Here is a 72,089-nt window from a genome sequence, read left to right as displayed (position 1 = left end):
AAAAGTGGGATCACAAGATTGAGGGCTTTGACTGCAAGTCTATGGGTTTTGAAGAAGTCTGCCAAGGCAATGGACACCAGAAACTCTCAATAGGATTTTTCTTAAAGATTTATATATTTATTTATTTGACAGAGAGAGAGAGAGCACAAGTAGGCAGAGTGGTAGACAGAAGGCGAGGGAGAAGCAGGCTCCCAGCTGAGCAGGAAGCCTGACACAGGGCTTTATCCCAGGACCCTGGGATCATGACCTGAGCCAAAGGCAGACACTTAACCCACTGAGCCACACACGTGTCCCTCAATAGGATTTTTACAGGAGATATTCATCTGAAAAAATCAATTAAAAAATTAAATAAGGGGTGCCTAGGTGGCTCAGTCGGTGGTTGAGCATCCGACTCTTGATTTTGGCTCAGGTCATGACCTCAGGGTCCTAAGATCAAGCCCTGAGGCAGGCTTCGCACTCAGCAGCGAGTCTGCTTGAGATTCTCTCCCTCTCCTTTTGCTCCCCGCAACGTGCACACGCTCTTTCTCTCTCTAAAATAAATACATAAATCTTTTTTAAAAATTTCATGTGGACTTAAGAGATTTTTTCTTAAAATTAAATATAGAAAAACTGGAAGAAATTCAAAGTCCAAAGGTAATTCTGATAGAATATCCTTAGAAAACAATGAAACATGAAAAAAGGAAATGCAGAAAGCAGTTCACACATCTGATGTTCAAATGAGGGTATGGTTAAGGAATGCCAGTACTTCAGCTCCACAGAATAATATATGACCATTCAAAGAATTATAAAAACTATAGCAACACAAAAAATTTTTAGGCATGATGTAACTATGAGAAATATGGTGTATTACTTTTCTATCACTGCTGTAACATATTACCACAAACTTAGCTGCTTAAAATAATGCATATTTATTATCTTACAGTTTTGGAGATCAGAAGCTCAACACAAGTCTTACTGAGCTAAAATCAAGGTGTCAGCTGGGTGGCATTCTTTTCTGGAGGCTGTACAAGAGAATCCATTTCCTTTTCACAACCTCTAGAGGGCACCCACACTCCTTGGCCCGTGGCCCTATCCTCTGTCTTCAAGTCCACCAAGGCCCGTTGAGTCCTTCTCATATCACATCACTCTGACTTACCTCCAGTCACATTTCCCTCAAGTCTTCTGCCTCTCTTCCACTTTTAAGGACTCTTGTGATTACATTGGGCCCACCCATATAATCCAGGATAACCTCCATATTGAGGGTCAGTAATAAGCAAACTTCATTCCTTCTGCAATGTTAATTTCCAAATTCTTATATAACCTAACAAATTATCAGTCTCAAGGAATTAGGACACGAACATCTCTGAGAGTCCATTCTTCTGCCTATCACATATGGTTTTCAACAGATAGAAAAATATATATAAAAATGTAACTATATAATAGGGCAGTGGGACAGTAGGTAAATATTCGCTATTCTATTTTCCAAACCCTTTGCACTGTTATATTACTTCTATAATCTTTTGCAGACAAAAGAGTGGTGGCTGACGAGGGCAAAATATGAGCAAGTTTTGCTCAATTTCAGCCTATTCGATGCTGGGCTAGCACATTAAGATCAATTGCATTGCTGCTGTCCTTGTTTTCTTTCTGAACAATTTTAGATTCCTCTCAGGCCGGGACCATAGGTGCATCCCTGACCCATTGGGCTGGTCAGCAATTCTTGCTGAATAACCTCCAACCATACCCAGCACAGGCACCTGATCACCACTCATTTTTCTGCACCTTTAAATATGTATCTGCAGCCTTCCTATAACAGTGTTCCACAGAGGCAGTGCTTTGGCCTTGTACATTTTTGCTAGAGGATGCTGAAGGAAAAGAGCTCACCAATGTGGGAGTTGAGAGAAGTGAGCAGGAAGCAGGAAGATAAGCAGATTTTTAGACATTTACCTTCTTTTCATTTTTCAGAACTAATATTCCAGAGTAGGGCCAAGTAGTATTTCCATTCAAGGAGTGTTCAAAGCCAGGCAAGTCACAGAGGCAGGGAACAGCATAGAGTATGTCACTGACTGGCAGATACCAACCACAAAGTCAAGGCTCAGGGGGAAACAGCTCTAAAGCCTGCCATCGCCTCTGGCAAGACTGGAACAAGGAAAACAACTTCTCGGGGCTATCCAACCCCTTCCTATTCAGTTTGTGGCCTGCAGGCCACGGTGCACTCATCACCTGGCACCACGTTAAAACGCAGATTCTGATATAGAAGGTCTGCTGTGGGCCTGAGAATCTGTGAGAGTCTGCACTGTTAACAAACTACCAGGTGTTGCTGATGCTGCGGGCCCACGGACCACAACCTGAGCAGCAAGGCTCACCTGGGAACTTGCAAGAACTACAGCTATTCATGTCCCATCTCCGACTTACAGAATCAGGAACACCCTGAGGTTTTTTGTTTGTTTGTTTGTTTGTTTGTTTTGGTGACCAGGAACTTTAATTCCCCAAAATGGGAATTCCTAATTATTTACATACAGGGTTTATAAGCCCTTTTGTAAGGAAAAAAAAAAACCAAAGTTGACATGTCTCTAAATATAATTTTGTGCACTAAATATACATTATGTATATACCCAAGTACAAAACGTAAAAGGCCTTCCGCAGCTGTGGCTGATCCTCATCAATGACCACGGCAGGTCTTTTATGTATATATGTGCTTTCCATGAAGGGATCCTAGTAAAAGATACCTTGCTTAAAAAGAAGTCCGAGCTTTAGCTACCCAGAGGATGTTTTTACTCTGAAAGGGCAGCAGCGGTCCTCCAAGCTTTCTGGCATGCTCGCTTAGAACAGCGGTGGGCTGCAGGGGCTGTCATCCAGCAGAGCAGGGAACATTGCTGCACCCCCCCGGAGATGCAGAGAGACAGGAGACATAGGATGCCAGGCTTAGGAGGGAAACAGGAGAAATAGGGAAAATTACCCTAGTGCACACAACCTCCTCTCCTGAGAGGAGTGTGGTCAACGCAAAGATCATATCTGAAGCTACAGCAATTTCTTGCGTGTTTATGCTCCTTTAATATTTGCTTACATCTCAATATTTACCACAAACATGGTCACAAAGTTGGTATGTAGGTATCTGTCTCGTCCATTGGACTCTGAGTATCCACATCCTCAGAATCTTGTACATGGGTGGAATTAAATAAGGGGTACTCTCAGAACATATGCCAACCCGTAAGATAGGTATTAACATTAATTTACACAGGCAAACATGTTTTGGGTTAACTTTTCAAAAGATCTGAACAACTGGTTATGTAAATGCCCTCTCACTGAAATGGTATTAATTTTTTTGTCTTTGCATATACTATTTTCTCTGCTGAAACAAACAGGGGGGGAAAGAAACAGAAGCATTAAAAATTTACTAAGAGAAAAATACGCCTCTCTGGATGAGCTTAGCCAAGGTGGTAAATCCTACATAACATTGCATGTTAATGTGCATTAATGTAAATCATAAATTATAAGTTGCATTTGAGCTAATTTGCATTATTCTGACCAAGTCAGAAAGCTAGGATTCAGTTATCTGAAGCAAAATCATGGTTTTGGTGTTGAGGAGCTTGTGAAGTCTACTTTTACATCCAATAGAGTCAACTGTTAAATATTAAATCTGTCCTAAACAATACCTCTGTAGAGAATTATTGATTTAAAGTACAATAAAATCGGGGCACCTGGGTGGCTCAACTGGTTAAGCATCTGCTTTCAGCTCAGGTCATGATCCCAGGGTCCGAGGATGGAGCCCCCACATCGGGCTCCCTGCTCAGTGAGGAGCCTGCTTCTCCCTCTCCCTTTGCTGCTCCCCCTGCTTGTGCTTTCTCTCGCTCTCTCTCCTGTTGTCAAATAAATAAATAAATAAAATCTTAAAATAAACTACAATAAAATGTGTTTATATTCCATGGGATGCCTGGCTGGCTCAGTTGGTGGAGCATGTGTCTTTTGATCTCGGGGCTGTGAGTTCGAGCCCCACGTTGTGTATAGAGTTACTTAAAAAAAAGAAATCTTTTAAAAAATCTATTAAAACCTTAACAACTTTAAACTACAAAACTTGTCCTTAAGGTATATCTAATATATATAAATCAGATAATTAACATTCCTTAATAACAGAGCTAATAACATCATCAAGCATTTAAATTTGAGGCACAGGAGTTAAAAAGAAGGGGAAAGACTACATCATTTTGTGGGAAAATCATTGTGTAAGACTTTTAATCTGATTAAAAGTGATCATATTCTTTGTATTTTGATACATAGCCACAGGTTTCAACAGCCCAATTAAGCTGGGACACACCAGTGTGGCCCTGAGAAAATGCACGGGGGCCTGCACCTGTACCCGCCTCGTTCTTCCCTACTCCTCCCCCAGCTCAGGAAATGGTAACTGTTCTGTGGTTTAGGACAAAAACTATGCAGGGATAGCTGATGCCTCCCTTTTGCTCACATCCAAACCTTGAGAAAATTCGGTGAGGTCTGTCTTCAGAATATAACCAGAATGTTCTCCCCAACTTCCTTGCTATCACTCGTGATTTCTAGCTTGGATTATTACAATATTTAATCCTAAAGTGTTCATTCGTTCAAGTGTTCCTCCGTCCACCCTTCCAACAACTACTAATAAACAATCACTTAAACCAGACATCCGGGTACTTAAGTACAGAGATCGCCCTTTTGGCCTCTATGAAAGGAATACCTCTTACCCATCCTGAATCTTCATACGGTGTCTTGTTCTAGGACACAACTGCCACGGCACTAAACAGTCAATACTGAGAAAATGAATGACTAGGTAAGGAGTCATTTTTCAAGCTGGGATTGCAGTACTTCGCTTCTAAAGCAGACTAAACTGGAGCACGTAACAGGTCATTAACGGTATTCTGCTCGATCACTCTCACTAAATGATTTTTGGCATAGAACTCAGAAGGAATAAAAAGAATTGAACGACATTACTATATTAACATTCTTTTTATTCCTCTCAACTTAAATGAACAAGATGTTTTGGCCTTACATCTCTAAAAATAAGAGAGAGAAAGAACTGATGTTGACTTCTGTCACGTTCTAGCAATGAATAATACCCATCCGTGGAAACTTAAGCCAAATAATAAAGAGTCCAATCTCATTAAGAAATACATTTAATAAAATACTACTTTTATAATTATTCAAAATCGTGATATTTATAATCAGCTATATACTAATAATAGTTGTACAGTTTTCCCTCACTATCTGAAAGTAGAGCATGCCTATGAAAACTTTTGTAAGCCAAAATGGCATAAAGTGAAGCAATTACCATTAATTTACATTGAAAATTTTTTGAGTGTTTCCAGACCCAAAAAACCCACCTCTCTTAGGCTTTTCTGATACCTTAGAACATATCTCGCCAACAGATACACAAAATAGATCAAGATATAGCACAGATGCTGACACAGTTCAAAAGCTATGGCTACTAAATGCTGAGATGCTGGGTGTAATTACCGGGAAAGGAGCTTGGTGGCGCCACTCTCGCTCAGGGTGCACCCTGCTCGCTGCAGAAAGCTGAACGCTAATTTTTGCTTTTCACCCATTTGTAAGAACGAAAATCCTCTATGGATTTTTTCCAGTTAGAAAAAACATGTACTAATGTAAGTCTTTCGAAAAGCAAAGTGACATAATGTAAACTTTCAAAAAGCAGAGGATACCTGTAAGATTTTTAAAAAGTGTTTCTCTGGATTGATTTAACGTTTAGAACCTTATCGCAAGATATTCAATAAATTTAAATATACACACATTTTTGCTGCAGGAAAGAATGATAACCAATAAGACTTTCACTCCTGGGGTGCCTGGGTGGCTCAGTCGTTTGGGCATCTGCCTTCGGCTCAGGTCATGATCTTACGGTCCTGGAATGGAGTCCTCATCCAGCTCCTTGCTCAGCAGGGAGCCTGCTTCTCCCTCTCCCTCTGTCTGTCGCTCTGCCTACTGTGATCTCTCTCTGTCAAATAAATAAATAAAATCTTAAAAAAATACTTTTTTCATTCCTAAAACCACACTAAGTGAGAGTAGAATTCTGTAGGTCAGGGTTTCTCAACAGCACAGCACTATTGACATTTTGGGCTGGTTAATTCCTTGTTGTTGGGGGTTGCCTTGAGCATTCCACTAGATGCCAGTGCCCGCCACTCCCTAGGTAGGACACCAAAAATGTCTCCAGATATTGCCAAATCCCCTCTGGGAACCCCTTGTCCCTAAATCAGAACCACATAGAACACAGTGTAAAGTTCTGACTATCAGAGAGCTAGTTCACTTTTTAAAAATGGATGATAGGTATCAAAATAATTTAATTCCATTGCATACATTTACACAACAGTGTAAAATGACATTTTATAATGCACTGGAAATTACATTATTTGCCATTATTTAAACTTATGGGAAGAACTTTAAATGTTAAAGTCCATTAGTCAAAAACATCTGTATTTTATAAGATAGGTGGGTAATGTACATTCACATTCAGTTACTGATCTTTCCTGAACCCTAATACAGTACTTTAAAATACTCTCGAGTTTATCTCTTACAGCTCTAAGCCTTTTTCTTCCCTTGAGGAATGTATTGAGTTCTTGAAGACTATCTTTCTTGATAAAAATGTAGAAAACTGAACTGAAAAAAATAGGAGCTTTTAAACAAATGTAAAATACTTAGATACAAAGCAAATATTTTTCAAGATTCAATTTGTATAGACTAGGAACCTTTTTTTACTTCCACTCTCCAAATGATGCCTATACAATTGCAAGGATTTGGAGACTGAGGATAGTCTAAGAATTCTAAAGATCTTTTCCATACACCTCTTCCTTAATCCTGTTACTACTCCCTTAAATAGTGTCTCACTAAGCCCTAATTCTCTCAACTCAGTTTACTGACAAGAATGCCAATGGAATCATTCAAACAAACAAAAAAAAAAATGTATGTAGTGCTTGTATTGTTTCAAAGCACTATGTGTTTAATTCCACGTAAGTTATCTAGTATTAACTGAACACATCTACAGGACAAGTAGAAAAGATGTTAGGGTAAGAAATTCCCAATTTAGTAATAACTTGCCTAGTTTGCAATTCAGCAGCATTTAGCAGAGCTGACATCTCCAGACCGATTACACCAAACTCTTTTCTTACGAAATCCTCATCTGAGATTCTGCTCATAACTTCACAGTGTCTGGTTTTGAGGTGCTTGAAGGCAAGTTAAATCAAATTATTGCCAAAGGTGGCAGAATGTCCTCAGTTGTAGCAGCCAAGTTTAAGTAGTCACTCTCTACAAGGCTTTGAAGACTAAATCTTCCAATCTGTATTCAATATAATATCATTTAAAAATCACTTTAATAGTAAATATATTATCCAGATGTCCTAAGGTTTTTTTTCCCCAACGTTTGAATTGTTACATCACGAAGGACAAAACAGTAAACTCAACAGGGCTTCTCAAAAGGATGACTGTCTTTTACAATCAAATAGCTGTTGAGAATCATACAGATAAATTGATTTTGATAATGCAGTATAGATCCTTCTCATTCAGCCCCAGCAGAGCTGATCTGTACCTGCTAGTTACTAGGCTCTTCTAAAAACCATTGTTCAATCCCTAAAATAAACTCAGTTAAGACCCAGATAATGAATACCGTTATCAGGAACCATTTGTTCCTCGAAACAACTACTACTCATTTTAACTATTGTAGCGCTAAAACTGACAAAATGCATTGTAATTATATATTCGCAGCTATTGCTAAAGAGTCCAGGTCCCCTAAAACTTATACCAAAACAGGGAGCTGTAGTTCAACATTTCCGAAGTTTGTTTTTTGCTTTTTGTTTTTCTCAGTGTTGAGTAAATCTTAAGTAACGTGCCCACGTGGAGCGCCAGAGGGCTACGGGTCCTCAAGGCTACGGCCGCAGAAACGCTTCCTGGCCGGCGGGGCCGGCTGGAGCCCGGGAGGGGGAGTAGCGGGGGCACCTGCTGCTCCTCAGGGACCGGCAGGGACCGCGCCGGGAAATTCACTTCGCCTAGTACAAGAAGACCGCTGCCGAGCCTGGGCGGAAAAACCGGCGGGGAGCCAAGCAAACCTGCACTTCTTTCTTCCCCGCCCACTGAGGGAAAGTTAGGATGTCTCCACAGATACGTCAGACGCCACACTGCACGCCTTTCCCACGCTCTGCGCAGGCTCGCCCTAGATCTAGAGACTCCGCCCCGCCCCGCCCCGCTCCGCCCCGGGCGCAGGCCGCGATGACGTAACCGGCGCAAGAAGGACGTTCCCCGCCCATGCTGCGCGCGCCGGCAGGAGGGGAGGGCTTGCAAAAGACTCCCGCCATTCGCTTTCCTTTTTTCCCCTTCAGAGGACCTTTGCCACAATGGCGAGAGATAGGCCCTAGTAAAACTTGGCAGTCGTAAAAGATTAACTATTACTAAATGTCATTTCGCCACCAGAGCTCACGAGTATCTCCCTCCTCCAGAGCTCGCGCTCCGCTCCCACGGAGCCGCCCCCGAGACCGCCCCGCCAACCCGCGCTGACGCTTTCCGGGCAGCGCGCCCTGCGCGCTCCGCCCCACCTTGTCAGCCCCGCCAGCCACGCCCCCTGGCCGCCCTCCCTCTTCCTGGAAAACCGGCGCGTGGGAACTGGGGCGAGCGGCTTCAGGCAGCGCCGGCTTTTTCTCTTTCTCTGCTTCCTACGCTGTTGCTGCTTTTCGGAGAGAGGTCTTCAGTCTTCTCCTCTCCTTCCGTGCGTCCCTCCTTTCCTCTCCGTAGAGCGGTTGCTCGCTCAGCAGGCGGTCCCCGCAGCTCTCGCGCCTACCTAATTTGCTCTTTTATAAACCCTCCCTGTGATTGTGATGCATGCTCAAGTTTGAGAACCACTGGACTAAGGACTTCAGGGCTTCTCTACGAATCCAACCCCTATCTCCCCTACACATCGTTTAGCAGGGGGTCTTAGGACGGACGCCACTGGCCACATGACCAGAGGGTGAACAGGGAGCAAGAGAGGACAAATGAACCTCCCCTTCTCTCACTCGGGGTCAATTGCTGTTGAAGCAAGAGTTTCAAGCAGCAGTTACCCTCTGCAGCACCCCCACATACTGCTGTGTCACTAAAATATTAGAGCAGTTTCAAGGTAGCTCTGCAAAGCCTCACTCTCCTTCCTCTCATTTTCATATAAATCTGGAGTGGGAGAGAAGTGTGCCATTGCCCACTTCTGCAGAGCATAGGCTGTGTGTGTGACATTATGTCATGTCACATGGGTGATGTGATCATTTGGGGGTGTTCCAAGTGAAAGGAGATTGGGACCCATTGATCCATAAACAGTGATCTTCCAGCAGGACTTAAGCCATAGAGGAGCTGCTCACACTTCAATGTGCATGAACCCCCAGGAGACCTTGTAAAAGAACAGACTCTGCTTCAGTAAGTCTGGGGTGGGGCAGGAGCATCCGCCCTGTAAATAAATTCCCGGAGGATACTGGTACAGCTGGTCCATGGATCACATTTGAGAAGCAAGGTATTACAGTACACCCAGCTCCCAGTTTTTCTGGCTTCCAGAAAGATACCTGGATGGGTATATAGGGTGGCCAACTGTTCCAGTTTACTTGGGATTGAGGGGGTTGCCAGGATGCAGCACTTTTCCTTGCTAAAACCAGGAAGAGTTGGTCATCTGACCCAGGTGCCTGTGTCAGGACTGACATTAGAACAACGCAATTCTTGGCAAGTATACTATACTCCCAACTAATCTCTAACTGATCACGACCCTTTTCGCCAACAGAGCCTAGACTTGGGCTCCTTATAATCCTTAACACTGAGTTCCAGCAAAAACTACCAATCAACTGACGTTGGCAAAGGAAACATAACCTATTTCCAACTATTAAAAAGAAAACCACAGGCCCAAAACGGAGCCACTTAGGCCCAGACACCAAATCAGGGCTTAATATCTAACCTCACTGCAGTTTCAACCTCCCCCAGAAATGTAGTCAGAAACTGGTCAGTCAGGAATTTTCCCCTAAGCACCAAAAAGGTAATCTATCACTTGGCCCTCTTCATTCCCCAAAGGAAGAGAAGGTAATCTGCACGATAAGATCTCCTGGTCTTCCTCCTAAGGAAAAGTGACCTTGCCTGTAGCAATCCTTCCCATAGAAACCTTCCATTTTGCACATCTCCTCAGAGCTTCCCTCTACTTGCTAGATGGGGTGTTGCCTGATTCACAAATCGCCTAATAAAGCCAACCAGATCTTCAAATTGACTCCATTGAATTTTCGTTCTTTAACACAACTGAAGTTGCGACTAGATGTAAAAGAACAGGCTGCATTGCTTACTGCTGTCTCCACAGAAATGATAGACATGATGATGATGGTGATAACTCAGCAAAAATTGGTGTGTATTAATGGGGGATCATTTTTTACATTTGTGTAGCAGTAATTGTTGGTGGAAATAACCATTCAGATCACAATGATTAGTTACAAAGGCAGCTTGGAATAGTGGAAAATTCGTATTTAGGAAAACATAGGTTAGGGGCTGAACACGTGACATAATTGCCATGAACCTGTTCCATCTGAGGGCTTGGTGGGGAAGGATCCACTTCCAAGCTCACTAAAGTTGTTGACAAGATTCACTTCCTTGTTGGCAAAATGCACTTCTTCAAGGGCTGTTGGACTGAGAGCCTCAGATCGTCTCTGGCAGTTGATCAGAGGCCACCTTCAATTCCTTGCCATGTTGGCTTCATCCAATTTGCTTCATCAGAGACAGCCCATGAGGTGAGTCAGAGAGAGTGTAAATATTTTGTAAATAACAGTCTTGTAACGTAATACCAGGAGTGACATCCAGTCACTTTTGCTGTATTCTGTTGGTTAGAAGCCTATCACTAGGTCCAGCCCACACTCAAAAGGCAGAGCTTACACAAAGGCATGACTACCAGGAGCTGGAGATCATTGAAGACATCTTAGAGACCACCTATTATAGGTATCTCTTACGGAAATTACCATTTCCCTTCCTGCTTCTACAAATGAAAGCACAACTATTCCTCTGTCACACCATTCAAGGAATAAAAAGAAAAGATGATGTGTACTTTGTCATGGTGCAGTATCAAGACAATAGGATGTTAGGGGATAAAGGAGGTTGTTAGGGGGACAACCATGGAAAAATCATGGTATGTAGTTTTGGAAAGATTTTGTACATTGCCCTTTTGTCCATGTTCATGCACAATCCATGAAACCTGGTGTCGGAAGAGCTCCTCCTCTTAGTTTTTCCCTAGTCCTCCTGACTTCCCAACTTTACTAAAAACTCAACTCCTCTGAATGTGTTCCAAGATTAACCCTCTCCAGTTCCAACCATTCTATTTATTGAATAACTTCACATAACTCAGGAATGATGCTACATGTAGGTCAAGAGTCAGCTATGTAGCTTGAGAATTCCTTCTCCCAATGAGTGTAAAATATTTTAACATTAGGAATTGTGTCAACCAAAATCATTGGCATTGGAAATAGAAGCAGAGCTGGAAAGGGTCTTAGCAATTATCTCTTTTCTAGTCCTCAAACTTGACTGCATATTTGGAATCACCAGAGGGGACTTTTTAAAATCCTGATGTCCTGGGGCACCTGGGTGGCTCAGTCAGTTGAGCATCCAACTCTTGATTTCTGCTCATGTCATATCTCAGTGTCATCAGATAAAGCTCCACCTCAGGCCCCCTGCTGGGTGTGGAGCCCGCGTAAGATTCTCTCTCACCCTCTCCCTCTGGCCCTCCTTCTCTTTTTCTTTTCTCCCTCACTCCCTCTCTCTCAAAAAGAAAAGAAAAATCCTGATGTCCAGAGTACACCCCAAAACAGTTGCATTAGAATCTCTGGGGGTAGGACTCAAAAAATTAGTGTGTTCATTTTTTTTTAAGATTTTATTTATTTATTTGACAGAGATAGACAGCCGGCGAGAGAGGGAACACAAGCAGGGGGAGTGGGAGAGGAAGAAGCAGGCTCATAGGAGGAGCCTGATGTGGGGCTCGATCCCATAACGCCGGGATCACGCCCTGAGCCGAAGGCAGACGCTTAACGACTGCGCCATCCAGGAGCCCCAAAAAATTAGTGTTTTCAAATCTCCGCTGCAGTATAACCAAGATTTAGAACCATTGCTCTATTTTAGAAAATAGATATTCTGGAGGTAGAGTGACTTCCTTAAGATGACACAGCTAAATAGTAGCAGAACCACCAGCACTGTGCTTTCTTTAGAGCTGGTACCAAAGGACTGAATTCTATGCTGGGTATGATCCAAAGCAGTGGTCCCAATCTTGGCTGCCTAATAGAGGCACATGGAAGTCTGTTAAAATATAAATTCCTGCCCCCACCCCAACAGAGATTCTGATTTAAATTTTTATGAAGCTTGCCAGGGGATTCTAATGTGTAGCTAGGGTTGAGAACTACTACTGTAAAATTTTAGCATATAACATATGCCATCTTTCTTAACCACAGACCGCAAAGTAGGAGGATGTGTCTCCTTCATGTCCAAGGGGCTTTATCAGAATGAAGTCATATCAGTAAGATCTTAATATCCAGAAGGAAATGTAGAATAGAAGTAATGCATTAAAACTATCCCAAAATTACAGGAATTCCTCTCTGAAGAATGATGATTACCAACAATATCCTTCATTGTTTAAAGCTTTAATACCAGAAGAAAATACAATGTTGATCATGTGAAAAGTAATCCAAGGCATAGCACAAGGGAATTTGTGACACAAATATTATTTTAAGTATGAGATGTTCGAAGGTAATGGGAAAAGACAGATATGTTCCTAGGAACCTTGAGTGAGTCAGTGTGAGGAGGACTTATTAAAGAGTGAGGATGTGGAGATGCCCAGATTGGGGTTCAACCAAGGAAAGTGTATCTATTAGATACCTATTGCCACATAGCAAATTACCCTATAAATTAGCAGTTTAAAACAACAAACATTTATTATCTTCTAGTTTCTGTGGGTAAGAAACTTGGGAGCAACTTAGAGGACTGGTTCTGGTTCAGGGTTTCTCGTGAGATTGAGGTCATGATATTAGCTGGGCTACTGTCATCTGAAGGCTTGAGTGAGGCTGAAGGATGTTTCCAAAAAGGCTCACACAGAGGACAAGTTGATTCTGGTGACTGGTAGGGTGCCTCAGTTCCTTGCTAGATGAACTTCTTCAAAGGGGTTCTTGTATGCCCTTATGACATGATAGCGGCCTTCCTCAAGAGTAAGTGATCCGAGAGTGGGCAAGGAGGAAGCCTCATGCTATTTATTTATCTGTTTGTTTATTATTTTAATTCCAGTGTAGTTAACATACAGTGTTGTATCAGTTTCAAGTGTGCAACATAGCAATTCAACAATTCCATATATTTCTCAGCGTCCATCATAAGTGTACTTTTTTTTTTTTTTATAGCCACTGTGGGGTTTGAACTCACGACCCCAAGATCAAGAACCATATGCTCAGGTCACCTGGCTGTCTCAGTCAGCAGAGCATGTGACTCTTGATCTCAGGGTTGCGAGTTCAAGCCCCACGTTAGGGGTAGAGTTTACTTTGAAAAAAAAAAAATACGTGCTCTACCAACTGAGCCAGCTAGGTGTCCTGATAAGTGTATTCTTAATCCCCATCACCTATTTCACCCATCACCCCAAACACCTCCCTTCTGGTAACCATCAGTTTGTTCTCTATAGGTAAGTGTCTCTTTTTTGGCTTCTCTCTCTCTTTTTTTCCCTTTATTCATTTGTTTTCTTTCTTAAATTTCACATATAAGTGAAATCATATGGTATTTGTCCTTCTCTGACTGGTTTATTTAACTTAGCATTATACTCTCTAGATCCATCCACGTCATTGCAAATGACAAGATTTCATTCTCTTTTATGGCTGAATAATATTCCATTGTATATATATACACCACCTGTTCTTTATCCATTTGTCTATCAATGGATACTTGGGCTGCTTCCATAATTTGGCTATTGTAAATAATGTTGTTATACACATAGGGCTGCATATATTCCTTCAGTTAGGTTTTGTATTCTTTGGGTAAATACCCAGTAGTGTGATTAGTAGCTCATAGGGTAGTTCTATTTTTAACTTTTTGAGGAACCTCCATACTGTCTTCCACGGTGGCTGCACCAGATTGCATTCCCACCAGTAGTGAACAAAGGTTCCTTCTCCACATCCTCGCCAATACTTGTTGTTTCTTGAGCTTTTAATTTTAGCCATTCTGACAGGTGTGAGGTGATATCTCATTGTGGTTTTGATCTGCATTTCCCTGATGATGAGTGATGTCGAGCATCTTTTAGCTACATGCCTTTAATGATGTAGTCTCAGAAGTCATGTATTATCACTTCACCTCTATTTATTAGAAGCAAGACACTTAGTCAAGGCCACACTCAAGGGGAGAGGATTAGACTCCACTTATTGAAGAATGTGTCAAAGAGTTTGTGGACATATTTTAAATCATCACATAAGGCAAGAGAGAATAGACAAAGACTTGAGTAGGCTTGCTGGTAGACCTGAGGCAAACTTCATTTCCTGTAAGAAGGTGATGACAAGCTACACAAACCCTTCATCCTTTGACAATTGCCAAGAGGTCCAGGAATAGGCCTTTAGAACTGGCTAGAACAGCCTCTGGCAGGAAACGACAACTTCTAGAATTCTACTTCCTCAACTGCTACAGTTATTTGTCCTTGCAACTGACTCTGTTGTGTGAGGGGTCTCTTTGTGAGGCTTCTTGTTCACATACATATGATAAGAGCCAAATCCTAATCCTTGGGTCGCTCCTGAAAATAGTAAGGTTAATTATTGAAAGTCAATAAATGTTTTTCGCTTTTTCTGATATCAGCTTTTACATGCTCAAAAATAATATGTCAACATAACTTTGATTTTAAAAAATAATCAGTTTATTAAAGTTTCCAACTAAAAAACTAGTTCTCAGCTTTTTTTACATTCAACTTACTAATCATATTACTGTATTTATTAATTTACCAAATTTTAAATAATCACTCCTAGGGGATCTTTAATTAATGTTTCTTCCCATTGCCAATGTACTTGATTAGACTCTCTTTAGTATGTGAAACAGCACTTAAAATTTTAATATATTCTATTTCTTTTTTACATGTTTCAATTGCATAACAAACCTTCCCGAGTACTTAATATTTACAAATCTAATAGATTAAATTTGTAAATATGTTGATAAACTTAAGTTTTCCTGAATTTTTATTATTACTTATAAATTTCATTAGATTTCAAGCTACAATCATAAATTTAATAACTAAAAAACACACTTTGAATTTGTATCATAGAAGTGATAGGTGATTTTAATAAGCCAAATTCTCTTAAATGTAATAAACACTTAAAATACTAAATATGTATAGGTTATTCTTTTTTTTTAAGATTTTTATTTATTTATTTGAGGGAGAGAGAGAGAAAGAGAAAGAAAACACAGAGGGAGAGTGAGAAGGAGAAGCTGAACCCACCTGAGCAGAGAGCCCTATGCAGGGCTGGATCCCAGGACCCTGAGATCATGACCTGAGCCAAAGGCAGACGCTTCACTGACTGAGCCACCTAGGCATCTCTGTATAGGCTATTTCTAAACACAAAAATATTAATGCTACAGTTTTGATTCTCTTAAATTTGTTTCTAAACTCTAACTTTTCCTTGGATTAAAAGATGTTTACCCACTAAGGAACTATAACTGTTTCCTTAAGCACTCAGCACCTTGATGTTTTCTTTCAAGCATTTATGGCATGCGCCAAGAATGTTGGGTTACCTCCCCAGGTGATGTCTGGGCTTGTCTTCTAGTTCCCAGTGAAAAGGCCCATGCCTCAGCCCCTGAGATGCTTTTACACAACCCTCAAGGGACAAAACGAGCTCTCTTTATAGCTGATACATTAATGCTCTCCATACTGGATGGTCTCACGGTTCAACTCCTTGTAATCTGACACTTGAGTCTGCCAGTGAAAGCCTGGAACCCCTTCCCCAAATCTAAATGATTAGGTTTTGAATATATTTGGCTCATGAAGATGCTGGATACTTTCTCCTCTAGCTCTAAAGACTTCAGTGAACCTTGTAGTCTTTTCATATCCTTACTGTCATTAAAAAACAACCTTCAACTGACTAAATTTGAAAGTCCAATTGGCTTTAAGTGATTCATGAATCAGGCAGAATCCCATCTAGCAAGTAGAAGGGAGCTCTGCAGAGGTGAACAAAATGGAAGGTTTTCATGGGAAGGAAGATGGGCAAGGAAGTTATTAACCAAAAATGTTCCAGGCAAGGTCATCTTCCCTAAAGGGGAAGAAGGGGGGGGTGTCTTATCATGCAGATGACCTCTTCTTCCTTTGGGAGATGAAAAGGGCCATGTGACAGATGACCTCATTGGCGCTTATGGGAAAATTCCTGACTGACCAGTTCCTGACTACATTTCTGGAAGAGGTTGAAACTGCAATGAGATTAGATATTAAGCCCTGGTTTGGTGTCTGGGCCTCAGTGGCTCCATTTGGGGGCTGTGGTTTTCTTTTTAACACTATCTAGTAAAGTCATAGTACTGTAGTTACTAAAATAACATACAGCTGGAGAAGGGATTGTGGGGGCAAAAATGGAAGCAGGAGGGAGAGTTAGGAAAGTTTTCAGTGGCCCAGGCAAGACAGGATGGTGGCTGGGACCAGAGTGATACTGGTGGAAATGGACATATGTGCACAGATCAGGATTAGTTCTAGAGGTAACCCTGGCAGGACTTAGTGATGAATTGTAACTGTGGGAAGAAAGAAAGGAATCAGGGAGAACATCTAGATATTTGCCTGAGCAACCAGGTGGTTGGTGCTACAGCAAGCTAAAGACGACTTGAGTGGGAAGTTTCAAGAGAAACGGCAATAATTTTCTTTTAGACATGTTAAGGTTGAGATGCTACTGATGTGGGAAACAAGGCAAAAGAAAAATTTCCTTACTACTTACAGTCCATTGACAAGTCCTTGGAACAGGCAGAGCGACATTCCTCTAGGGACTCAACTACCTCGATGTTAATACCTTGCTAAGGGCAAAAAGCAATCTGAGCCCGACCCCCAGGGTCCTGTAGGTCTTCTTTAACCTATAAAAATTCCTTTGGAAACTTCCTTTATCTCTACCCCAAAGATATATGTTAGCAATCATCCCCCAGCATATGACCCACTGATATAACATCTAAAGGGTCTCCTGTGTTTTTACTAAACAATAATAAATGACATTTTCTTAACAATAGCTAGTCCCCCAACCACCTTGTTTCCAAAATACGTTGGAGGCTTGTGCTATCCTTAACCCCCTCCCAATTTGAAAGTATATAGTCAGTCACCTGTCACAACCCCAGTATAGCTCTTTCTGCCCACGGGTCCTGTCCCTGTGCTTTAATAAAACCACCTTTTTGCACCAAAGACGTCTCAAGAATTCTTTCTTGGTCCTCTCTCCCAGACCCCACTACTTCATACCACATCACTATGATACTGTGATTTATAATAAGATACTTATCTTTGGTCTTGTCCCTGTTTCAGGAAGAGCTCCTAAAACCCTAGGAATTTCATAAGTGAGGAGCACGGTTAAGATGTCTTTTGTTATGTTAATGAAGTGACTTTCAGACTGTACCTAAGGATGGGGGCTGGTTGCTAACAGAGCTGACCATGTAAAGGATTGGAACTTTGGGTCCCACCCACTGACCTCTGGGGAGGGGAGAGGGGTTGGAGGTTGAATAGTTTGTCAATGGCCAGTGATTTAATCAATCGTGCCTATATAGTGAAGCCTCTCTAAAACCCCCCTCAAAAACGGTTGGGGTTTGGAGAACTTCCAGGTTGGTGAACTGGGGAGATGTGGGGAGAAGGCATGGAGGCTGTACGTCCTTTCCTCTACCTGGCCCTGTGCATCTCTTCCATCTGGTTCTTCCTGAGTTCTATCTTTTCAGAATAAACTGGTAATCTAGTAAGTACAATGTTTTCTTGAGTTCTGCAAGCTGCTCTAGCAAATGAATGGAACCTGAAGAGAGGGGCATTGGGACGTCCAGTCTATAGCAGTTATGTCAGAAGTGCAGATGAATGGCAACGTAGACTCATGACTGCCTGGTGTTGGAAGCGGAGTGGGCAGCAGTTTTGTAGGATTGAGCCCTTAACCTGTGGGGTCTGACACTATCTCCAAGCAGATAGTGTCAGAAATCAGTTGAATTGAATGACCCCGAGCTGGTGTTGGTGTTGGGGAATTGCTTAGGGATGTGGGGAAAACCCCTCCGCATACACACTGGAATTGGGTCCTAGAATCGTCAGGTACCCTTTAGACGATCGAATGGCAATATCATATTACAAATTTGAGCCTGAGGGGCTGGAAAAAAAGTCTGGGCTAGAATTACAAATTTGCAAGTCATCTGCATATAGACAGTAGCCGAAGTGGATAAAGTCCCCTAGGAAGTGAGAGCTCAGGAGGGAGCCATGCAGGCCTCCAGCTACCCCATGGGGGCAGTATTACCTCGAGAAAGAATTTTTGTGAGCCAAGCTTTGGTGGTTTTCACAGAGAAGATGGAGTTTGTGGAGCCCCAGGTGGGGGGAGATGGGGAGAGAAGTGGGTGGGGAGTGAGCTCCAGCACCGAGACAGAACGCAGGGGTGTTTTTTCCAACAGGCAGTCCGACCCTTCAGCTTTATTTCCAGAATAAAAGACAAGACTTGGGTTATCCACCACTAGGTGTATTTGCTGCCTGATCTAAGAGAAAGACCTGTACTCCCCCTTTATCATTTCTGTAGAAACTAAATCACAACTTTCTGCCTATGGTGGACATTGTTTATCTTCAGGTAAGCAGGAATAGGTCTTTTCATTATCAAAGCTTTGAAGACATGCAGTTCTTTATGCTAAGATTTGTGACAAATGGCATTGCTTTTGAAAAATTAGACTTTTTAAATAAAGTATGTTGGTTCCAAATAACCTACTAGTCAAATATCTGCTCACTCTTATTGTGATGGTTAAATTTTATGCATCGACTTGTCTAGCTACTGTTGGTTGGCTGACCAAACACTAGTTTAGTGAAGGTATTTTGTAGATGTGATTAACATCTACAAGCAGTTGTCTTTAAGTAAAGGAGATTACTCTCCATATTGTGGGTGGGTCTTATCCAATCAGTTGAAGGCATTAAGACCAAACACTGAGGCTTCCTGGAGAAGGAATTCTGCCTTAAGACTATAACAGAGCAGTCTTGCCTGGGTTTCCAGCCTGCTAGCCTGCACTACACCTTTAGAACTTAGGACTACAACATCAACTTCTGAGTTTCCAGCCGGCCCCACAGATTTCAGATTTGCCAAACCCTACGATCACATGCGTCAACTTTTTCAAATAAAAATTTTAAATGTATGTATGTATGTACATAGACATATAGATACACACACATATACATACACATACACCCTACGGGTTCTGTTTTTCTAGAGAACCCTGATGGAGTTACTTATTCACATATTTCATGTAGGCAAACATTAAGAAGAAAATTACATTTAACAAACAAGAAGTATCCTTGGTGTTCCCCTAAGTCTGTGTACTGCCCCCTGGTACATCACAGGTGCTTCATACATCTTTGACGAGTGGAAGAAGGAAGACTAGAGGAAGGAATTTCCATCTGCAAACTTTTCTGGAGTTTCTGCTTGGAAATAGAGAGGGAAGTCCTCTAGAGCAGCTGGCCTTGCTGCTGATCAAGATCATTCTCAGCACCTCTTGGAGGGTTCACCATGTGCCACTCAGAAAAGAAAAGGGCTGATGAGTTCTGCATAGAAGCTGAGGGAAGAGATTTCCAAAACCGGAACTATTTCCAGAGACAATATGCCATTGATAAGAAATTATTTCAAATTGCGAAATGCATCTGTGTAAAAGAAATGCATGTAAAAACCTGCACATTCTTTTGTTAGCAAAACTGAATTCAGCGAGATAGATAATCTTTCCCGTATTATTACAAAGCGAGTTTTACATTAATTAGCAAGCTCTCCCAACAGAATGAAAGGCAGCTGATTTTCTAAATCACTTGCTTACTAATACATGATTGCAATTTAATAGGCCACTATGAATAGCCTATTTTTAGGACATATGTTTTGCATGCCATTATTTTCACAAAGAACTGTTTTGTCATGTAAGTTTGTTTTTCATGTCGCTGACAGATTTGCATATAAGTAGTAAATAAGAAATACCTTCATAGAATCATAGGCCTAAATGTAAAAGCAAAAACCATTAAAGTTTTTGAGAAATCATAGGAAAATAGCTTCTTGACCTTGTAGTAAGCAAAGCTTTCTTTAAACAGTACCCAAAAAGAATTAACCAGAAAACAAAAACTGATAAATTGCACTTCATCAAAATTAAATGCTTCTGCTCACCAAAAGACCCCTTTAAGAAAATAAAAGGCAAGGGGCACCTGGGTGGCTCAGTTGGTTAAGCGTCCAACTCTTGATCTCAGCTCAGGTCTTGATTTCAGAGTCTTGAGTTCAAGCCCCACGTTGGGCTCCACACTGGACATGGAGCCTACCTAGAAAAAAAAATGAAAAGGCAGACCACAAACTATGATTGGATTTGTAATATACCATGAATGACAAAGTACGTGAATCTACTACAAATCAGTAACAAAATGACAGAAAACGTACTATTTTAAATGGGACTTGAAAATACACTTCACAAAAAAGATATAGATGGCTTTAAATAAGCACATGAAAAGATACTCAGCACCATTAGTCATCAGGAAATGCAAATTAAAAGCCCAATGAGGGGCGCCTGGGTGGCTCAGTTGGTTAAGCATCTGCCTTCCGCTTAGGTCATGATCCCAGAGTCCCAGGAGAATGGAACCCCGCATCAGGCTCCCGGCTCAGGGGGGAGTCTGCTTCTCCCTCTGACCCTCCCCCATCTCGTGCTCTTTCTCTCCCTCACTCTCTCTCTCAAATGAATAAAATCTTTAAAAAAATTTTTAAAAAAGACAAAAGCACAATGAGCTACTACTATAAACTCAATAACATGGCTTAAATCAAAAGGTTATCATTAATAATAGTGATAGCTAGGATGTGGAGCAAGAGGAATTCTCATATATTGTTAGTGGGGGTGTAAAACAGCATGTGATATTCTTGGAAAACAGTTTTGACACTTTCTTATAAATTTTCCATACTCTTACTCCTAGATATTCCACTCCTAGGTAGTTATTCAGCTGAAATGAAAACATACGTTTACACAAAGACTTACATGTAAATGTCCATAGGGACTTTATTGACAGTAGCCAAAAACCGGAAACTAACTTCCATCAACAAGTGAGTAGATAATAAAATTGTGGTATATTCACACCATGTTACGTTACCCAGGAATACAGAAGGAACAAACTAATGACACATGCGACGTGAATGAATTTCAAAATCAGTATGTTGAGTGAACAAAGCAGATGTGAACGAGTACGTATTGTATCGTTCTCTTTATAGCAAGTTCTAGGACAGACAAAACTTCTGTAGTGAAGAAATCAAATAGTGGGCAGCTGGGGCTGGAGGTGGAAGAGTTGGAGGCAGATCTGACTGGAAAGGGACATAAGGGAACTTTCTGGGGAACAGAAATGTTCCATATCTTGAGTGAGGATATGGGTACATAGGTGTATTCTTTGATCAAAACTCACGGAACTGTGCACTTAAGATCTTTGCATTTTAAAAAAAGACCTTGGGGCACCTGGGTGGCTCAGTTGGTTAAGTGACTGCCTTTGGCTCAGGTCATAATCCTGGAGTCCCAGGATCAAGTCCCCTATCAGGCTCCCTGCTCAGTAGGGAGGCTGCTTCTCCCTCCGACCCTCCCCCCTCATGCTCTCTCTCTCTCTCTCTCAAATAAATAAGTAAATTCTTTAAAAAAAAAAAAAAAGAAAAAGACCTTTGCATTTTACTGCCTGTACATTATGCCTCAGTAAAAATTTCTTCTTCATGGCTAAGATACATTGTTGTTTCCGTGTTTTCCCTACTCATAAGAAATTTTCCAGAATCTTACAGTTAAGATTATAGAACGTAAGATGTTTTTTCCCCAAAAGCTCCAAACAGAGCATGATTCTAAGAAACTACAGCAAGTGTTCTACACTGTTACACAGAATGTTTACTTTCCATAAAAGAGGCAGAATGTAATAACAAGTTAGTATTTGATGCTCTTTCTGTGGGCTGTACCAGCATGGAGAGTAGCAGGCACGAGGTCACACGAGGAAGAGCAAACAGCATTCTTTGCAGCTCACCTGTAGTCAGTGTGGTCTCAATGGCTGCACATGTCATGACATCTTATGCCTGTGTTCTATCATGACAACTGTGCAGCTCTCAATATTCTGCTGTGGGGCTCTGTGACCAGGTGGCTGTGGTCCCCTCTCAAAATGTTGTCGGCTCTGTGGTCTCCAAGCCTCTCCAGTGACCCCTCCACCCCCGCCCCGGGGCAGTCCCAACACGCCACCGGCAGTGCGTGGGTGCCCTCCGTTACTTAAAAAAAGACTCCTACTTTCAGTTCCCTCTCCCTAGAACTGTGGCATTTATGTCCATGAACTGGGATGGGTGGACAATTCGAGAGCGTGCAAGCAGCTCTTCTTGCAATGGTTTCTCTGTCCCTACTGGGCTCGGAACTGTGACGTCTTCACCTACGCCGGGTCCACTTCTAACTGTTGGCCCTGCTGTTGGAGGGACACTTCAAGGAGTGTGAACCTCAGCGGCTTCCCCCTTGGCTTGGACCTTAAATAAACCATCTGGCTCTCAGCATCCAGTGTTCTAGCCCGCAGATTCCAAACCCCGATCCAGGCAGGGGCCCATCACCCCGTTTTCCCCCAGCACTCTGGGTGGAAGTTGAGAAATGATGTGTACCAAGTAGGAATATGTTGATAAGAAAGCTAATAATTGGGAACAGTTTAAAGAACTCAAAGGTTAGCAGGTTTATATTATCCCAAATTTATAAATCCCTTTTTCGTATTTTGTAAAAGCAGTTGAAAAAATTCCCACCTTATATAACCCTTTGGGCCGGCAGCTCATACTGGATTTTTGGTACACTGAATTTTTTTTCTCAATTTCGTGTTTTGAGGTATATTTCTGAATGGAAATCATCTTTAAACTGCTGTAAGTCTACATACTCAAGCTTATGCGATAAAAATGCATTTTCATAAAGACTGTGCCAAATCAGAAAGATGACAAGTTTTTCTACTACCTGAGAAAAGTCTTTTCTTTCAGATACATTTATTGACCCTGGACCCACTTATTGTTTAAAACTAAAAAGGCCCTGTTTTCGTCTTCTACCCATCTGAGTGCAGGAACTAACTTTAGTTTATAGTCAAACCCCAGTAGCACATCTTCATTGACTGAAATCAAAAGAACAGTTTCTGCAAAATTAAGTATGCATCACACTTGAAAACGCCAATGTCGAAGAGAAACGAAGACACTCTAAGGCACGTCTTTTGTCCCAGACCGAAGCGCAACAGACTGAAGTTCAGTTTAGAAGGCCAGAACTGTAATGTATTGTTTTTCACCCTAGCCGCTGTGCTGCTGAAATGGAAGAAGTGGCTAATCAGTTACAGCAGCTAAGGTGGAACACTGTGTAGCACGTAATCTCCGAAGCTTAAAAGAAAATCCATTTACAAAAATTCAGAGATACATCAAAATGACAGGGGGAATAAAAGTGCCTTCATTTTCAATTAACACCAGCCAGAGTTTTAGAAAGCTGTAACATCCTTATTCGCCTTTTTTCTACCTCTTCTAACATCTTCCAAGTTGATCATAAACACGTCGTGGAAACAGAATTGATGGGATATTTACAAAAGAGATGTTTTCAAGGGACACTAATAATATATTTAAGCCCAAGATCTACCTTTCCAAAGGGACATAAATTACAAGTGACAGAATACAAGGCATACAAGAATGCATTAAACTGTGAAGCACAGAGCAGACAAAATCACAGGAGATGTCGTCTAGTGGGTATTTATTGAATACCCACTGCATGATAGAAAGTTCCCAAATTTCTCCTGAAGAATTAGTATGCTTTCACTCTGTCAAATTATGGACTGTTTAAGAAGCTGACTCAAAAAGAGAAGCTTAATATATCACCAGGCTCAGAACCAATAGGGGAAGAAACGACAATATTCAGGATACTATCTTCTTATGAATGACTAAATGAAAGCAGAATTGTGTGTGTGTGTGTGCGCGCACGCGTGCACAGGTGTGAAGGCACACATACACATGCATCTTCATAATGATAAAGTGCTTTTTCTTGACTTCATTACGAATGAAATATGCTTGTGTCTCCCAGTGGGGAGTGCCCTCAAAAGGGTTTGGTAGCTGTGCAGCAGTCTGATTGTTGTTGATGCTTTGGTCTCATTTCTTTCTTTGCTTCTCTGCCTGGACATCTGCTTCTCAGACCAAATACAGATTTTTGACCTCTAACTTCACGCGGCGCGTAGCAGTAAGGCTATGCACACAGCTCTGGGTAGCCCAGCCTCAACTTCATGATCACCGCTCCCTCAGCCGGTTCGTTCACAGGCAGGGCTGACTCTGTGCTGCTAGGGACGTCTGGAGATGTCTGGAGGTATTCTGGATTGACACAACCGGGGAATGGGTGCTATTAGCATTGAGTTGTTAGAGGCCACAGATGCTGCTAAATTTCCTGCGATGCATAGCCCGCCAGGACAAAGAATGATCCCGTCCAAAACGTCAGTAGTGCTGAGACTGAGAAACCCTGCTCTAGAGTGGGTGTAACTTGTTAGGTCTAACTAGGTCTACTGTGTGACGGGCTCACTGTGAAGCAGTTTTATTTTGGGATTTCAGATGCAGAGGGTTGAATTAATCAAATTCCCCAGTTTATGGCACATTTTCATCATTGAACTCTACAAGGCCTTCTTTTATTTATTTTTTATCCCCTTTCCCCCATTCCACCATTCTAATGCATTTGATGTGTATCCTTTTGTTCGTATATGACCTTATATAGCATTTAGGTGTGTGTTTGTATATATGCATTTTATGTTACACACATGGCCTTGGGATCTAGACCCAGAACATTCTCTTTCTGACTTTCGTTTTCACACAGCACTGTTTTTAAGATCTACCCATGCTGCTCCAGTGCTCCTTCTGTTAACTCATATTCCAGAGTATACTTTCATCACAGTTTACTAATAACCGTCCTTCCCACGCCGCCCGTGGTGGCATTTCCAATGCTCCACTACCGTAAGTATCATAATAAACACCTTTGAAAATGTTCCTTATGTATCTATGTGAGAATTTCCCCAAGACATACAACCAGAAGAGAGATTACTCAGTGCTATTTCAGATATTATCACAATTGCTCTTCTAAGAGATGATGTGAGATAGGCATCATTGTTTTCCGTGATACAGATGGGGAAACCAAAGCTTCAAGGGATTATATAATTTGCCCAAGGTTAGCCAGCAGAGCTAGCATTCAAATGTCTGTATTTTCTGAAGTTCACACCTTACTTTCTCCTTAGAAACCTCTAGATGCAAAAGAGAATGAAGCCCAGAGCAGAACTGGCACTGACAGAAGGGAGCCATGGAGGGATTTGTGTAAGTCTGCACTCACATTCTAGACTCTTCTGCCTTTCCCCAGATGAAGTATCTTCCTCTCCAGCCTTTTATTATTCCCCAGGATCTTCAGTAGCAAATCTGAGAAGGGCAACTGGACCGATTACAGGGAAGATAAAGAGGACTGACGGTCTGAGGCTCAAGCCCAAAGAACACTTCACAGAGAAACTCCAAATTTTTCCTGGCATGTGAATGAATGTCTTCACCATTCATTCTTCCATTAATTTTCTTTCTTTCTTTCTTTCTTTCTTTTTTTTTTTTTAGAGAAAGAGATAGAGCAGGAGGGATGGGCAGAAGGACAGGGAGCGAGAGAATCCCAAGCAGGCCCCTTGTCCAGAGCAGAGCCCTACATGGGGCTTGATCTCATGACCCTGAGATCATGACCTGAGCCAAAATCAAGAGTTGGATGCTTAACCAACTAAGCCACACAGGTGCCCCTCTTTCATTCATTTTCAATATTAACTGATCAGCTACTATGTGTGTGCCAAGCAAAACTTATCATTTGGGGGACTGTGTTCCCATCTGCAACTCCCACATTACAACCAGAGAGTGCCCTTGCTTGGACTGTTGTCTGAGTCGTCACATACATGGTCTTCAGGGAAAGGCCAGATGCCATGACCTGGAGCACAGAGGGGAGGGTTGGCAGCAGAGCCAGGACTGGCTTCTGTCCATGAGACCCCACTGCACAGGAGCTTGTCAGAGACCTCCCCCCGGCTCAGATGGTCAGACCTTGGTCAGTAGGGCCCCCTTGCAGCACCCCACACACAGCAAGGACAGCAGGGGGGCTAAGTTTCCTCCATGTGACAGCACAACTGCCTGGTCCCAAAACAATACATCAAGGGAACACGGAACCAAAGCTTTAAAAGTCATCAGAAGATGGAGGGAAGGTTGCTAACCATCATTATTTTCACATATCTTTCAGTTGAATCATGGTTAGAGGCTTTAAAACTGGATGTGACTTTGACTCTTTGGACCCAGGCAGGCGTAGGTGGAGGAGAAGGAGACTGGAAACAGCCCCAGCCTGGGGGCCAGATACGCAGGCCTGGGTCCAAATGTTATTATTGATCTTCTGAGCAACTGTGAGCAGCCTAGCTTCTCTGCATCTCACCAACCTCCCCTGAGAAAGAGGTGACACTTTAGATTATGTTCTAGTGCACCTTATGGGTCAGTGAGAGTCCCTCAAGGGCCCCTCAGGATGAGAGGGTATGGTAATGGGACTCCAGCACCTGCCCACTTTGTCCAGTTTTATACATTGACTTTGCATATAAGAATTCCTCTTTTCACAACAAAGAGGTGCAACACAAAGAACAATTTTGAAAATGATTGTCCATGATGACTTTAAAACTCTGCTCATGGGTGCCTGGGTGGCTCAGTTGGTTAAGCGCCTGTCTGCCTTCGACTCGGTCATGATCCCGGAGTTCCAGGATTGAGTCCCGCATAGGGTTCCCCGCTCAGTGGGGAGCCTGCTTCTCCCTCTGAGCCTCCCTGCTCTCGTGCTTTCTCTCTCTCACTCTCTCTCAAATAAATAAATAAAATCTTAAAAAAAAAACCTTTGCTTAGTGTTAGACATTTTCTGCTTCTGTGACTCATTCTACTTCCCTTGACCCTAAAGAGCTGGCTTCCTGTAACATTCCCTTCTCCTATAAAACAAAAAAATTGAAGAAGGAGTAATATTAGAGTGGACAGGACCTACTTCTCCACTAAGCACAATAAGTCCAGGGCCCACAATATGTTTAGAGGCCTATGAAAATTATTTTAATTTTCATTTCTTTTAAAGTCAGAAGAGGAGCTCCTGGCTGGCTCAGTCAGTAGAGCATGCGACTCTTGACCTCAGGGTTGTTGAGTTCAAGCCCCACATTGGGCATGGAGCCAACTTAAAAAAAATTGGGAGTCGCTGGGTGGCTCAGTCAGTTAAGCATCTAACTCTTGATTTCGGCTCAGGTCATGATCTCAGGGTGGTGAGATCGAGCCCTGTGTCAGGCTCCATGCTGGGCATGGAGCCTGCTTAAGATCCTGTCTCCTTTTCCCTCTGCCCAGCTCCCCTCAAAAAAGAACTTAAAAAAAACCCAAAAATTTAAATTTAAAAAAATCAGAAGAAAAAAATAGTAATGTATATATAATAAATAATCCAGCCTGGATTATATTGTCTTTATGTCAAAACAGTGGGAAAATGTAATATTTATTTTTATTTTATTTATTTATTTTTGTGTGGAGGATGGGGTCACCATCATCAGCCCTGGTACTAGGAAATACCCAGTCTTTGGGAGACAAGCAGATCTGGTTCAGATTCCTGCTTTTTTCTTATTAACTGCATGCTATTCGTGTCTGTGTCTCAGTCTCTTCGTCAGCTAAATGGGACTACAGAGCCCTCCAGCAGTTGCTGGAAGGCTGAAATGAGCATGCGTATGAAGCTTCGGCTCAGCTCATGCTAAACTGATGGCGTCTCTCCTCCCCCGCCCTCTGCACACAAGCTCCCAGCCAGACGGCATCGGCAGACATTTCAGGGGACACTTTGTCAAGATTTGCACCTTGACCTTGCCTCTAAATTTCTAAAAATCTTCCCCCTGCTTTGTTCTCTTTGTGCAAGGGATTAAACAGAAACCATATCATGGTCTTATAATTACCTGGGGCTTCTCTGTGGAAAAAATCCCAATTTTGACTGAAATAAACTGAGGTAAATGAAGAAGCCCCAACCTGGACCTCACCCTTTCTCATTTTTATCCCCAAGAACAGAGAAGTAGCCAGGCCTGACGACAGAAATAGAAAATAACAGAATGCGTGGCTTGATTGACATAAAAGCTCTGTCCTTGGAAAGGTGCAAAGCAATCCAGTTTTCATAGATTGAATCGTGGTCACCTTTCAAAAACACAGAAACTTTTATACTTACAGATGATTACTTGCTATTTGAATTAAAAAATAACAATATAACACTAGCAAAACCATTCCAAGTTAAAAGCATTCTAAAAACATAGCAGAATTGATAGGATGCTTAAAGCTATGGAGATAGTATGAAGAACTGTGTCAGAAAGTGAACTAAATTCCTTTTAGAAATTGTGCAGTGTGTGTGTGTGTGGACACAGAGAGAGAGAAATAAATAGGCACACACACACACACACATATAACCAGTTAAAAGGAAATTAGGGTACAAGAGTGACCCAGGAGCCCACCCCCATTTGGGTCACTTGGACTAAAACATGGTTGGGATCATGGTTTATGTAAAAAGGATGCTTCTACCCATTCTCCCAGTGAGAGAGGCCTCAGCTGAACTCAGCTTCCCATAGGCCCATTGAGGTTCTCATGGACTCCAAAAGCCTTGGGTCCTGGGTAGCTAGCATTTCCAGACAAGTCCTGCAAACATCTGGCAATTAAATCTAGACCTCCCAGGGCCAACCTTTGGATTACTCCACCGTTGACATGGTCGCTCTCACGCTCTCCTGTAAGAATGAAAACTCACAAGGGGCAGGGTAATTCCCCTAGAACATGGACCCCTGAGGCATATATATAGCAAAAATCCCTGACTTGAACACTCCTTTCAGTGGAATATTAGAATGGAGTGTCCATGCCTCTCATCTTTGCCAACCCTGGTTTCATATCTACCCTTTCCCTATAGGGCCTACTTCTTACTTCATACTATGTAACATATAATTTATCCCAAATCTTGATGGGTGACCCACAGGCAGCCAAAGGACACCTGTATGACAGATGTAAGCTGAAATCCTGGGGGTGATCATGTCTGGGTGGCAGGGCTGTGGGCAATGGCTGTTTTCTTTCTACTATTCTGACTGCTAATTTTCTGCTTTACCCTTAGAGTGGAGTCAGGGACGATAGTTATCGCCAATGAACTTGAAACCACCCAAATGGTAGCCCCTCAAAAGAAACAAATCTACTTGCTGATTTGGCCTGGAATTAACCACCACTTCCTTTGAAGACGTAATCTATGCGATGCCCACTTTAAGGGAGACCTAATCTCAGTTCTCAATTGATCATCCTAAATGTGGCCGAAAGAGAAACTAGTCCATGTCTCTTTAGTTTAGGGGATGACAGTCTTTGTTACAAAGAGTCTTTCTTAGAAAATGTCTCGTTGCATCTTTACAAGGTTGCTTTCCCTCTAGGACTTTCAGGGAAATCTATTCTTGTGAGAAATAATAAATCAAGCTAAATAAAATATGGCCTAAAAACGGATTTACACTTTCATTTATGAGAATGGATGGTGGCAGTAGATGAATCAAAGTCACCTCCTTTAATTCATTGTTGTAACAAGGATGGTTATCAGGCTTCCCAGGGTACAAGAACTGAAAGCAGCAAAATAGGCGATGGATGGAGAGACAAGGTTCGGAGATGTAGATTGTAAGGCTGGTGGGGGTGAGCAGACAGAAAGAAATGCTGCCCAGGCCCACAGGGTAAAAAAGAAAAGTTTATCAGGAGATACTTTTAAAGTAGATATAAAATTTTCAGAATATTGTGAGGTACTATAGGACCAGACAAATTTTTAAAAGTTGAGTTTTTTCATTTTATGAACAGCACTGCACACACAGTAGGCACATTACAAATATTTGTTGTATAAATACTGAACATATAAATAACACATACCCCTGACAGGAATGCAGTGAAATGGCAACCAGACTTTGCTGTTGCCAGGAGAAATTATATTTTCTTTTTGGCAAGCAATTTAGAAAAATATATCAGGCCTTAAAAATGCCTGTAATTTTGGATTTAGCAGTTATAATTTTAGGAATCTGACCTAAAAAAAAAGTCTTAAAGGCATAAAAAGCCTTACTGCAAAAATATTTCCAATTGATAAGCTCTTAGCAGTAACATTATAAAAAATCAAATTTCCAACAAAGAAGAATGGTTGTATAAACTCAGTGGAATATTGCACAACCAGTAACATGATGTTCAGGACATCTAGTAAAAATATAAGAAAATGCTGTAAATTCTTTACATTTATCAATCTATCTATACATATACGTGTACATATGCATGAGCATGTATATATGTGTACAAAAGCCTATATATATGGCATGATTATAATTTGGAGTGAAAAGAGTAACTATTCTTTCCTATATCGACTGTATCACAAAGGAATCAAACAGTTGTTGAAGGAAAGTTTCTCTTTATAGAAGTATTCCCGCTAAGGGACCCCTGGGTGGCTCAGTAGGCTAAGCATCCGCCTTTGGCTCAGGTCGCGATCCCAGGATCCTGGGATGGAGTCACACACCGGGCTCCTTCCTCAGCAGGGAGCCTGCTTCCCCCTCTGTCTGCTGCTCCCTCTACTTGTGCTCCCTCTCTCTCTCCAACAAATAAATAAAATCTTTGAAAAAAAAAAAGAAGTATTCCAGGGAAAAAAATGAAGATTGAATGAAAGAATTAGAATAACACAGAATGAGCCATCTTTGTTGAGTAACAAATTACTCCAGAGCATGGAGGCTTAAAAGAACACAGTTTCTACCACTCAAGAATTCAGGAGTTACCGAGCTAGGGGTGCTGGCTCAGGACCTTCCAGTGGGTGGAATCAAGATGCCAGCCAGCTAGGGCTGCAGCCATGGGAAGACCTGACTTCCAAGCTCATTCATGGGGCTATTGGCAGAAGGCCTCAGTTCCTTTCCACACAGTCCATATAACATGGATGCTGGCTTTGCTCAAAGTAAGTGACCCAAGAAAAATGGGTGGGGCAGTAGCTACACTACTTTTTATGACCTCACCTCAAAAATGGCACACCATTACTTCTCCCAACCCTGATACAATGCAGATGGACATCACATAGGGGCAGGACTGCAAGGAGGCAGGGAACACTGGGGGCTGTTCTAGAGGCTGGCTACCACAGACACCATTTTCCAATTGCCAATGAATGAATGAATCTATACTATAATCATCAATGGCTGCTGCCATCACAAGTGGGCCAATCAGACCTGAAGTGCCACTTGATATAAGTAACAATAGCAGCTATAAAGTAAGCTGGCCAAAAAATTTGAACTTGAATCTGATTAAGCCTCTGGTTGTCTCTACAAGTATAAAGGATCTAGGAGGACAAAGAACATGTTAAACAATACCATGCAAATGCAATTAGCAAAATCCAGCCTGCAAGCAATTTTACATGACAAAGAAAAAATTTCTTAAAAAAATAATAAATCAAAAGAGGATAAAAAAAAAAGGAGGGAGAACACCTAGAGATTAAAGACCAAAGGACAGAGCAATAATTATAATGCTTAAACATTATTTCTATTCTGATCTGAACAAATAATTCATGAAAAAGAAGACTAAGTATATAATTAAAAAGGAAAAACTTTAAAGTAGACAAATACAAAATACAACATTCTGAAATAATTCACTTTCAGGGGGTTGAGAATCTTATACACCCAATATCTTAAGAAAACATAGTAAAAACACTCATTTATCTGTGCAGTTAACAAATGCTTATTGAGTACCTAACATGACCAAGTTATGCAGTAATTACCCTGGACCAAAATAGAAAAGGTTATATTATGCTTAATATCCAGTGTTCAAAAACACAGCAAAATGAAAATTGGTATAAAAAGATAGAGCCTAATAATCTGAAATTTGACTTGGGCAGAAGACATCAAATACATTCTCATATCTTCCTTTCACTGATTAATTTTATATCAGATTTTTAAAGATAAAATTTTTTTTAAGTGAGCTCTACGCCCAACATGGGGCTTGAAACATGACCCCAAGATCAAGAGTCATGTGTTCTACTGACTAAGCCAGCCAGGTGCCCCTAATTTTATACCAGATGTTTTTAAAACATGTCACTCTTTTACAATAATGGTTAACACGCCTGCCTTAACCATTTGAGCTTCTAGTAGAAAATGGTTCTATCTCCCTTCTTTTGGTATGATTATATATTCTTATTCCCATAGCATCTTTTTCATGGCAGTTTTTAGATCAAGATATGATTCACACATCATTAAATCCACCCCTTTAAAGTGTACAACTCAGCAGTTTTCAGTTTACTCACAAAGTTGTGCAACTGTCACCACTATCCAATTCTAGAACAATTCCATCACCCCCATAAAGAAATCCTGTCCCCATGAGCATTCCCTCCCCAGAGGCCCCCCCCATCTGTGGCCTCCTTTTCACCCTAAGTGACCATTAATCTGTTTTCTGCCTCTCTGGGTTTGCCTATTCTGGACATTTCATATCAATGGAATCATATCATCTTGACGGTCTTTTGGGACTGGCTGCTTTCACATAGTATGTTTTCAAGACTCATCCACGTTGTAGCATCTATCAGCACTTCATTCCTTTTTATGGCCAAATACTACTCCACTGTATGAACAGATCACATTTGTTCACCCATTCTTCAGCTGATAGACATTGGTGTTGTTTCTGGTTTTTGGCTATTATGAATAATGAATGCTGCTGTGAACATTTGTGCACAAGTTTTTGTGTGGACATACATTTTCTTCTTTTCATTTTTTTTTAATTTTTAAAAAAGATTTTACTAATTTATTTGAGAGAGAGAGCGAGCTAGTGGGCATAAGCAGGGGAAGCTGCAGAGGGAGAGGGAGAAGCAGGCTCCCCGCTGAGCAGGGAGACTGACATGGGGCTCGATCTCAGGACCCTGGGATTATGACCTGAGCCGAAGGCAGACGCTTAACAACTGAGCCATCCAGGCACCCCTGTGTGGACATACATTTTCACTTCTCTTGGGTATATACCTAGAAGTGGAATTGCTGGGTCATAGGATAATTTCATATTTAATGTTTTTGAGTACCTGCCCCACATGACTTCTTGGTGTCTAATCCACTCCAGCTCTTATTGGACTGGTTTGCCTCGATCACATGCCCCTCCTGAACCAATCACCACGGTGGCCAAGGGTCTGTGGGGAGCTGACTGGCCAGTATATGTCCTGGGCCCAGCCTTAGAGCTGGAGCGGAAGCCCACCCACTTCCCATATGACCCACAGGGACTGGAACTGAGGAAGGGGTGGCACCCACAGGAAATGTGAGGAAGGGGGAACAAAGAAGAGAGAAAAAGCAAAAACACCTGCTACACTGCTTTTCCAAGCACATAGAGCTAGCCCAACCCAAACTAATCATGGATTGGGAACAAGAAATAATCTAGTATCATCTTTCTACCTCCACCTGGCACATTGTCCAATAGCTTGCACATAGTCAAAATCATTTTTAATACTTTCAAAATCATTTCAGAAGAAATAAATTCCATTGCAAGAAATTTGTAAAACGAGGAATCGCACAAAGAAACAAAAATCTCACTACTGTGAGCAACCATGGCTAAAATTTCAATGATTGTGTAAATTCTTTTTATATACATATATAAATATGTACATACATAAAATAAGTCTTTGTTGACCAATTAGAATATTTCCGTTTGACTGGCTCTCAAGTCATACCTAATTCATTATTTGGTAAAAGTCTGGTTTTCTGCCACATGGTTGACATTTAAATGCCAGACATTACTCCATTTCTTGAATCATGTAGACATAATAGCTCTTATTACCTATTACCTGTTAATACTTTATTTTGTGCAACGTTTTTTAAAATCGATTTTAAAGATTTATTTATTTATTTAAGTAATCTCTACACCCAATGTGAGGCTTGAACTCACAACCCCGAGATCAAGAGTCACATGCTCTACCTACTGAGCCAGCCAGGCGCCTTGCCCAACATTTTTAAATGCTTCTATTTGTAAAGGTACTTTTACATGATATGACATCTGGAATTCCCTTCAAAATAATTTGAGAGCTGTATGGATAAAACAAGATTGGCTATGAATAAATAATGGCTGAAGCTGATCCTACCTGGGGGCTCAACATTCTACTGGGTCAACATTTGTCTATGTTCAACATTTCCCAGAATAAAAAGATTAAAAATAAACATATTGTATACATTCTTTTCATAAACTAAAGCCAAAAATATTTTTAAAAGATTTTATTTATTTATTTGAGAGAGAGAGAGAGATCAGGAGCAGGAGGGGAGGGGCAGAGGGAGAGGGAGAAGCAGACTCCCTGCTGAGTGGGAAGCCTGACATGGGACTCGATCCCAGGACCCTGAGGTCACGACCTGAGCTGAAGGCAGATGCTTAACCAACTGAGCCACCCAGGTGCCCCAAGCCAAATTTTTTTAAATGCTGAATTTATAGTTTTTCATTTTGGTTTGAAAAAATCATTACACCCTCCTTTCCTCTTATAAAACATGAAATACATTTCATTGGACAAATTTCCTGTTTCTTGTTCCAGAGGTACCATAAAAAGATATATATATATATATTTGTCTTTGTCTGTTCTACCTTTAGGTTTTGGAGTCCATGTGGAAAGGATCTCCCTATTGTGTCAACGCGAAGGGAAAATTACAGAATCATGTAGCAATGCCTAAGTTAAACCACTTAATTTAATACACTTTAGAGCAGACTTCATGTTGACAAATTGGTCACAGAAGAGCCAACTATGAAAAATGGTGCTGCAGTCAGAGGGGCCCAGGCATGCACTGTTGGTCAACCAGGCCAGGAGCAACAGGCCCGCGGCGCACATGATGGTTTTTAACTTGACTGGAAGCAAGTCCCCAGCAAAAAGCACATGATTGCCACTAATTACTAGGTATTATCTGTGTAATGCTGTCTTAAAAAATTCCATATTTTAAGGTAACTAAAATATGCTCAGAGGCTCTTTGGTTAACTTGATCGAAATACACAACTCAGTCATCAACATGAAAACATAATTTGCATCACATCACTCTCTTTGTATGTCCTGCTAGCAAGCTAATTTTGTAGTGCATCACAGAAAAAGACACTAGATTTGGTTCACTTAGAAAATCTGGAAACAAGAAAATATCCTTGGGAAAAGAATATCCTGCTTTTTAAAAAAAGATTTTATTTATTTATTTATTTATAAGAGAGAGAGAGAAATCGAAGGGGGCAAGGGCAGAGGGAGAGGGAGACAGAATCTCAAGCAGACTCCTCACTGAGTGTGGAGCTAGACACAGGGGCTCAACCTCACAACCCTGAGATCATGACCTGAGCTCAAACCAACAGTTGGACACTTAACTGACTGTGCCACCCTAGGCGCCCCAAAGAATATCCTTCTTAAGATTACTGTTTACAGTGAGGGCCCCTGGGTGGCTCAGCCAGTTAAGTGTCTGCCTTCGGCTCAGGTCATGATCCCAGGGTTCTGGGATCGAGTCCCGCATCGGGCTACTTGCTCAGTGGGGAGCCTGCTTCTCCCTCTCCCTCTGCCTGCCGTTCCCCCTGCTTGCACGCACTCTCTCTCTCTCTCTCTCTCTCTCAAATAAATAAAATCTTTAATAAAAAGATTATTCTTTACAACGAGACATTAAAGATAAAATAATCAGTTTAGAAGGCATGAACAATCCATTAGAAGAAGAATTTCTCAAAAATACATACTGTGAAGTGCCCAAGGAAAGCATACAGAAGCTTCTATGAAGGCAACTCGGCTGAAAAGTAAATGGCATGTTCTAAAGAATTCTTTTTGCACCTGCCAAAGCCTGGATCTTTATGAGGCAGCAATTTACACAGTAATCCAGGAAATCAAAATGAAATAACTGTCATTTCTAAGTCTTCAAAAAACTCATTACTGGCACTTTGAAAATACCGTGTGCCTTTCGGAAAATAGAGTAAAAAGAGGATTCTGTTTCAGAGCACATCCCTGACTGCCCTTTCAAGCCTTAAATCTCCAACATTAGCCAGCAGCTCACAAACATATTTAATGTCTCAATTTCGGTATCTCTAAAAAAGACGTTTTAACAGATGGTGGAAAAGGAAATAGGACAAGAATCAAAGGAGATGGCTCCAAGAGGAAGCTTAGAGAACCTAAGCTAATGCATGGAAACTTCGTAGGTATAGAAGGAAGTGCCGGTTAGCTGGCCAGTGGATGAAACTGTGGGCATCACTGTGGATAGATTTTCCTTAAGGAAGTATAAAAGAAAAATGGCTCTCGGGGCGCCTGGGTGGCTCAGTCGTTAAGCGTCTGCCTTCGGCTCAGGGCGTGATCCCGGCGTTCTGGGATCGAGCCCCACATCAGGCTCCTCCGCTATGAGCCTGCTTCTTTCTCTCCCACTCCCCCTGCCTGTGTTCCCTCTCTCGCTGGCTTTCTCTCTCTCTCTGTCAAATAAATAAATAAAATCTTTAAAAAAAAAAAAAAGAAAAAAGAAAAATGGTTCTCGCCAGACACCCAGGCGCGTGTTGGGTTCTAGAAGCCGGTCCCATCAAGCCGAAGGGGAGGAGCCAGCCCTCAGGCCCAGTGCTCAGGGTTGAAGGGAAAACAATCAGAAAATGAAAAGATAATACAAAGGAGGTGTGAACTGGAAAAGGCTGAAGAGGAAGGCAAAACCCACGTTCAAACCAAGGTGTCCAGAATGGATTCTATTTATTTTTATTTCATGTTTGAGGCAGTTCCTGGAGAGACTCATGGTGGGCAGAGGCGCTGAGAGGAGGCGCTTTCTGTGGCAGGAGTAGGAGGAGCTCAGGCAACAACTGCTATTCTAGTGATGTATACATTTTCGGTCTAAAGCACTTCACTGGTTGTCTGCGTCAGCCACCGAATGCCCAGTGCTATTTTAATCACACACGGGCTCCATGGACAAGGGTACATGAGAGAAGCTACACAAATCCCTTCACACTCACAAAACAGGCACTCAGGAAGCACAACTCTGTAGGCAAGTGTGGCTTTTCACTTTCCTCTGTGCCTCAAGCCCCTTACTCTACAGCTGGGGCCCTGGTGGGGGGGCGAGGGANGGGGTGGGGGTGGCGGTGGTGACAGCTGGGCCCAGGGGGGCAAGCTGGAAAATGTGGCAACACAGCCACAAAAGATGGCATTTTCACATTAGCTCTTACAGGCTGGTAGGGCCTGTCCGTCAATACCTGAGAAAATGAAGCCCAGCGGGCAGCAAAGACTTTTGCGATTTGGTGTCTCATTTGCCGGGCAGAAAATAAACTATGCTCCGGGCGCCTGGCCAGCTGTCGGTGCAGCATGGGACGCTTGATATTGGGGTCATGAGTTCGAACCCCATGTGGGGTGTAGAGATTACTAAAAAATAAAGAAACTTAAAAGAAAAGAAAAACGATGTTAATGAAGAACAAAACTGAGTTGTAAAGGGCAATAATATTACTACCGTTTTGAAAAACATTTATAATACTTGCTTTTTAATATGTTGCATATTGCTTAGCTTCCCTATTTGAATTTCAAAAAGGAATACTTCTCCTTGGATTTAATGTAAGCCATATTGTAGCAAAGAAAAGAATGGCATATTTGATTTATATAATGCACATACATAAAAATGTATGAAAAGAAGTATCTTTGGTGCTGAGGGTGGAAATCATTTTCCCTGGGAACTCTTGTACTTTTAAAGATTTTATTTATTTATTTTTTTAAGTAATCTCTACAACCAAGGTGGGGCTTGAACTCACGACCCTGAAATCAAGAGTCACACACTCCACTGACTGAGCCCCACCGACTGAGCCCGCTGGTCGCCCCCTCTTGTACTTTTACATGGAATGCGGACTGATAAGAAACTCTCCACAACTCCTAGCCACATATGGACATGTGTAGATATAAACAAAAACAAGAAACCATGACCTCATAAAGCACTAACGTGTCCTGGATAAAATACGAGATGGTGAGGGTCGGTCTACAGGTGACGGTCTACAGAAAAGTGCAAAAGTAAAAAAAAAAAAAAAGATCACTTACTACAAAAATGGTAAGAGGGTTTTGAAATCATGCCTTGCCTTTTGCTTCATTATAAAGAACCCAAGAACTCAAATATTCAGTCATGAGAACATAAAGCTAGTAAATGTGTTTTGAAAATAGCAACTATCCCACTGTTGGCCTTTTGCTTACCAAACAGGATTTCACATTATCGAATATCCTTTCTCTGAGGATACTGAGGGATTTTATAAAATCTAAAAGGCAATGGTAATCAAGTAAAGAAAAAGGATGTGTTGCCATGCATCGCTCTCAAGTAATAAATGGGTCCACACATAGGGCTTAATAGTATTAGCATGGGGTGATGTTGATTCCAAAATACCAGGTACAAGCTCACTACATGTTGATCATTATATTAACTTTCATTGGTTTCAGATACTTTATGTGGGTATTATTAGAATGGGCAATCTCCTTCCTACATAGTTACTTTTAAATTCCTTTAGAATGCAGGAAAAGCGCTATTTCTCTAGAACAAAGGGCAGCAAAGTACAGCCCACAGGACAAATCCTACCCACCAAGCCAGCCCTGCCTGCTTTGTTTGTAACATATTGTCTACGGCGGCTTTCACCCCATGATGGCAGTTGTGGGGCTGCGGCAGAGACTGTATGGCGCACTAAGCCTACATTATTTATTATCTGGCCCTTTGCCAATCAATGCACCAGACATTTAATTATTTATCCTCATTGTCCCTATGGCACAATAAAGAGCAGACAGGTACATTTTCAATATCTAGTGTGTTATTTTCCTGAATGTAATTGATGAGACTTACATTAGGTTTTGGTAGATTCTCCTCGAATATGGCTGCCAAAGAGTCTTCCCCTCACTGTGTTGCATTCTTCTCTCTCCATCGAGATGTGGAGCTTGTTTTCTCCCCCCTCGAATATGGGGTAGCCCTGTGACTTGCTTCGATAGCACAGTATGACAAAAGATGCCTGGAGGCTTTTACTTTGCTCTCCGTGCCCTAAGTCACCATGTTGAAAGTCTGTCTCCTCTGCTAAAGAGAGGGGCCCTGGCAGTCCTCGATAGCAGGTGCCCCAGCCGCGGTGCCAGTCGTGAGTGAAGCCATCTTGGATGTTCCCACCCCAGATGAGCTCCCAGCTGAATGCAACCACAGGAGGGCTGCAGCCTCATGAAGCAGAGTTGCCTAGCCCAGTCTAGGCAACCAACGAGGCAGTAAGAAGGAATTGTCTTAAACTACCAAGCTTTGTCATTATGCAGCAATAAATGAACTCAACTTAAGGTTTCAATGTCCCGTTTAGTATTTCAAAAGTTTCTTTAAGATATTTAAAAACAGTTCTAAAACAAGCCAACCCCATCACCTTCTTTTATAACGTAACAGCAAGAAACATCATTCTGTTCAGATGGCAGTGTGAGCAGGCTGGATGAGAAAGGCCTCTACTAAACTATAGGTGAGACATGGAGAATTGTTTAAGAAAGAGCAAAATCATCTGGCAACAGCATAAGACACAAAATACAATCATACTCTAAACTCTGGAAAGATCGTTTTAAATCTACTAACTCAGTGCCAAGGGTTTCAGAATCTCATCTTTGAAGAAAGCATTTTCCCCCCTTTCTGCTTGTCTTATTACACAGAACACAGGTCAGGAGAAAGAAAGACTTCACAGAAACAGAAAACATAGTTGTTCAATTCCCGTCTGCTGATGAGAGGTGATTGTGATTGACTAGTGATAAAAGGATTCAAGTTGATCACGACTCCCAGCAAAAAAGAGAAGTGGTCAAGGAGAGGAAGGCAGTGAGAGAAGAAATGGATACGGACGTGAAAATAAAAGTCCCTCTGGCGTCACAGAAACCTGGAGCAGGGGATTCAATTCCCCATGGAGGGCGGAAAACGGGCTCAGGCAAATTGAATTTAAATCTCAGAAGGCAGAGTGGCTTCCACTAACCCTTGAAACACGTGTGCCTCAAAGAGGAGAGGAGAGGGAAAAAACTCCGAAATGATTATGGCAAGCAGCTATGGTGGTGGGACGAGGGATGATTCCCCCCACCCCTTTAATTGTGCTTGGACGTGTCGGTGCCTTTTAGTTTTTAACTCGGTGTTATTTTGGAGGCCGAACGTGTTAGGATCCTAGTTTTAAACGAAATGGAGGTGGGACGGTTGACTAATACCGTAACATTTTTAGAAAATGATTTTTTAAGACTAAGTAATTAGAAGAAAATAAAACATAAAAGTAAATATATTAGAAAACAAAAATATATTCATTATTTATAAATCCAAGACCAAATTTCTTAAAAAGGCATAGCAGTGATGATCTTTGACAAATATAATCAATAAAAAAGAAAATGCCTCCTAAAGACATTCTAAGTGTTAAAATGGACGGTAACAGCCAGTGACAAGTAACTCTGAAAATGTACAAACTAGGCAGACACAGTTGTCATATATTTGAAAATCCAGACCAGGTTTGGCAAACTTGATCTGTAAGGGACCTGATAATACATAGATTTTAGGCTTTGTGGGCCATACAGGCTCTGTCGTGACCAATTTCTACTGGCCTGTGGGAACCACTGAATTCAAGAAATAAATGTAAAAATCAGGAAAAGACAACGATGAGTTCATTAATAATTGTGGGAGAAAGCTTTCTAGAAGTATTTTCACACATAACCAGTGAGAGTGTAAATCACAATAACTCGTCCGCAAAGCAATTTGCAATGTATCAAGAACTTGAAACACGTTTCTACATGTCGATACCTGTGCAGGACGGGGCTTGCTGCCAGGCTGCTGCTGGGACCAGGGCTTTAGAGAAGGGCCTTCTGAGGCGGGGGCGCCTCCCAGGAGGCGGCTTCTGGAAGGGCTGAGAGAAGGCGTAGGTTGCCATAGCGTCCGGGACAGGAAAGCAAGCCAGTCAGGATGAAGTCCGGTCTCCCTGTTCTCCGGCGCCCCCACCTGGCAGAAACGGGAAGCCAGCCGGCACAAGAGAGATGGGGTTTGCAGAGTCGGAGTCCCATTTTCAGAAAAAGAGAGCACAGCAGAGAGCGGTGGACTTGGGGCTGCCAGATGATCAATGAAAAACTGGCAACACCTGAAACCTCTTTATAAAATTTCCTTCAAGTGCACAAAATATGCTATTTCCGAAATCAGAGCCTTGCTTCCAAAAATCTTAAAGAACAGAACTAAAAAAACCAGCATCAGATGTTCCTTTTATTATTTTATTATTATTTTTAAGTCAGCTTTATGGCTTATATGGGGCTGAATTCACAAACGTGAGATCAAGAGTTGTATGCTCTACCGACTGAGCCAGCCTGACATCCCCAGATGTTCTTTTTAGAGTGATTTCTGGGGGGCGTCTGGGGGGCTCAGTCGGTTGGGCATCTGCCTTCTGCTCAGGTCATGATCTCCAGGACCTGGGATCTAGACCTGCGTCTGGCTCCCTGCTCAGCGGGGAGCCTGCTTCTCCCTTTCCTCCCCACTCACTACCTCTGTCTGTCTCTCTCTCAAATAAATAAATAATCTTTAGAGTGATTTCTGGGAGCATGCCAGAGTTTACTTCATTACTATTATCTTATTACTCATTTTAATCATGATTTTGATTGGCTTGGCTTGGAAGTCTGAGGACAAGGATGTAGTTTTCCAATAGTTTTATTTCTCCTCATTTTTCTATACAAAATGCACAATAGAGTATTACTTCTGCTAGCCAGCAATTCTTATCGACGGTTATAAAAATTTTAAACTAAGAGCAGCTGCATTACAGAGCACCTATAATGTAACCTGACATAAATCAAAAAACCTCAGACAGCTCTCAGATATGGTTACACATCAAAAGCAATAGGGCAATGTTGACATCATCGTCTTATGATCAGCTGGTGTGGACTGAACCCAAAGGACAAAGGGCACACACAATTTGTTGAGAACAACATTTATTATGAGGATGGGCTTCTTGTGCACTAATTCACTTTTGACTGGGGATGTGTAAAATCTAAGAACATTCAGCTATTTACTGCTTAAAGAGCAAGAATGATTTTTCTCTCACTTACAGAGACAATATTGTCTGACCTAACCTTGATCCTCCATGGTATGTTTACCATCTCATTTCCTGGCATGTTAACACACAGGTTTTTAAACTTGACCTCTCAACTGAGAGAACTCCAAAGAGAGCTGGTTTGCCTTATAGAATAAGAAACCCGGGACCCCTCAGAAATGATCTAATGTGGTACATTTGCCCCATTCAGTGCAATATTTGAAATAGTCCTTGGATGCCCGTCCAACTCCTTTCCACAATGTCATTAATAGTCACCCTGGAAATCAGTGAACAAAGCAGCAGGCCATCACCTCCTACCCTGCTTTTAACCACTGTGAAGTTATTTATTTCTAATTTCTACGAGACCACCAAATAATCTCCAATACTGCATAAAAACACAGGGAAAGGGGAGAGTGGGCAATGTGAGATGAAGTAACATGGAGAATGTTGCAGAGATTTCAAGTTTTCATCCCATTTTTCTTCTTCTTAGCTCGCAGTGTTATAAATCTGTCTCACAAGACAACAGCCCTGAAACTGAACACCCAGAAACTCTTAGAAAGCCAGCAACCTGTCCAACAGGGTAACTCTAGACTCCAGAAAATGTGAAAAAGCATGTATCTGACCTACAGAAAGACTGGCATTTGAATACAAGGACCTACGTACAAGTGCTGTTCTTTGCAGCACTATTAGTAAAAGGGGAACTTGGAAACAATCTGACTGTCCAACAACGGTAGAGAAATTAATACAGGGTATTACATCCATGTGGTAGTCTTATACAGCAGTTAAGATTAAACTAAATGTGTATATATGTGAAAACACAAATTGATGTATATATGTACAGATATATGTTTCTATTACACATACATGTGTATGTGTAAATATGCGTGTATGTATATGTCAGGAACATGATGAAGAGTACAAGAGCAAGAAATTCCATGCGCACAATATGAGCCCACACTACACCGGACTCAGGGTATTATCCCCTCTAGGAGAAGGGCTGGGGATTGAGATCCAGGTAACAATAAAGGGAATTTTAGCCAAATCCAAGATGTTTTTTTTTCTTCTTAAAACAGTGGCTGGAAATAAATCTTACCAAATAACAATAGTTGTTAATTTTATGATAAAAACATATTTTATATTCTCTTTAGTTTCTGCAAACTACATTTCGCATGTAGTATTAGCTACAAAATCCCAAAGATATGTTGCTGTCTTTATCCATTTTCTTCCTTGTTACCTGAACAGGAGCAGGAGCAGGTACATGTTCCCTCAGTTAGCTGATGGCTTCTGAACATACCAGAATTTCAGCAATTTCAGCTAAGGCAATGAAGTTAGAGCTGTTACAGAGACAGGATGCAAAACATAAACATCACAAAGACATGTTGTGATGTTAGCTGTTACTACATAACAGACTATCCCAAAACACAGTGGCTTAAAACAATAAGCATTCATTATGGATCAACAATATATGGGTCAACTGGGTGGTTCTAACCTAGGCTAAGTTTGGCAGATTTCGGTTCGCTTGTCTCTGCATCTGTAGTGGGCTTGCAGGTAGGCTGGGGGTTGGCTGGTTTGAAATGGTTTCATTCACATGTGGGGCAGTTGGCTGGTAGGTGGCTGGGTGATGAGAATAACTAGGCAACATGTCTCTTATCATCCAGCAGGTTAGCCTGGGGCTGGTTCACATCTCAGCAAGGTTCCAAGGGAGAGAAGGGAAGTGAAGCACTTCTGCCCTATTTTCTTGGCTAAATCAAGTCCCAAAGCCAGACTAATGTAGGTTTCATACTAAGCAGAGCAGTTCCCTTGCTGTGATCTATTGAAAGTCAGCCCTCAGCTCAAGAAAAATAAAAGCCAGACCAAAAAAAAAAAAAAAAAAAAAAGGCGAAGGAAAATGGATCCTAACTCTTGGTAAGAGAAACTAAAAATTCACATTTGAATTTGATGTAATGAGCACTGGGTGTTATATGCAACTGATGAATCGCTAAATTCTACACCTGAAACTAATAATACATGTTAACTAAATTTAATTTAAATTAAAAACTTAAAAAAATACACATTTAAAAGATTAGGGATAGGGATATGGGTGTGTGTGTGTGTGTGTGTGCGTGTAAAGATTTAGTAGCATTTTGTGTGTAAAGATTTAGAAACATTTTTCAATCCATCTACCACACCATGGCTTCCTATGGACCACCAAATTAACAAAGGGTTTCAATGCTATGATTGGTTAAACTTTATGTGCTACAGAATATAAATGATAAGATGAACAATCATATATCAAAAGAAATCTTACTAGGTTTCCCTCCATTTCAGGCTTTCAGACTTCGTTTTATGTACTGCCCAAACACACTTAAATAACCTTCCTCCTCTAACACTAATAGGTGTGTTTCTATACAGCTCACAAATCATCTCACCCCATTTTCTGGATAATAATAAACAACTAATAGATGCTGACGACCCGAAATTGTCTCAGAAGTCACCTTTACAATAGTGAAGATTGAGCAGTAAATAAAATCAGCAGGCTGGTGTAATTTACCTTGTACCAAAGCAGATCTCCAAAATGACTTACTAAATCATTCCACTGAAAATTGTAAATCTGAGTGAGAAAAGTACAAATCGATAGAAAAACACAGTTGAACACTTTACTACCTATGATTTTTCACGACCTTCTGGAAGGATAAAGACTGATGTTGTAAAGAAATTCCAAAACATGAAAACTTGTAAACATGAACTGGCAATGGTTTGCATTATTCTTAATTCATGCCATTTTTGCTGTCACTAACTTCTGTTTATTAACTTTTTTTGCTTATATACTTATTCCTTATGCCCCACCATGCAGAATTTGGAAGTCAAGAAAGTTTGAAGATCTGTCAACTCTGTATTTGCTCACAAAGGAAACTGTAGGAAGGCACAGCACTGTGTTTTCTGAACTTCAGGTGAAGTGTGAACTCAGTGGAAGTGGAGTGAGAAAAGGAATCTTGGCCTGCCTTAGCCAATGGTGCATTAAAGAAGGCATGTTGAGGGACGCCTGGGTGGCTCAGTTGGTTAAGCGTCTGCCTTCAGCTCAGGTCATGATCCCAGGGTCCTGGGATCAAGCTCCATGTCTGGTTCCCTACTCAGCGGGGAGCCTGCTTCTCCCTCTCCGCCCCGCTTGTGCTCTCTTGCTATCTCTGTCCCTCTCTCTCTCAAATAAATAAAATCTTAAAAAAGAAGCCATGTTGACGTATTGAATCAAATAGCTTTTCAGTTCTCAAAAATGCATTTTCATGGTGTATTTTTCTTGAGTTGTAGGCATATCCAATCCCCAGATCTCCCTGTTTCAACTTAGATATAATTCACATACTGTAAAATTTCACCCTTTAAAAGCATACGATTCAGTGGTTTTTTGTAAAATCACAGGGGGGCAATGATTACTAATTCCAGAATATTCCACCACCCCAAGGAGACCTCAGACCTATTAGCAGCCAGTTCCAATTCCCTCCACTCCCCATCCTCTAAAGGCCATTAGTCTAATTTCTGTCCCTATGGTTTATCTATTCTGGACTTTTCATAGAAATGGAATCATAGAATATATGGCCTCTTGTGTCTGGCTTTTCCTGGAATCCTTTTGATGAGTGAAAAGAACATATAAACCTGATGTTCCCAACTACTGGGGTGCCCTTGCTCTTGTCCCACCTGCCTAGAGGCCAGTCTCAGCCTGGCAACCCATCTCCACAAAAGGTCAAAAGTACAAATCCATTTCCTAAAGTCTTATTTTGGCAGAGCTATCTTAGAGAGCTGAAGGGGAGGCTTAGTGCATTTCACCCAGCAAGAGCATCCCAATCCTTCTCCATTTCTTTTTTTTTTCCTAAAGATTTTATTTATTTATTCGACAGAGATAGAGACAGCCAGTGAGAGAGGGAACACAAGCAGGGGAGTGGGAGAGGAAGAAGCAGGCTCATAGCAGAGGAGACTGATGCGGGGCTCAATCCCATAACAGCTGGGATCACGCCCTGAGCCAAAGGCAGACGCTTAACTGCTGTGCCACCCAGGCACCCCTCCTTCTCCATTTCTAAAGCAGACCTTTTGTTGCTTTTCTCTTCCTTTCCTCCTCAGAAATCTCCACCTTCCCGAGTGCACGGCCGACTGTCCACCACCACATGAACACTTGCTCATTTACCCACTGATGCTAATTTTAGTCCTTGGTGTGTGAGGGCAGAGATAACATGTAGGCTTATCAATGCATGAGGCACATCGGCAACATGTATAATCTTGAGAAGATGGTCTGGGCTAGGGTCCCAATAGATGCTCCAGTCAACATGCAGAGAGAGGAGCTAGCTAAGCACCTCATCCCAGGCCTTGTGCACATTTACAGGGGACTTACATTCTGCTCATTAATCAGAGGAAAAGCTAAAGCAAAGAAATGGCCATTTACAAAATTCACTTTGAGTTTAGATGTATTCCAGGGAATAAAGAGGCAGAAAGTAGCATTCTCTTTTTACTGGAACTAGGTAAAAATACCACAACTCAATTAACTTAAATATGCGCTAATGCTTTGTCCCAGATGAGCATCAGGAAGAATTTGGCACAAGAATAAGACAAACAGAATTAGAACAAAAAGGTGTCTTTCCAATTGCATTGCTTAAAAAAGGATTTAATTGGTTTACTGAGAAGTTTTAGCTCATTGTGAAGTAAACACGATTTCCCCAAATTACTGCTTTTAATCTGTTGAAACTCCCTTCCCCAATGGATATCAAGTCCCTTATCATCTTGCCAGATTCTTAAACTAGCAAAAACTTAATAATCAAACTTACCTAAACTGACATGCATATATCAATTAATAGAACTATCCCTTCTTTCTTGGACACGGGAAGGTTAATTTTGGAAAACGTTGCCATTTATGATTACATTAGACTTGTTACAATTAAGAACTGGTGAAAATAACACAATTCCTTAATATAGAACTTAAGGAAAAATCAATCTTAAGTGCACTCTGCACCAAGGATCATACCTTCCCAACACCTAGCACAGGTTCTGGCACCACAGGAGGTGGCTGTCAGGAAATGTCCAGATAAACTGATTGTTGACAAGCTAAACATTAAAGGGCAGAGGCCACTGAGTTATTAAAACAATGGAAAACCAGGGTAACTGCACTTCCTCAAATTACAGTTGAGATAGACATTATAACAGAGTTAATAAAATCTAATGACAGACGTCAACTTTTATAAATTGATAGTTTAAAATTTTTTTTTTATTTTAAGTAGACTCCACACCCAACATGGGGCTTGAACCCACGACTCTGAGATCAAGAGTCACATGTTCTATCGACTGAGCCAGCCAGGCGTCTCAATCAATTTTTCTTTTGCTTTTTTTGTGCACACTGTACTACAGAATGATTTATAAATCTACTTCTGTTTAGACAGAAGTGGGTTTTTTTGTTCTTGAATGTTCTTTTCCAAGTCCTAGTATGAGGGCCTGATATACAAGTTATTGAAATATTTTCAATATACCTTTAAATGACTTAAAACATTAACACGATAAATGTGATACTTAACTGCAAGGTTTGGCAGTTAGGAAAATAACAATTTAAAAATTGACAAGAAGAGGGGCGCCTGGGTGGCACAGCGGTTAAGCGCCTGCCTTCGGCTCAGGGCGTGATCCCGGCGTTAGGGGATCGAGCCCCACATCAGGCTCCTCCACTAATGAGCCTGCTTCTTCCTCTCCCACTCCCCCTGCTTGTGTTCCCTCTCTCACTGGCTGTCTCTATCTCTGTCGAATAAATAAATAAAATCTTTAAAAAAAAAAAAAATTGACAAGAAGAAGACAACATAATTTTTAGAATGGTCTAGACATTTAAATCATATTTTTAACTAATTTATTATTTGAAAAATTATTAATGATATATAATAAAGGGACATTTTGAAGTTCTTTAAATCAACCTAAGCTGCAAATAATTAGCTTAAAGGAAGTTATGATTAGGAAATGCCTTGTAGAAGAAAATTTTTCATTATTAGATAATGAATGAATTGTAAACTCAAGGTAGCAACTGTGTAAATGTTCCCAGAGATAGTCTGTGTTCATTTCACTGGAGACATTAAGGAAGGAGATTCTCGTAAGGGAAATTTTTTTCTTTTCCAGGCCATGAATAATTACTGATTAAACTTTTTCAGCAATTCAGAGCACACTGCAGGTGTACCAGATTTAATTAAAGAGCCACTGCATAATCCAAATGGAGATGAAACATAGTATGAACTCAGTGCTATTCCTAATTAGACACCAAAAACCTGAGTCTTACTTGGCTACTAACCACACTAAGATGATGTCTACTCGGATTTACAGGTTCTGCATCTCATTGGTCAGTATGTGCAGAAGTCTCTTTGATGGAACCATTGAACCATTTTAGATTTTTAAAAAATCCCCTGTGGCCTTTGTCATTCACGACCAATGGTCTTTGGGAGTTAAGTTAAACTGAACTGAGCTACAAGAAAAGGCAGGCACTATAGTCAAGGCTTGTATGGTACTGGGATCCCTTTAATTGAATTACAACTTTCTTCAACGTCTAGGCCATTTTCATAAAAATTATGTTATCCTCCTCTTGTCAATTTTTAAACTGTTATTTTCCTAAACTGCCAAACCTTGCAGTTAAGTATTACATTGATCATGCTAATGTTTTCCTTTCAAGCATTCTGGGGAACAGGGGGGCACATGAGAGATTAAAACGAGGATTAGAAGGGTGACTGCAGAGACCATCAGCTGGTAATGGTGGACAAGGATAAATGTGTTGGCCCCAGACCACCTCAGAGGGCAGCAGCAAGACAGCAAAAAACTGCACTGACTCCCAGTAGCCACCTTCTGATCAAGCCACCAAGTGGGGCAAAATCAAAGAGGGACAGAAAACAAACGGCCTTAGCAAAAAAGGCACAAAAGTAAAACAAAATAAAACAAAAAGTTATGAGTCAAGAGATTACCTCACTGTTCCTTTGAAACAAAGAAAGAGGACAAAGCCAGAGTGAAAACTCCTGTTTTTGCAATAAGATGGGCAACACTTTATTTAGATCACCAAAAATAAGGTTTTACAGAAAGGGAATCATAACATTACACAACAAAGTATAGCTGTAAAATCTCAAACAAGAGAGGCAACACTTTATTTAGATTACCAAAAATAAGGTTTTGGAGAAAAGGAACTCTAACAAGCAAATGTGTGACTGCAAATTTTCTTTTGCCATCAATATCAATTCCCTCTAAAATATTCTGGGACTACTTTGTGATTTCCAAGCAAAACTAAAATTTGTGGGACAGAGTTGTTGAGCCTCATCATAAGAATGAAAACAGTTTGGAAAACAATTTTGCTTAATACTAACAAATAACTAAAAAACATGGTCATTGCTAACAAATTAACTTGAATAGCTACTGAATGAAACAGCCTGACCTCCACATACTCTCATTAACGCTTCACTGTGAACACAGCTGTTCTTTTCCTGCTGTCACAGATGACATGAACGGTGGCAAGGGTCTCATGCTGGAGGCCGTTCAGGCACCTATGAAGTAAACCTTAACAGAAATAACTATAGTATGTAAGCAACTCAAACAAATGGGCCCACCTCTGCCAGAGCCCCCAGGGGTGGGTGTCAACTCTGTAAAGAAGGTCCACCATCTCCCTAGATCTACACTGGGAACCTAGAGTACAAAGCTAGACAGAGAAGCTGTTCTTCTAGAACCATCAAAACTTCAGTAAATCGCCCTGGGGTTCTTGGTGCTATAGTGCGCCTCACAGGCAGCAACATAGGCAGACTCCGGAAAGAAGTCATCATGGTATTCAGCCAAAAACCTGGGAAAAGAAGAAAATGGCCCTGATGATCTTTACAGTGAGTACTCAACACCAGCAAGCAAAATTTTAGCTTGCAACCATTCTAACATTTCTTCCTTTTTTGGTATTCCAAAGAAAAAAAATGAATATAATCTTGATTTCTATATACTGATCACTTTCATTGCGTATATCTGGCTTCTACATTAATTGCCATTTCATTAGGATCCTTTCACTATCAAGTGTACAAAGAGAAATAGAACCTAAACTCCACGAGGTGGCAGGCATCATTATACAAACACTGTATAAAAAAAAAAAAAGGGCTCTGACAACTGGATTTTCTTGTTATAAAAACAAACTGTATTGGGGCACCTGGGTGGCTCAGGCGGTTAAGCATTTGCCTTAGGCTCAGGTCATGATCCCAGGGTCCTGGGATTGAGGGCTGCACTGGGCTACCTGCTTGGCGGAAAGCCTGTTTCTCCCTCTCCCTGTGCCTACCATTCCCCCTGCTTGTGCACGTTCTCTCTCTGTCAAATAAATAATTAAAAAAATAAAAATAAACTACAAAAAACTATAAACTCAGGGTGCCTGGGTGGCTCAGTCAGTTAAGCATCTGGCTCTGTCTGTTAAGCGTCTGCCTTCCACTCAGGTCATGATCCCAGGATCTTAGGATGGAGTCCTGCTTAGCGGTGAAGCCTGCTTCTCCCTCTGCCCTTCTCCCTGCTCATGCTCGCTCGCTCTCAAATAAATAAAATCTTTTTTAAAAAAGCTGTAAACTCAACAAATGTCACTTGAGAAATTCCCAATACTTTCTACAGGTTAAGCTAATTCAAAATTGAATAGTATAAATAGTAAACGGTATCCGGGTCCTAATTTGCCATTCCAAATGGTGTTACAGTTTTAGCTTATAGTAGCAAAACTCATAAACAAACAAGGCTGACTTATGTCTGATGATGGATATTACGATAAGGACAATCATTCAAAAGTTCACATTGTGCAGATGCTATCTTGTATCTGAAATGTCAAAGATTTCACCACAGCTAATTAGTTTCATGCTTACTTCTCCAGCCTCTTTCCACCTGTCCAAATTCCAAAAAATGTAAGGATAAACCTAATACCTTCGTTATTAAAACCGAATCAAAGCTCATTAGATAGCTAACTCTTTCTTCTTTGGATTGTGCCACTTTTATTTTATTTTTTTTAAATTTTTTTTATTTTTTTTTTCATTTTAATTAATTATTTATTTTATTAATTTTTTAAAAAGATTTTATTTATTTATGTGACAGACAGACAGCCAGCGAGAGAGGGAACACAAGCAGGGGGAGTGGGAGAGGAAGAAGCAGGCTCCCAGCCGAGGAGCCCGATGGGACTCGATCCCGGAACGCCGGGATCACGCCCTGAGCCGAAGGCAGACGCCCAACGACTGCGCTACCCAGGCGCCCCCTAATTATTTATTTTTAAGAAAATGTTTGTTACATACAGCAGACTGTTTCTTTAATGTAATTTTTAAAAGGGTTTTTTAAACCAGGAAATGGCGTTATCCTCAATAGAAAAAGATTTGAAGGACTAGATTTGTAAAAGAGTAAGTGCCCATTTCTCTGCCTCCACACGATGGGGTTTTAGGCATGTGCTCTTGTCAGTGAAGTGGGAGGGAAGCAGCCGGACACACAGCAGAAGGAGATTCAGCCGGTGTAACTGTCCTTACACATTCAGAATCACATCTTAAAAACTCAGTTGAACCTTCTTTGCATTATCAGAGGATTGTGCCACTTTTAAAGTGATTATTGAGTCCACTGATTCTCTAGTTGACGTTTTGGATACATTTTCAAAACCAACTGCTATATTTGTAAATCTTTCTAAGTTAATTCCTAAAACGCTAATTTCTAACTTATACTGAGCATACCTCAATATCAGCAGGCTTTCCTAAGCTAACTTGCAGCTATTTTTCATATTTTATTGGCATTATTTGATGTTGGCCTACATAATCTTTATGCCAAATAGAATTGTGTTTGAGGGGAAGGTTGGAAGGAAAGAGTGTATTTTTCATAATTGTTTCTAATAAGGTGTAATAAAGTCTAATAAGGACTCATGGACACTTTACTCAAAATGTCTACATAAAAATATCCTTTAAAAACTCTGAAAACATATTTCTCTGGCTGGAATACTTTCCACACTGATAAATCCTACTTGTTTAGCTCTTGCAGGCTGGAGTCTGAATACAAGGAAGAGGTACCCCCTTACAGAGAAGGAAGAAATAAGATCAGGTAGATAGATGAGCTGGGTAAGGCAGTGTGGTGAGCATCCTTGAACACCAAGCAGAGGAAATGGTCAATAGACCTCTGGGTGGGAGAGAGCTGGGCCACGGGCCCAAGTGAGTCTGGGGCCCACAGCATGGTGCAAGGAGTAGGGGGCAGAGCCTCAGGGCATATGATCCTAAGATACGATGACTGGCTCTGTTGGACGAAAGAAACAATACCTTTCTCTGAGTTTACAAACTGTCAGCATGAACTACTGGTCATTTATCTTAACTCTAAACACAAAAATCCAACCTGTAAATGCTAATATTTAGGTTTATGTATATGCAACAAAGAAAAGTCTAATACTTAAGGTACTTCTAAATAAAAAATGTAGAACTAAATTATTATCAATCTCAATCACTTCTGTAAAAAGTTTTCTATTCACACAGTTACCCAACTGGATTCTTCTAGTGACACAAAAAATTTTACCTCTATACAATAAATTACAGAAAAAAGAAAGCCAAAAAACCCCGATGTTACAATTACAGTTAGAATCAATCATACTTAGCTAATACTGCTACTATTTAGAATATAGAGCTAGCTTCCACATCTGTTATGGAGAAGTGCAAAAAAGTCATATATAAGGCAGCAAAGGTAAGTTTTTACAAACAAATTTAAAATACCTAAGAAAGAGATCAAAGTGCTTCAGTAAAGCCTTCAGATTCTTCTCAGAAAAGGACATCTTTCCAAGGATTTCTGGAAGTTTCACTGCATTAAAAACAAAACCAAAGCCAAAGCCATTTACAATTGGCAGACTCTGGCAATGAGCAGGACACATTGAGGGTCTTGTTTATCCTACTCAAACTGAAATTAATATCTACATTATCAAACAAAACCAAAAATTCTTATTGAACACAAGTACAGTGGTAAAATGGTACAAACACAATGTTTATGAAATTTAAGATTCATTCAGTGCCTTTTTTTTAAGGTCATTTTTCAATGATTTTTCTTAGATCCTCAAAATTACCACAAGATGTGCATAAACTAACAAGGGTGTTATAACCAAAGTGGAGGGGTGCCGGGTTGGCTCAGTTGGAAAAGCATGGGACTTCTGATCTCAGGGTCGTAAGTTTGAGCCCCACACTGGGTATAAAGATTACTAAAAAAAAAAGAAAATTAAAAAAACCCCAAAGTGGAGGGGAAGGGGAGGAGGAAGGAAGAAAGCAGGGACCAGGATTTCTTACCAAACAATCGTAGCAAGTGTTGTGCTCCATAAATGTAAGAGGGTGGAGGCGGCTGATCACCTGGCGGGTAACTGTCGGGTACAAGTTTCCAGGAGAGGACCTGAGAAAAGATATAATAACAAATCTTTCAATTCATGCCTAACACTGTTATCAAAAAATCTCAAAATTCAGAATCCCAGCAGAAATACACTTGCTTTGAGGTTCTCATCTCAAATTGAGTGTCACGTTCTCACTCCCAAGCTTCCTGTCCTTCTAGCAACTAAGGAGTTGCTTCACAGCTGGACCAGAAAATGAGAGTAAACAGTAACAACAAACCAATGTGGAATTTTGAAAGCCACCCCTCTAACTTTCCCATGAAGCTCTTTAAGGGCACGATCTTGGCATATATGAGAGTATAATGCATTATGTTGAAAAGGATCAAGCTATAAAATAACGAAGTTCAATATGACAGTTGGAAAATATTGTGTATAATTATTATGTAAATACACAGAACTACCAAGAAGTATATATCAAAATGGTTTTTTTTAAAGATTTTATTTTTATTTATTTGACACAGAGACAGCCAGTGAGAGAGAGACAAGCAGGGGGAGTGGGAGAGGAAGAAGCAGGCTTCCAGCAGAGGAGCCTGATGTGGGGCTCAATCCCAGAGTGCCGGGATCACGCCCTGAGCCAAAGGCAGACGCTTAACGACCGAGCCACCCAGGCGCCCCTATACCAAAATGTTAAATGTCCATTTCTTATTGGTGAAATTATGATTTATACAGTTTGGGAGGATAAAGGTATGCGCTTTCCATATTGATTACATATCAGCATATATCTTATAGTTTCCTATAATTTTTTCAAAACATTTTTGCCTTTTAAATCACGTGAGGACCCACCTTCCTTGGCCACATGGAGACACTTCTAATCACCAAAAAGTTCTAACAATAAATTGCATGTAGGGAAAAAATATGGCTTTATGTCAAAATAAGGACAAGCTTATAAAAATAAAGCATGGTGGCGCCTGGGTGGCTCAATCGTTGTGTCTGTCTTTGGCTCAGGTCATGATCCCAGGGTCCTGAGACTGAGCCCCATGTCGGGCTCCCTGCTCAGCGGGAAGCCTGGTTCTCCCTCTCACTCTCTGTAACTGTTTTGGTCATTTTGTCCCTTTTCCTTTATTGGAACTCATGTTAAAGAATGTAGTAGTAAAAAGTAACCCAAACGTGTTTTGAGTAATATTACTATTGTTTTAAGATTCCTTAATTTCCTGATATATTTGATTCACTTTGGAAACTAATCTGAACCACTGAGTTGAGTGAAAATAGACTTCAACCCTGGTAACCAATTTCTTTTCCTTCCTTCTAAATTTCAGAACTGTGGGTGGATTTCGGGCTTTTGTTAAAGTCAGAGTTGTATTTAAAAGCTCTCTGATGAGCCTCCACAGAAATACTTCAGCAAATTATAGGACTATTTTACTGAGTTGCTGCTTTGCCTTTGGGATCTGTCAAGTTTAATCCGGAAATACGGTAGGGCCAAAGAAAATCCTCTATAAGACAAGGCAGAAGGATGCCAAAACCACCCCAGAAAGGCTGATGTACTCAATTTAACACAGTGAAATTGTAGAAGCGAGTAAGTCTCACCATGGTGCTGTATGGCTCCCTGCTAGAAGTCCAAGCTTCAGCCCTGGCCTCATCGCCCCCCACCAACCCTTCTGTGGTGTAGATCACCGAAGGGAGGGATTTGGTTTCAGCAGCTTTATTCCATGCCCAGCACCTCAGCCTTGGTGCACACAAATGCAGCTTAGCAACTGTTTTGACAGTGATACTTGAAGTTAACATAGGAGAATCTGCAATCATTGGAATCATGAGACACATGTGTGTGCAAAGGACGGTCATTTGGCTAGTTAGCAGGCCAGCCGACCTCGCTCATTCAACTCTGCATTTCAATGCAGTATATCATCTTCTATTTACCAAAGATAAATTTCATGGGGGAAAACAGGTTTCCAGCAGAGGTATTCTCAACTGGGGTATATAGACAACCACCTGTGAATCGTAAACGTGTACATCCAGACCCTACCCTGATGCAGTAGGTCAGTGAACAGAGAGTCTCAGATTTGGATGCAGAGCTTTTATTAAAACACACCGAGAGAGAGGCACTCACGAAGATGGGAATTCCTTAAGGTCTCACGAGTCACTGTTGAGAACCTGTCTTACTAGAAATCCTATTCTGCTAGAGCTTGCAGCTGTACCTATAACCACTAGATGGTGGGCTTGCACTATTGACCTGAGTGGGAATGGCCTTGCCCGAATATTCATGTGCCTTTTAAAACAAACAGGACTCCCTTAGTAACACCTGCAGGGCCTTGTCTGAAAAACAGGACGTTAGGGACTGCTGTAATAGGAATTTCCTAACTTTCCCTCAGTGTCATTGTAAAATAGATTAAGCTTTCCAGCTTTTCTACCAGGGGTCAGCCAACTAAGGCCTTCTGCCAAATCCAGCCCAACCCCCTTGTGCCAAAAATGACTGCTATATTTTTAAATGGTTAATAAAAATCACATGAATAAATATTTCATGATGTGAAAAATCATTATGAAATTCAATTACTGGTGTACATGAATAAATTCTGGGGACACACAGCCACACCCATTCATTTATGAGTAGCTCTCATGCTACAGCAGAGTAGGATAATCTCGAAAGACACTGTATGGTACACAACCCTGAAAATATCTGCAATCTGACCCTTTACAGAAGAAGTTTGCCAACCCTCATCATTAAATGTTCTCTTTCCCTAGTAAAGCCATCTCCCCTATGCACAGAAACAGGGAAATCCTACCTCCTAGGCGAGATTCACAGAATATCCCAGTAGACTAATTAAGACATCTCCTGAATCCCCAAAACACTCACTACCTACACATCAGTTAACTAGCCTTAAAAACAGAATTTTTAAATGAAGTTTCCCCACTTGTAAAATGGAAAACCTGATGGCAAGGCTGTTCTAGAAAATCTGAGGTCAAGTATGATTTAGGTCAAGTACCTGGCACAATGCTAACATATAACATGCCCTCAAAGGGATGGCTACTGGTACTACTATTAACAACGAATTTTATATTTTTAAATAGTTGGAAAAACCCAGAAGAACCATATTTCATAACATGAAAATTATCTGATATTTAAATTTTTGTGTCCATAAATAAAGTTTTATTGGAACACAGCATGCCCATCATTTACATAGTGTCTATGAATGCTTTTGGAATTGGGTAGTCTTGAAGGAGACTGTGGGGCCTGCGAGGCCTAAAATATTTGCTCTCTGGACCTCTGTAGAACAAGTGTGTTGACGTCTGTTCCATAAAATGAAAATGCTCATATATTTCAATACTTGTGCTTACTTAAAAGATAACCATAAGCACCGGGCTGGAATCTTAGCAATTTTCTCATTTTAGAAACCCAAACCAGTATTAAACATCATCATATGAAGCATTTTGTTAATATCCACAGCAAGAGCAACATAGTGTTTCTAAAGAAACCTGATTTCCGCCCACAGGACTTAAGCACCACAGAAAGAAGGACTCACTGGGGATGACCAGCAACACTAATGCTTTTACCTCGTTTATTTCATTAGTTCTTCTGCCTTCAAAGCCAGAAAACACTGCACTCCCTTCCTTGCTAGGGGTCAGAGGAACCGGTGAGGATGATCTGCTATGCACGGGTGTCTCTTCAAAAGGAAAAGATGTTAATTATTCACTTGTAAATCACAGAGCAACTGAATTAGACTGCTGGACGACTATCACAAATAGTAAAGAAATTATTAATCTTTAAAAAGACTTTCCTACCATAAAAGACAGTACCTGGATTATTTGGAGGAAAAAAAACAGGAAACAAGTACTGATACATGCTACAACATGATGAACCTTGAAAACATGCTAAGTGAAAGAAGCCACAGACAAAAGGTCACTTACTGTATAATTCCATTGACAGGAATTGAAGCCTAGAAGAGGCAAATCCATAGGGACAGGAAGTAACTAGTGGTTGCCTAGCATGATAGATTAGGGCTGGGGGAGGGAATGGGGAGCTACTGCTACCAGACCCACGAGACACAGCTAAAGCAGCAGGTGCCAAGCATCCAACTGCAGAACTGAAGGTGTGGTGACTCCTCTCTCCATGCCATAGGGAAAATGCCGCCTGAGTCTTGGTTGGAGCCAAACCCCTGACTGGATTTCCCACAGCTAAGTGGGTGAATCTGGGTGTGACTGTGCACTCATCCCCATTCTTCTCCCAGCCTCTCTTGTCGGCTGGACTCCCCTCAGGAGAGCAGAGGCTGGCACAGGGCCAGCACAAAGTGAATGGCTTTCCCGCACCTGAGAATGGACCTACTCTTTTCCAGGTGCAGGAACAGCTTTGGCATGCTGGCGGATGTGTCCTGCTGCCGGCGCTTGGGCTGAGGAGAGGCACTGCTCTCAGACAGCCTGTCACAGTTGGCAGAGTGACGTGTGGACCGCCTCAGAGACTGCAAGGCTTCCGGTTCAGCTTTGCGCCTTTTGGGGGTGGCTGGTTCACCTGTAGTGGGCTGACTCTCCATGGACTGCGGTGTGGATGGATTCAACAATGGTGGGCTTGGAGAGAGCTCCTCCTGGTTCCTACGGAAGAAGAGGAGAGAGCATCACACACACCTGGCCCAGAGAATCTCTGCAAAACTGGAGCAGTTCTTCTATGTCCTTCTTCAGACAGAACAGAAAACACTCTGGACTCCACTCCAGGAGAGTTCTAAACTTGGACTTTCAAATGTGGCAAAACAAGTGTTTTCTTAAAGAGTAACCAGACATATTTAATCATTTAAATTTTCTGGATAACTCTGCAAGGCCCGCCGGCGTTAAAGAACGTGATGCCCCTTTTGTATTGATCTTATAGCAATGGTTCTCAATTGGAAGTCATTTTGCGCTACGAGGGACAGTGGCACTATCTGGAGACAGTGCTGTTTTGCTTGTCACAACTGGCAAAGTGCTGCTGGCATCTACTGGATAGAGGCCAGGGCTGCTGCTCAACAGCCTACGATGCACAGTACGCCCCACCACAAAGAATGATCTCTTTTAAAATATCAACAGGGCAGGGGCTCCTGGGTGGCACAGCGGTTAAGCGTCTGCCTTCGGCTCAGGGTGTGATCCCGGCGTTATGGGATCGAGCCCCACATCAGGCTCTTCTGCTATGAGCCTGCTTCTTCCTCTCCCATTCCCCTGCTTGTGTTCCCTCTCTCGCTGGCTGTCTCTATCTCTGTCAAATAAATAAATAAAATCTTTAAAAAAAAAAAGACAAAACATTTTATTGTTTATTGTGGACAAGCAATACAGGGAAGAATAAACATGTCTGAAGCCAAAAAAAAAAAAATGGGGCGCCTGGGTGGCACAGCGGTTAAGCCTCTGCCTTCAGCTCAGGGCGTGATCCTGGCGTTATGGGATCGAGCCCCAACATCAGGCTCTTCTGCTATGAGCCTGCTTCTTCCTCTCCCACTCCCCCTGCTTGTGTTCCCTCTCTCGCTGGCTGTCTCTCTCTCTGTCGAATAAATAAAAATAAAAAAAAAATCTTTAAAATATCAACAGGGCTACGACTGAGAAACCCTGGTCAAGAGAATAGGGTTACTACGGTAGCTAACGTGCGGTGAGCAGCATAGCATAACACATAGAATTGTGCAATCATTGTGTCCTACATCTGAAAGTAATGGAACATTGTGTCAACTATACTTCGATAAGTTTTTTTTTTTAAATAAAGAGAGTAAGAATATCATGTAATCTCATCCATCACCTGTAACTACTCACAGACTAGAAAGAAAAGCCACAAGCATCCGCCAAGCTTTGTGGAACACACAGTCCACCCTGGACAGACAACCTTGAGATTTGGAGGGCATGGGAACATCAACACAGGTCCCCAGAGAGTCACACACACCTGTTACATAGGGTGAAACCAATGGGAGAGGAAGGCAGGCAGGCTAAGAAATGACCATGAGGCAGACAGAGAACCAGGAGCAAGGAGCCATGAAGAGAAGGAAGAAGGGGATGGCGGGGAAAGGTGGCCAAAGCAGAGCATGGCCTGTGACAAGTGGGAAGTTATTAGTACCCTCTCTTGGGGAGCAGAGTTAGCAGGGGCAGTTGGTAGACAAAGGCAGAGTGTAAAGTAGGCAAGAGCAGAGGAAGAAGTGGAAATCATGAGAACAGACCAATCTCAGGAAGAAAGGCACAGGAAGATAGGGAAGCAGCTTGCATAGGTGAAGGTATAGACTTCAGGTTGGGGATTTCTGCCCCTCCTCCCCCAACCAAACATGAGAGGCTTGGGCATGCTTGGTGACCAAGGAAAGAAAGTAGTGACACAGCAGAGCAGGAAAGGAACTAACCTTTAGTTGAAGGCAAAAGGTGGCCAGCCCTTTGTGAACTTTCTCATTTAATAACTACCCAAGGAGGCAGCTGTTCTTTCCATTGTGCAGAGGCAAAAGGAAGAGGCTCAGAAGGCATCTTTTCAAGTCAAACAACCAGTAAGTGAAGGAGCTAAATTCAAATCCACATCTTCTGCCCTTCTCAGCCTTTGCCTTCGTCAACCCACTTGTCTTTGGAAAGAAAGGTTAGCTGCCCAAATTCAAACCAAGTTCTCACACTGGAATCTTCACTTAGTAAAATCTTTTAGAGCCATTTGAAAGTGAATGACTTAGGTTACCCAGGAAAAAACTCCACTTTTCAATCTCCTCCTCCAAATCTGTTGGCCCCATAGCATTAGATGGAAATCTTCAAAGACAGAGTCAACTATCCGGTTGCCGACATCTGAAAGTCAAACTGCAGACTTACCTGTTAGTGTTTGTGGCACTTTCCTTAATTGGAAGAAAAAACTTGGATGAAGTCACCTTTTTATACTGAACTTGTTCATATGGATAGAGTAAAACCAGTGGGAGCGTGTAATCAAAGGTTATTCTTAATCCATCCACCATCTCCTTACAAAGGTCAACGCTAGGAGAATAAGAAGAGATTAGAGATGCAGTAAATACTTTCCAAAATGTCATAATGAAGTTGCATGTTTTTAATAAGGCAAAGTTTTAAACTTAAATGCTATATTTTACACCAACATACATAAACACTACAGTGAGTTTGTAGATGCTGCCAACAAAAAACTAAATGGAAACACTGATCTGTAACATAAAGTGAAAAAAGTACACCAGTAATTTTAACTTACTGCACTGAACACAAATGAGTACGTTCAGTGCCACATGAAGAACCCAAGCAGCCCGTGCTGAAGAAGATGGACAGACCCCAATACTGGGAGCTGAAGCGGGCAGACCTGATGAACTACTCTTAATACTTGTTTCAAATCAAACAATCTGCCTGTCTGACTCTAATCCTGCTGGGTCACATGCACAAAGCAGGCTATGAACGCAATTATCCTGGCTGAATAAAAACCTATTTGTAAACAAGCTTTGATCAAATTTTATTTGCCCATTCTGGTGCCTCTCAAGAACAAAGAGTTACCTTCCTATATTATACCGCTGAACAAAACTGGTTTTGGTGTTGAAGCAGTGCATACTCAATATATCCAGACCAGATACCTAAATAGTTATTGAGCATTTTGAAAATGGGACAATATTTTGGTATTAAATTTGTCCCTAAATGAATTAATAAGTTAATCGAGTGATATATTAAACGAATTCCAAATTACAAAAATAGAGTGTCACCTGTTCTAAATGGAAGTCACTTTTCTAATACACAAAGAGAGAGCCATTGAGACATCAATCCCCCCCTTCCTCACTACTCACTTCTTTTCTGCTGGGATATAATGCACATTCATATTGGCATGTGGCATAGCATGATGGTGACGAGGCCTCTCATTGGCTGAAAAGGCTGCATTGATAGCAAAATGCTTCACGTAGGATTCCAAAATAGTTATGATGTTGGTCTGGCATGGAAGTTTCACTAACTGTTAATAAAAATAGAGACATCTGATGCATGCATCTCATTGTATAAACCGTATATTCCAAGAAACGGTGCTCTTGTCTATATAAATTTTTTAACTCAAAAATAAAGCCAATTCTATTTGAGGAGAATCTTTTAAGTAAACATGCTTTGAGGCTCTATGATTGCTTTTACTAATCATATCCCCATGAAAATTACAGTATGAATTTAAAAAATAAATGTAAGCAGTGATTCACATCTTAATGATCAATTACAGCCACCTGGGGAGACTATGTCCACAGTCAGCCTCCATAACAGATCAATTATGTCTTAACTTCTTTTAAAAATATTTGAGAAAGCACATACATGTGAGTGTGTAAGGTGGAGGGGGGAGGAACAGAGGGAGAAAAAGAATCTCAAGCAGACTCCCCACTGAGTGCAGAACCTGATGCGGGTCTTGATCTCACAACCCTGAGATGAAGACCTGAACTGAAACCCTGGATTTGGACGCTTAACCGACTGAGCCACCCAGGCGCCCCATGTCTTAACCTCTTGAATGAAGCCCAGGCATAAGGAGTTTGACAAAGCTCCCTAGAGGATTCTAAAGGAAGCCAAGGCTGGGAAAGACTCTGCATGCCTTAATTCAATCAGCAGCAGAGCAGTACTGTCAGAGAACTTTAAAACCTAATTCAGTACAAAACTTAAAATATGAATTTCATTCTTACAAGGTTCTTAACTGCCTGAGTCTGTGACTGTAAAATATGGCTAAAGGAAAGCTCTATTACAAATCCGTATTTTAGGTATTCTCCCTGCATACCCGTTTCCTCCTGTTGATATAGTAACAATCATCCTCAAGCTTCTTTTTCAGAACTTCAGGGATTTCTATAGTTATTGTTCTTTCTTCCATTTCCCTTTTTGTGTGCAGCTCCGGTTCTTCCTTCTGCAATATCACAATTTCATTTTTAACTACTCGTAACAGTAAGAGAGTCTATACCCAAAGGAAGACTAACACAGGAGAGCCTACTATGAAACAAACTCCGTTAATCCTCAACAGTCATACCAGAATGCCACATGTCCTAGAGAAAAGTACATTAAAGGCCAAGTTAATGTGTTTTAGGGCACCAACCATGTTGCCAATACTAATTTTGCTTCTCCCCCTTTTAAGTTTGCCAGTGAGATTTATGTTAACTTTGAAGGCAGGCAGAAGATGCCAAACCCTGATACATGACATTTAAAAACTGATCACCACTATAAAAATAAAGTTCATGGCCACAATGGAAAGAAAGAGGTAACTATGATTTGTGAAAACACTTTATGGGTTAAAAGACCCACCAAGAGGTTCATACAGTGACTATAAATATAAATAAGGGTTATTTTCCTTTAAAGATCAAGTACAACTTTATAGTATCTGGTTAAAGCAATGCATTTTTACAAAATGATTTGCAACTGAATAATTTTATCACATAATTTTACCACTAAATATATGCCAAAGACAGGGTTTTTACAATAGAAACTTTATACCACTTCCGTCTTTTCTTCAATATCACTTTCTTCACTTATTTCTTCATCCTTTTCTTCACTACTGTCATCAGAGGAACTGCTTATTGCTAGGGAAAACAAAAACTATCAGGCGAACCGGCCTCATATACTTCCCTAACCTTTACAATTATAATTCTTCAAGGTGGAGTGTGTGTCCTACCACTGGCAATAATTAACTGTAGTCCTGCATAGATTTTAAATGCCAAACCCAAATACTGTATCTTTCAGAATAGAAATTTATTTTGAGAAATATGACACCAATTTCAATGAAGGCAAAACCCACACAAGTTAGTGATCTGAAAGTGTTTAGTCACATAGAATTCTACGGTTCTCTGTTGCATTCATAACTGGGGCCAAGGCTCAGGAAGTGCCAAGAAGAAAACATGAGGGGTTAGTACAGATAAAGACACTGGCTGAAAAGACAGTGGTTATGAGCAAGACCAATGAGGTATTATGGACTAACTGACCGCTACTTTAATTGTTAAAAAACAAAAGGGGCACATGTTATATGTGATGAGCTTAAAACGTTTCCTTGTCTGTAACTGCAATGACTCCTACCCCTCAATCCTGTGGTATAAAAGGACTGGGTAAAAGTTCTTTCAGCCAGAGAAAATGAAGTCAAGCCACTCACAGTTTTCATCATTTTCATCTTTTTCTTCAACAGGGAGGCTTTTTAAGACAGAGTCAACACCAGGCAACCTGCAGCGCTTCTTCTTTCTTCCTGTGCTTCTTCTGAGAGAAAATAAACACAACTGAAACAAATTTTGATGCTGACTGATATGAGTCTTGAAGTACAAACAAGATATAACAACAATTCTTAAGGACCTAAAAATCATTAAATCCTAGAACATAAATGTTAATCTCCACTTCAGAAGATTATACAGTAACCTCTCTGAAAACACAGCATTTAGAACACAAGAGCAATTCTTCACGAACACACTTTATATAAAGTTACTAATAAGCCATGTTTGTCATATTTTTACTTTTATATTTTAAAATTCTAAACACTAGAAGAAAACACATTGAATAACATGTATGTCATGATTTTTGTATTCTTACAGGCGAGCTACAGCTTTTCTTGCCAATTTACGCTGTAATCTCCGATTTTCATCGGTGTCACGAAGGACATGATCTTCAGCTGCCCATCTATCCCAGCTGATCAAACAAAAAAAGAAAAAGCATGTAAAATTCAGTATTTTAGTTTGATCTGAAACAAATGCTAAAAGCACCTCACAGAAACAGAAGTGTCCCAGAAGTACTTACATTTTAAAAAACTAAACATTTTTAAATCACGAAAAAGATGCAAATAAACTGAAAAAGAACTCATGCAGACACAGAAACAACTAGGGTTTCTAGAATTACCCACAGAGAATCCAAATATAATTGACTTAAAAGTAATCATTCTTCAGAAGAGGCAAGGTTTGATAAAAGACCAGAAACAGGAAGTGAAGCTTTTCTACAAGTGTTTCTAAAACTTAAGTTTGCAATGTTCTTGTCTTGCAAAGATGATCAGTTTTCAATCCCGTTTAACAAGTACACTCACCTTCTGTTCCAACCATTAAAATGGATCAGATATTCTGGGATCTTTCTGCCTTTTTCGTCTTTCCCAACAATAACATCGACAATCTGAAACCAGGAAATATTGTCCACAAATGACAGAACGTAAAGAATATTGGAAGCTAGATCAGAAAACTAGATCATAGATCTCTTTTTAAAAGAAAAGAAAGCATTCTCTCCTTTTTTAGACTGAAAGCTGGGTTGAAACATTTTTCCTTTCAATTCCATTTTTTTTCCTGAGTGGATGCCTCAAAATAGGAAACATCCCTCCAACCGACCCGCGATTGGTCTCTGATATTGAGACTGGGTTCAGCTTCTAAAGCCATTGGGCGACCGATTTGTCACTAACGAAGGAGTCCAGGCCAGACAAGAGAGCTGCAACCCTGAGACCTCTGGGAGTTGTAGTCTCCCCAGCTCAGCCGCGTCCAGTGCCAGGACGGCTGGCCGATTATGCCATCCCTCCCAGAGGGGTCCCTAGAGTGAACATCTGGGGCAAATGATGGGGCGTGTCACCCCTAGGGAGGCTCAAGGCGGGGCGGGAGGTGGGACAGCAAACAGCCAGAGGCTGCGGGGGCGGAGCCCGAAAACAGAACTCGCAAAACCCAAGAGGACTCGGAAAGTCCACTTAAGGCCAGAGTCGCCCAGAAGCACCCGGAGCCCGAGGCCAGCCCCCAACCCCGGACTGCGGTGCCCACTCCCACTCGTCATCTAGGCCCCAGGAACTTTAGTGTTCCCTCTACCTCCCCCCAGTCCCCGAAACTTGGACGGGCACGGGGCGCGACTCGGGGGTTGAAAACCTAAATGCTGCAGGACCCCGCGGGACGAAAGCACCGGGTCAACACTGCCCCTCGGGTGGGGGGTCGCGGCCTACTGGGAGGGGTCGGGCCCAGACACGATTCCACGCGACGATGGGCCGCGCAGAATGGCGAGAAATCTAACAAGAAGGTGAAGGCCGCCGGCAAGCGACCTCCACGACGCGCAGCCCTCGCTGGCGTCGCGTGCGCAAACCGACGTCGCGGCCCCAGCCTCGCGACACTGCACGCGCGAGGTTTCTGATGGCGCGTGCGCAGCCCCGCGCCTGGCGGAAGCGGAAGCGTCCGGGCCCCGACTCCCCCGCGCGGCGCCCCGAGAGCGCCCCCTGCTGCACGCACGGCGCCGCGCAAGCCGAGGAGCCGCCGGCATGCAGTGCCGGGCCCCGCCACTTCCCCTGCTCCGCCGTCCGCACCCGCATCCGCATCCGCCACCCGTCCCGGGGTCCCCAGCCCGCGCCTCCTCCCTGCCCCTCCGCGGCGGCACCTTGGCATCGTACAGCACTCGCGCCTTGGTGGGGTCAGGCTCGAAGCACAGCACTTTCTCCCCTGAGTGGAATTTAAATTTCATGCCCTCGCTCGCGCTCATTTGCTCATCGTGGCTGGCGCGGGCTCGGCCCGCGGGGGCATCGGGCGGGGCGCGCGCTCTACGGCCAGGGGGTGGGAGGCGCCCAGGAGAGAGTCTGTCTGGGGTGGGCACTGGCGGCGGGGAAGCCCGCCAGCGGCTGCCCTCCTGCAGCTACTGGCCGCGCCGCGTGGGCCATCTTAGCAGACCTGTGCGCCGCCGAGTGTGGCCCCGAGAGTTGGACGTCGGGCTGGAGTCGGGTCTAGATGTGCGAAGGGTGGTGGGGGAGTGAAGAAAGCCCTGGGACATACCTGGAATGGGACAAGCAGTGGCAGGCCTGGAACCCTCCGGTGACAGCGGGTGAGCATTGGGAGTGAGGCTGAGGCCCTTAACCATGTCGTTAACATCTTAAGTCTCGGCTTCCAACATGGTTTTTCAACTCCTAGCACTCAAGAGTTGCTCCCTCAAGGTCTGCTGCAATACGTTGAAAATTCCCCAAAGCGGGAAAGTACTATGGCGCTGGAGCTGGTACTAGGAAGTACCCGCACCAACGAGGTGCTCAGGAGATCTTGATGAACAAATGACAAGTGCTGGGAGACTCTTGAAGGGTAAACCTCCAGAGACAGGAAAGAAGGTGAATTTTTTGCTTTCTTTTGAGGGATGAAAAGTGTTTGGGTAGTGTAGTTACTGGATTAAGACCGGCCTGGAGACCAGCTTTGAGGCTCTGATGTATTCTTGCCTCCAGAAATTTGCGCTTGCCCTCCCCTTCACTGGGTTTCTTGGTGTACCTCCTTCACATTTCAGCTTGGACATTACCAAGAGAAAAACCCTCAGGCTTCCCTACATGAATCACATACACCTCCAATATTCCCTCCCAGCCTTCTACTTACCTGTTTCTTGCATTTACTGTATGCTGCAGAATGGGCTGTTCACTTCCCAAATGCTCTCCATAAGATGCTCAGTTCCTTGAATCTGGGAGGGCAGAGTTGCGGGGAATCTCATCCAGCTCATCATGGCATATTCCTGGCACACAAATGTTTAGTGAATGAATGAACAGATTACAGAATTATGAAATAGAATCCCCAAAACTCAGTGACCAATTGACGGGGGGGGGGAGAAAGGAGAAACCTTGAGAGACGTTGGGATTTTCTGGCATAATGAGTTGGGTGAGAGATGGATCCATGGGCCAGAATAAGGCCCATGGGAGGGACTGGTTGGGGGAAGATGGACAGATAGTGAGCTCTGCCTATAATAATAATAATAATAATAATAATAATAATAATAATAATACATTGGTGAAATCAGAACTGGAGCTGTGATCCTTCTTCGGGTTGTGGTTTATCAGGAATGAGCTCTTGATGTGATGTTCCCCATAAATAGCAGGGGGAGCTCTAGGGCACAAGTAATTGCCTGTCCTGGCTAAACCACGTGTGAATATTAACATTTTTATTTTTCTTCTTGGAGAATGGAGATTTCCTTTCCAGACTCTAAACTGGCAGCGCAAGACTTCAGATACTTTCTTTTGTCTCTCTCCATTTCCACCGCTTCTTATGTCCTTGAGCAACACCTTTTCCTCTGTTCCCCCTAAACAGTCCAAGAACTCAAAAGCCTCCAGTGACAGCACCCCCCGCAGGCCTCCTCTAGATTAGGAACCACTAGAGAGGCCTCCATCTTTAACGTGGGTGGAGCATCCTTTTCCCTCTTAAGTGCAAAGGTAGAGAACATGGAGGGCTCTGTGATCCAGTGCCACACTTGTCACTTCTAGTTTGTGACCTTGGGCAAGTGATTAGTCTCTCTGTGATGCAGTTTCCTTACATTTTAAGATAATACTGGCTCCGGGGCGCCTGGATGGCACAGCGGTTAAGCGTCTGCCTTCGGCTCAGGGCGTGATCCTGCCGTTATGGGATCAAGCCCCACATCAGGCTCCTCCGCTAGGAGCCTGCTTCTTCCTCTCCCACTCCCCCTGCTTGTGTTCCCTCTCTCGCTGGCTGTCTCTGTCAAATAAATAAAAAAATCTTTAAAAAAAAAAGATAATACTGGCTCCTACCTCCTCTAGTGGTTTTAGAAATAAATCTCCGTGTACATGCGTTTTGGTAGTGCCTGGCATATAATAAGTGTTGGGTACATGCTTGCCATTAATATTGGGCATTACTTGGCCATTTTCTCCTTGACCTCATTCATTCATTGATTTTTTTTTTTAAGTAATCTCTGTGCCCAACGTGGGAGCTTGAACTCACAACCCTGAGATCAAGAGTCACATGCTCTACCCACTGAGCCAGCCAGGCACCCTGTTCAACAAATATTTATTGAGCCTCCTGTGTACTGGATGCTAGACACACAAAGTAGAATACAGGTATTACCCCTGGCCTTAAAGAAGACACATTTCAGGGGCGCCTGGGTGGCTCAGTCATTGGGCGTCTGCCTTCGGCTCAGGGCGTGATCCTGGTGTTCTGGGATTGAGCCCTACATCAGGCTCCTCCGCTGGGAGCCTGCTTCTTCCCCTCCCACTCCCCCTGCTTGTGTTCCCTCTCTCGCTGGCTGTCTCTCTCTGTCAAATAAATAAATAAAATCTTTCAAAAAAAAAAAAAAGACACATTTCAGGAAGACAAAGGTGCTTACATCTCCCTAGGAGGAGGGAGAGTGTCAGAAAAGGCTCCAGAGAGGAAGTCTCTCTTGTTAAATAATGAACTGAAGCATATTAAAAATCTTCAAGAATTTGAGCAAAAATCAATTGGAATCAGGTAGCACCAAACTGGAAGTGCTGAGTACTTCAGTATCAGGAGACCAGAGAGAGATTTTTATAGAGAAAAGGCAGAAATAAAGAAGTTCTTGATTGGCTATCACGTAAAGACTATTTGGCTGTTTGTGACTGGTTATCCTTAGTGTTTTATTTCCTAATCTTGAGGCATTTACAGGCTTAGGTTTTAGGCTGCGAAAGCATTAGAGCTACCTCAGTCTAACAGCCTCGTTGAATTAATTTAATAATTCCCCCCTTTTGGTCATCTTCTTACGCGAGAGAATGACCCAAACTTTTGTATTTGTGCCACTCTCAGTCACCATCAGAGTTAAGTTGCAGTTGTCTCAGTGTGAAGCTCATAGGTTATGATGTCAGATCTGTGGAAGCAATGTTTTTGCTGTTCATCTCGTCGTTCATCTTGTTTCTGTTTCTCCAAGCCCAGCGAGACCATCTGATGTGCTGCTGGTGGCTATGAACCTGCACTTAAGACTTTGGAGAAAGCATAGCGTACGAGGGGAATTAAAGTGACAACTATAAGAAGGATACTGTGGAGAGACTTAGCCGGGGCCCCCATGAGCCAAACCAATTGGTATCAAATCAAAGAAGGGACAGCAACCTGTTGTAGGCAAGTGGCTGATTTGTTAATTTATTGCATTTGCTGCAAGACCAGGCGTGTTGGTCCAGGTAGTGCGGGAGGTGTTTGCTGCGGCACAGGCTCCACCTTGGTCAGCCAGTAGGTAATGTAAAGCAGTTCTATTATCTGAAACCATCTTAGCAAGAAAGTCTAGAGACTTTGTTGTGTGGCTATGGCCTTAGCAGCAGATTCAGCAATAGTTGCCCAAGAGAAGGAGCATTGTTCTCCTGTGCGTTACCAGAGAGAAGAGGCAAGTAGCGGAAAGGCAAAAGGAATAAAGGTTCATATTGGAGATGAAGGTCTCGATCCATGATCTTGGGGAGCTGTCCACCTCAAGATGCCATCTGCTTCTGAGGAGGACCCTCCGTAGTCAGCTTTAATTTTAGATCTCCAGCTGGTGTGCACTTCCAAGAGTCTGGAGGAGCCCTTTTTAATTGGGAGAAGTGGACCCAAGTTTAAGGCCCTCCAGTTTGGCTGTGGTCCTGGCAGTGAGAAGGACTGGGTATGGTTTCTTCCAGGGAGGCTCCAGGGCAGCCTTTGTTCTTAGTGATTCCAAGTCAGAAGGGTGGGAGAAAACGGGCAACGTTAGCCTGGAGACTTGCAGCCGGACATTTGAGGAAACCAGGAGAATTCAGGATCCAGTTCAGGTTATAGATACACAGGAGTTTCCCTCCTTTTCTTTTCTTTTCTTTTTTGTATCAACTTTTTATTTACATTGTAGTTAGTTAACATACAGTGTAATACTGGTTTCAGGAGTATACGGTAGTTTCCTTTCACCCTTATTATTTCTAAGTAGGATTTTTAAAGTTTTATTTATTCAAGGAATCTTTACGCCCTGTATGGGACTTGAACTCCCGAGGTCAAGAGTCACATGCTGCTCTGACTGTGCCAGCCAGGTGCTCTTCCTACGTAGTTTTAATTACATATGTTGATTAGAATTCTTAACCCTTAGAATCCTTTACTCCTAGTGAAAACTAAGAAGTAAGCCATGTGGACTGTCGGTTACACTGGCATTCTGTGGATTGGGAAATTTATAAATACATTTCACAATTTCTAGAGGTATATTCTTCCTCATAGTGAAATTTTCAATGTGGCACAAAAGATATTTACTGATAGAGCCAAATATCTTTAGTTCCTCTGGAAAAGAAAGGCAAAAGTGGATAAACTTATGTTCAGTAATTAATGATTTAGTATTTTATCGTATTTGGAATGATTGAGATAATCAATAGCCATCATTTAACTTACCTTAGTATAACTAGGGTTTCAAGTTCTCAAAAAAAATTTGGGAAACTGTATTTAAGTAGACATACCGTATTGAATATTATTGAAAAGTGTATTTATAAACTTTTACTGACACTTATTTACTTGTTCTTAACACGTTTAGAATACTCATGAAAATTTTGTGAGACATTAAACAGCTAACTGTTCTTGCTGATATATCCTGTAAGAGATAACATATGTTAGCTTATTTGACTTTTAATAAACCTAGGTAGAACTCAAGTATTTCTGTTTAACGCCAGTAATTCTAAAGACGTGCTTGTTTTAATTAAACCAACACACTCACACTAGCTTTTATTTACTGAAGATTATTCTACATCATGATGTGAACTTGAAAAACATTTGGGTTAGTTTCTATATTTCTGAGAGTATGTTTGATTTATATAAATACTTGTTTGTCTTTAGGCCTATAAATAGAACTTTTTACAAATTAATTTTGGGACTATCATCTGGAGGTAGAAAAATACCACACATCTGTAATAGACAGACACACATACAAGACACAGAGATCTTCTAGCTTTCCATTTTAAAATTTTAGCCATGAGACAGGTATGATAGTGCAAAACTCATTAGTTTAAAAAAGAATGGTTGTATCTAAATTCTGTTTCCGGCAGATAGCATAAGTTAAGGTTACCTGCTCAGATGGCTAAAGCTTTTACTAATATTTGTGGGAAGAAACTTTTAAGATTTTTCATTCAGCCTAATTTCCAAATAGCTTCTTTTTGTTTTTCTGAGAAGAATTATCTACCTGAAGTTTGCACTTCAATAGATGGCTCTGGGTTCCTAGAGAAAACCGGATTGAACATTTGCATCTCAAAGCCACAGAGAAAGGTTGATTCTCCAAGAAGAGCTTTGGTTTCCTAATCCAGACCTTTTACGCTATCTGCGAGTCTTTTGAGATGAATAGGGATGAGTTTGGTGTTGGAAAAAGGATAGGTGGGCTTTGAATTGTTTCCAGAGTTGCATTTCTATTCTTGAGAAGACTCGAATTGTAAGTATGCTCGTTAATTCCTCAAAGAATTGGGTTGCAGTCTGAATGGTTTCTAGCCACTGACCCAGCCATCCAACTACATAATCCTCCATTTGCTTCTTTATATCAGGGAGAAGATCTGCAACTAAGATGGTTAGCAAAAGATTTATATGTTATAGATTTAGAGCTGGGTTTATTTTAATTTTTTTTTTAATTTAAATTCAATTTAGTTAACATATAGTGTAGTATTGGTTTCTGGAGTAGAATTTAGTGATTGATCACTTACATGTAACACCCAGTGCTCACCCCAACCAGTGCTCTTCTTTTTTTTTTTTTTTTAATTTCTTTATTTGACAGAGATAGAGATAGCCAGCGAGAGAGGGAACACAAGCAGGGGGAGTGGGAGAGAAAGAAGCAGGCTCATAGCAGAGGACTGATGTGGGGCTCGATCCCATGACGCCAGGATCACGCCCTGAGCCGAAGGCAGACGCTTAACCGCTGTGCCACCCAGGCGCCCCTAACCAGTGCTCTTCTTAATGCCCATCACCCATTTAGTGCATGCCCCCATCCTCCTTCCCTCCTGCAACCCTCAGTTTGTTCTCTATAGTTAAGAGTCTCTTATGGTCTGCCTCCTAGAGCTGGGTTTCTTTACAACATTTTATTTTATTTTAAATATTTGTTTT

General features: G+C 41.7%; 1 protein-coding gene across 5 annotated transcripts; it reads right to left on the bottom strand.

The window, feature by feature from the left end:
* Window positions 1-43,350: 43,350 nt before the first annotated feature.
* MSL3 (MSL complex subunit 3) lies at window positions 43,351-65,833 on the bottom strand. 5 transcript variants are annotated; one of them, XM_034649187.1, is made up of 13 exons: window positions 65,710-65,833; window positions 64,400-64,482; window positions 63,916-64,011; window positions 63,488-63,588; window positions 62,839-62,924; window positions 62,135-62,257; window positions 61,182-61,342; window positions 60,223-60,381; window positions 57,770-58,032; window positions 57,001-57,110; window positions 53,420-53,519; window positions 52,859-52,943; window positions 43,351-43,495 (listed from the first exon to the last, which is right to left on the bottom strand). In XM_034649187.1, exons 1-13 carry the CDS (start codon window positions 65,809-65,811, stop codon window positions 43,432-43,434), a joined length of 1,533 nt encoding a protein of 510 aa, XP_034505078.1. In that variant the 5' UTR covers window positions 65,812-65,833; the 3' UTR covers window positions 43,351-43,431. The 5 variants fall into 5 exon arrangements, with proteins under 5 accessions (XP_034505078.1, XP_034505076.1, XP_034505077.1 ...); XM_034649185.1 differs by lacking the exon at window positions 43,351-43,495 and adding an exon at window positions 49,157-49,962; XM_034649186.1 differs by lacking the exon at window positions 43,351-43,495 and adding an exon at window positions 49,157-49,962 and having other exon boundaries at window positions 63,488-63,585.
* Between the last annotated feature and the right edge of the window lie 6,256 nt (window positions 65,834-72,089).

This window comes from Ailuropoda melanoleuca, chromosome X (genome assembly GCF_002007445.2).
Source record: "Ailuropoda melanoleuca isolate Jingjing chromosome X, ASM200744v2, whole genome shotgun sequence".
Lineage (NCBI taxonomy): Eukaryota > Metazoa > Chordata > Mammalia > Carnivora > Ursidae > Ailuropoda > Ailuropoda melanoleuca.
This window is presented reverse-complemented; position numbering and strand designations above follow the sequence as displayed.

Bases quoted from the DNA above. Each gene is read 5' to 3' on its own strand.
- MSL3 (XM_034649185.1), bottom strand. From the start codon at position 65,811: ATGAGCGCGAGCGAGGGCATGAAATTTAAATTCCACTCAGGGGAGAAA. The intron at 63,589-63,915 runs GTAAGAATACAA...ATTTTCTCTCAG, and splicing joins AGAAAAGCTGTAGCTCGCCT to AAGAAGCACAGGAAGAAAGA. The intron at 53,520-57,000 runs GTAAAAGCATTA...ATCTTTTCTCAG, and splicing joins GAACTAATGAAATAAACGAG to GTCCTCTCCTGGAAACTTGT.